General features: G+C 43.2%; 2 pseudogenes; one reads left to right on the forward strand and one right to left on the reverse strand.

The window, feature by feature from the left end:
- Nucleotides 1-22,215: 22,215 nt before the first annotated feature.
- LOC115529016 (uncharacterized) lies at nt 22,216-22,333 on the forward strand (annotated as a pseudogene).
- Nucleotides 22,334-28,345: 6,012 nt separating this feature from the next.
- Nucleotides 28,346-43,563, reverse strand: LOC115561608 (uncharacterized; annotated as a pseudogene).
- Nucleotides 43,564-72,089: the final 28,526 nt, after the last annotated feature.

Raw genomic sequence — 72,089 nt, forward strand, 5'->3', positions numbered from 1 at the left:
TGTGTCTGCCACCGTCCAACAAGGGCCCATCTCAGAGAAAGCAGATGAACCAGACACTCTGATTATAGGAGACTCAACTATCAAGGATATAACCGGTAAGAAGATCAAAACATGCATCTTCCCATATGGAATGGTTAGTGATATCAACCATAAACTAGCCAAAATCATATTGGAAAACCCCAAAATCTCACAGATTATTGTGCATGCAGGATTTAATGATATTCAAAGAGAACAGTCAGAACTTCTGAAGAGGGATTACACTGATCTATTGGATACACTGGACAAAATACACATCAAGTCTTCCATCAGTGGACCCATACCAACAGTTGACAGGGGAATAAACAGATTCAGTCGTCTACTTGCACTGAATACATGGCTTTCCAGAGTCTGCAATGAAAGAGGAAGGGACTTTATTGACAATTTCAACTTATTCTGGGGGCGCAAATATCTTTTCAGAGCAAATGGCCTACACCCAAACAGGTTAGGCTCAAAACTGTTGAGGGACAATCTTCTCTTCTCGCTTTACGCACAGGCCACAATCTTGCAATGGTCTGACGCACAGGCCACAATCAGAGCACAGGTTGAGAAGAAGCGAGACTACAGCCTCCCCCACACAACTACTCTGCCCAGGGGCGATTCTAGTTGGTGTGGGGGGGGGGTGGAGCGATTTTTTTTTTTGGGTTTCCCCCCCGTGGCCCGGGGCCCCCAAACAATTGCGGGGCCCCAGGCAGTTGCCTGGTATGCCTAATGGGATGCGGCGCCTGTGACTCTGCCACTATCTGACACACAGATAGCAGACAGCCCACAGACCTTGAAGAGAGACAACAGCCCGCCCGACGCCATCAACACTGTGCCCTCCCCCATCGCTGATGCTGGCTTGGCGAGGAACGGCCACCCCCCTCCTCTGCATTCCCCCATCGACGATGACCTCCAGCCTCATCTCTCCCATAGCCACAACAACAACTCCAGCTCCAATGACTCCCTTTGCGATTTTCCAGCCGAATTTAAGAAACTGGAATATGCTGGCATCAAACTTGCATCTGTGTCAATGATAGCATCGCCACGTCATGGCCGCAGGCTGCTAACACCCAGGAGGATGGTGCCCCACCCCCACCACCGTACTGATAGTAGTCCTGAGTATTACTGAGACAAAAAAGGGTTCAGCCGTAGACACAGTATAAAGGAAGTTTCTCATAATCTGCTGAACCCAAGGTTGCCTACGTCAAAGCAGGGCAACTTTCGCATTCATGCTGTAACCACTAAGAGAGTAAACAAAGGGGACCTTAGACACACTGCTAACCTCACAAATCTCATATCTATTGCCTCCAAACCAAAAACAACCTTAAAGCCTATCAACAGCACCATCAGGATGGCTCTACTTAATGTGAGGTCTCTTAATAACAAATCATTTTTAGTTAATGATTTTATTAACACTTCTAAACTGGATTTTATGTTTTTAACTGAAACATGGCTGGAACAAAATAACAGCGCAACCGTTCTGATAGAGACAGCTCCTCCCGACTATAACTTTTTTGATGCATGTAGATCTGGAAAAAGAGGTGGAGGGGTTGCTGCTATATTTAAAAATGTATTTCAGGGGAAACAGATGTTATTTGGTGATTTTTCATCGTTTGAATACCTTAGTGCTGTATTGAAATGCTCCCCCAGAGTTCTCCTATTAATTATTTACAGGCCACCCACATATTCTGCAAATTTTTTCGATGACTTCACAGAATTATTGTCTAGCATCTCCACAGAATTTGACTGTCTAGTTATAACTGGTGACTTCAATTTTCATACTGATGATTTCAATGACAAGTGTGCAAAAAAACTTTTTACCATTTTGGACACATTTGTCTCAACATGTGAAAGAGGCTACTCATTGTAAGGGGCACACTCTAGACCTGGTTATCACAAAGGGCCTCAATGTTTCTGATCTCTCTGTGACTGATCCTTCCTTGTCTGACCACTTTTGTGTTTTCTTTAACATATCTTTTATTCCCGACATACAGACAAAATCAAACACTGTCAAAAAACGGTATATCAATGAAGATTCTAATGTACTTTTTAAAAAGACCACCTCTAAACCCATGTTCTGCTGAAATTTTGAAAGTCATAGATGTCATTGCACCTTATAAGGTTAAAACGATTTCTGGAAAGCAAAAGGCACCCTGGAGAAAAGCTGCTTCTGTAACAGCACAGAAAAAAGAATGCAGGAAGGTTGAACGCATCTGGCGTAAAACAAAACTTCATATTCACCATGATATCTATAAAGAGAGCCTCCGTGCCTACAATTTAGACTTAAAAAATGCTAGAGAAACATTTTTCTCCAATATCATTAAAACCAACACTAATAATGCAAAAACCCTACTTGCAACTGTTGATAGACTGACCAACCCCCCAACAGAAGTTCCACCTGATCTCCATTCCACGCAGAAATGCAATGAGTTTGCAGCTTTTTATATTGATAAAATTGAAGGTATCAGACGCGCCATCAATATCTCCACGTCAAACAAAAATGTTGGACTACCACCCTGTTCAGGCAAAAATTACGTGGCAAGGATGGCATGCTTTGATGTTATAGACTCTCAAAATCTTGTGGAAACTGTGACACAACTAAAGCCATCCACCTGTTGCCTTGATACTATACCTACCAACCTCTTTAAGAATGTTTTCGACTGCCTAGCAGTAGACATATTGCAGATAGTTAACAACTCTCTCCAGCCAGGCAAGTTCCCAAAAGCTTTGAAAACTGCAGTTATTAAACCCCTTTTAAAAAAGCGGAGCCTAGATGCCTCTATTATTAACAACTACAGACCAATATCAAATCTACCCTTCATAAGTAAAATCATTGAGAAAGTTGTCCTCCAGCAACTAAATCACTTCCTGGCATCAACTGGTTGCTATGACACCTTCCAATCAGGATTTCGACCCCTGCACAGCACTGAGACCGCCCTTATTAAAGTTGTAAACGACATCCGTCTTAACACAGACTCTGGCAAAACCTCAATACTAATGCTACTTGACCTCAGTGCTGCATTCGACACTGTAGACCAGGGGTACTCAAGTAGAAATGATGAGGGGCCACAATTTTTTTTTTCAGTGACTCAAGGGGCCGGTCTGTATACGTGTGACTGAGGCCGATATATGCTCTGTTTTAGACGTAACGCGTAAGCACGTAAGATACATAACCCCCCCTTGCGCGGTAAAATATCCCCCCTTACGTGCTTAAGTGCGTCGGCCAAAATTCCTGACTATGCGACTAAAACACTACGGCCCTACGCAGCTCGCAAAGACTGTGATTGGCCAGCTAACCACATCCTTTCAGGAGTCTCACATTTCCGGTTTTACAGCATAATAGTGCCATTTTTAAAAGGCTGTGACAGAAGCAAATGAAGAATTTTGAAGAAGGAGAAGAAGAAAACACAAGAACGAATTATGATAATTATAAATATAAACAAGCCAGCGATTTCCACTTCCATGCCCACAGATTCGTTCGTTGCTCCCCCTACTGTTCTGGCGGAGAATCCCCTTGCAACACGCGCAATCCTTAAGGAACCTTAAAGGAACCGTAAATCAAAACTTGTCTAAAACAAGTCCCTTGTGTAAATTACGTGCTTACGTCTCTGCGTCTAAAACGACCCTAAATCGGCCTTGACTGCTGCTGAGATGGACTGTCTGCCTCGAGTTTGGGAGGGCTGGAGCGGTCTGTGGGCTAGAGTGCTATCTGTTTATCGTTGCAACCCCCAGCCTCGTATTGAGATCGCGGCGCGCGGTTTCAAAATAAGAGCGCCCAGCACGATTTTTTTTTTTTTTTTTAATAATTAAAAAAACTTTTCAAAACAGCTCGAGGGCCATTAATAGACACCCCGCGGGCCACAAAAGGCCCGCGGGCCGCTACTTGAGTATGACTGCTGTAGACCATACATTACTTCTGGAAAGGTTAGAAAACTGGGTGGGGCTTTCAGGCAATGTCTTAAATTGGTTCAGGTCCTACCTACAAAATAGGAACTACTTTTTTTCCATTGGCGACTTTGTATCAGAATCAACCAACGTGACATGTGGAGTCCCACAAGGTTCGATCTTAGGACCCTCTTTATTCAACATCTACATGCTCCCACTAGGGCAAATCATGCAAAATAACAATATTGACCATCATTGCTATGCTGATGACACGCAAATCTATGTATCGCTATCACCAAATGACTATCGGCCCATAGATCTGCTGTGCCAGTGCATTGAGCAAGTGAAGGAATGGATGTGCCGAAATTTCCTTCAACTAAATGAGGACAAAACAGAGATAATTGTATTTGGCTCTAAAACGGAAAGGCTTAAAGTAACCCAACACCTTCACTCTCTGTCCCTGAAAACCTCAATCAAAGCCAGAAATCTAGGGGTTATCATGGATTCAGATTTACATTTGGACAGTCACATCAAATCAGTTACAAAATCTGCATATTATCACCTTAAAAATGTAGCAAGACTTAGAGGGCTCATGTCCACCGAAGACTTACAAAAACTTGTTCATGCCTTTATCACTAGTAAGCTTGATTACTGCAATGGTCTCCTCACAGGTCTCCCAAAACAAACTCTGAGGAAGCTTCAGCTTGTTCAGAATGCTGCTGCTAGAGTTCTAACAAAGACCAAAAAATTTGATCATATTACACCAATTCTGAAATCGTTACATTGGCTTCCTGTAGGTCAGAGAATTGATTTTAAAATCATGTTGCTAACCTATAAATCCCTACATGGTTTAGGCCCAAAATATTTAACTGATATGCTTCCACTACATCAGCCTTCTAGACCACTAAGATCCTCTGAGACCAATCTGTTAATTATCCCCAGAGTAAACACAAAACATGGGAAAGCAGGATTTAGTTACTATGCAACAAATAGCTGGAATAAACTCCCAGAGGATTTAAGACTTGCCCCAACTCTGAGCACCTTTAAAACAAGACTGAAGACTTTTATGTTTGCTATAGCTTTCTGCTAAAATCTTAAATACATTGCACTTTCTAAAAAACTTTTTTAACTTTGCCTTTATTTTCTATTTTAATACTAAAATGCCTTTTTCTATTTTACCCATTTCTTTGCATATGTTTCTCTTTTACTTATCTATTATTTTATTGTATGACAACGTTTATATGTGAATCACTTTGAGTCTGCCTTGTGTATGAAAAGTGCTATATAAATAAAGTTGCCTTGCCTTACGCGATTGTGAGTTATTATTACCTTTGTGACCTGATGCTCTTTGGGAATGACAATTGGATGTTTAAGTGAATCTGAGAGAAGAATGGCAGAGTCTTCCTACCACCTTCACAACACTGTCTGTGTTGATAAAGACATCAAGTCGGTAGTTTGTTGCTTTTAGTCAATTGATTTCCTTTCTTTAACTGTTAAATTTCTTAAGGTACGGCCACACCAACCGCGTTGCTCACGTTAGGGGCGTTGAAAATCTGCATTTTTGCATAGGGAACCATTGGTCTAGGCGCGGTACATTTCTAGCGAGAAATGTGCATTTTACTTTCATAATGTTCGCTCGGTGAATGTGAAGGATGTTTGGTTTGATAGTTATGACGAAGAGGGAACGCTCCATTCACTTGCATGGACAGAGTCTCTGGTTGCTAAGCAACCTCAACGTCTTGGCGGACTATATCTCTGCTGATCAACACTGCGAATGCTGGAAACACACCAGACACACCATGTGAAGTTATTTAACCCGATTATTGTTATTTATATCCGAGATTATTTAATCTAACCCGATCTAAACCCTATCATGCACCCAAACACGGCGGCATTTGGGTTTCCTACCTCGGACTCCTGCGCAGCCACGGCCGACATCTTTCTTTATTCTGGGTGGAAATAGTTACATAGTTACGCCATTAAATGCGTTTATGGAAACATTTTTAGCGAGAAATGTGCATTTTACTTTCATAGTGTTCGCTCAGTGAATGTGAAGGATGTTTGGTTTGATAGTTATGACGAAGAGGGAACGCTCCGTTCACTTGCATGGACATGGACTCATCTAGCTGCGTTGGTGCGTTGGAAGCGTTGAACCACCACACACTGGTCAAGCGTCAGGTTAGGCGCGGTACTCGCGTTGTCCAACGCGAGTAACGCGGTTGGTGTGGCCGCACCATTACTCATATGCTTGACTCTGCAGATCTCTCATTATGACACATTCTGCATCTTTCTGTTAATTTACTGTTGAGAGAGCTTTTGACTTGATTTGTTTAGCCCGTCTCACAAGGCGGACCACTCCTTTAATGGCTCTGCTCCATGATGAGAATTTGCACAAGCGATCTGCAATGCTGAATGGTTTTTGAGCTTTTCTTATCTCTGGATCTCCTATCGCCAGGTCTGGTATCACATTTTCTGTTGAGGGTACTGTACTTTCCCACAGGAACATGGGACCAGAGAACCAGTCAGATTTGAGGAGCTCATTCACTGTTCGTCCGCGGTATGCTCCGTCGGCTGGATTCTTATCCGTGGGCACAAATTGCCATTGCTGGGGGGTTGTGCTATTGCGGATCTTCTGCACCTTGTTAGCGACAAATGTGTGAAAGCACCTTGATTCATTGTTAATGTAGCTTAACACTACTTTGGAGTCTGTCCAGAGGTACTCTTTTGCATTAGCACAGCCACGCTCTTCTCTGAGCAAGTTGCTGACAGTAACTGAGACTACTGCCGCTGTCAATTCAGGCCTTGGTATTGTCATTAGCTTTGTGGGAGAGACAAGAGCCTTTTCTATCACGAGAGAGCAGTGAATCTCTCCTCCTTTGTTCTTGACTCTCAGATAAGAGCACTGTCCATATCCACTGGTGCTCGCAAAGTGGTGTAATTCTGTTTCAATGTCTTCTCCAAAGCCTCCGGGTACATAACATCAAGCTATATTTATCTTTTCCAGGTTTGCGAAGTCATGGCGCCAGCTCTCCCACCGTGGCCTCAGCATTTCAGGCAGAGCCGTCCCATCCGACACCTTGACGGCACATCTCTTGCAGGATCTTCTTCCCGGTAAGGACAGACGGCGCCAGAAAGCCAAGAGGATCATATATGGAGGCGACAGTAGACAATATGCCTCTACGTGTCCCTGGTTGGTTTGCCAAAGTGTTGTGGAATCTGAAACTATCCCCGTCTATGCTCCATTGGATTCCCAGGGCTCGCTATATTTGTGTGTCGGTGAAAGTCAAATCCTTTGTCTTTGTGTCTGTTGGTCGCTCTGAAGAGGGTATGCTCTTTCAACACATTCTCACTCCAAGCGCGTCGATTTTTGACGAACGGTGGGTGACTTTGGCTTCAGTTTCTGACGGAAAAGGGTACCCTTGTGCTTATTTTTTCGACGCATGGGTTTTTTAACTCGTTACAATGTAACCCCTTCACGGGGGACCCGATGGCTGCACATAGAGACGCTATGAGCAATCATCCCATTGGCTAACGGAGGACCTTGCGCTTCTTTTTTCGACGCAGGGGGTTTTCCACTCATTGCAATGTAATCCCTCCACGACAATATATGAAGCTATGAGCATTCATCCCATTGGCTAACAGAAGAGCCGATGGCTGCACATAGAGACGCTATGAGCATTCATCCCATTGGCTAACGGAGGACCATGTGCTTCTTTTTTCGACGCATGGGGTTTTCCACTCATTGCAATGTAATCCCTCCACGGCAATATATGAAGCTATGAGCATTCAACCCATTGGCTAACGGAAGACCCGATGGCTGGACATTAACGGCGATTTTACGGTGAAATCTGTGACATTCCTCAACACAACTACACCAACGTGTCCTCGTTAATTACACAACATGTATGGGTTAAGTTTATGGGCATCAGTTGTCCTGTTTTGTGCTTTGATTGAGAGAAACAATCGTTTTTTTGATCAGTGTTGGGTAGCTGAGGTCGTTGTTATAGAGACCACGTCCGTCCGTTTTTTTGACAACTGACAGAGCAACCCTTTCTCATCAAAATTACGTAACCAGAGAACTATTCGGCATTCTCAATTACGTTTGTTTGAAAAAAACGTATTTTGTCCTTGATTACGTTTTATTGAACATAACGTAAATACAAATTCGTTCTCAGCCTATTTTTTGCCATTTATTTACCGTGTTACTATGGCAGAATAAAGAATAAATTCATGCATTATAATTCAACTTGAATATGTTAAGTGTCCTTGAGTGCTATGAAAGGCGCCCTCAAATAAAATTTATTATTATTATTATTATTATTATTATGTGTTTTTACAGTACAGAGTGGCGGAGGGATGACGTGTGTTGGCCAACCCGGAAGTGAGCGTCGCCCTGGGTTCCCTTGACAACAAGCCAACGGGTTTTTCCATTGGATTTTGGATGATTGCAGAAAATTGTGCATTTTTGAAGCACCTCCTCAAAAACTGAAAATAAATAAAATAACGGTGCTCCAAATATCGAAATGTAAACCAATGCATTCTGAATGGGAGTGTTTCTCTGATTTTTCCATGCTACACAGACCGAAATGTAAACCCATGCAAATAAAGGCTCCATGGTCATAATAATTTAAATAGAATTAATCTCCTGAGTGTGTAGGATATATATTCTATTCCAATGGGGCTGCCTTCACGCCACTTGACTGTCATGGTTGCTATGGTGGTTGCTATCGACCGCCTCCTCTAATCCTTACATGGCTCTAAAAACCACGCGGCAAAGGAGCTGCTGTCAATTGTGTTGTTTTTGTCGTAAACTAGGGTCCGATGGTTAAAAAATAAACAGATATTCCAAGGTATCCTTAAAAGGCACGTTGGATGTTTTTATTTTATATGTGTGAGAGGTCAGTCCTCCTTCTGAGTTTGCTTCCTATTTATGTCTAGCGTACACCCCTACTGTCCACAAGCACCCCCCCTGCCCCTCCTCACAGGGATTTGGAGAATTGTTGCCACGTCCCAGTGGTGGTGGTATCATTTATATGAAAGAGGGCATTGAATTATACTACAATGATCAATTAGGAGGCCAAAGCCCTAAAGGAAGTGATACAATAGGTGACTGGGGTCTCTTATATATCAAAGGGGGTCTCGGACGCATACGCATCAACCTGTGGCTCCAGCCCTACAGGAAATGACTCAGCAAGTGCTCCATCTCGTTGCACCTCACCCAGCGGCTCGCTTGCAAGATTTTGGCCTGAAGTTCTTCCCAGACCTACACCCTAGCAATCCCACATGCATATCTGAGAATCAGGCCTCTCTTTAATAATGACGTTATGAGAGAAATACACATTCACTTTTTGTTATCTCATAAGCGGCGTGGTGCCGGCTCCTTTTGACCCCAGTCTTCAAAAACGTGGCCACAGGCCAGCTGTGTCTGCACACCTTAAGCCACAAATGTACACCTCCATCCCACAAAAAATGGGGACCCCGAGGGCAGGAATTCTAGGGCCTAACTGGGACCCCCGCACCGAAACTTGGCCCCGTCGGACCCCGAGGGCAGGCCCCCCCTTCCTGCCCTCGGGGTCCGACCGGGCCAAGAATAAGGTATTCAAATTTCAGGGCGGCAGGACCTTCCTATCTCAAAAACTGTTTTTCCACCACATTCTGAATCATGAGGTCTTGCAGGCAACACTTCTGAGGATCTTTGTCCAAATAACTTTTTTTCTCTAAGGGCTAGAACTCCAAATCCCAATGTCATCATTTTAGCATCCCTAGCTATCTCGAAAAGGCCGGAAAAGGGGCGTGACCTCAAACACTAGAGTAAATGTACAAAAGACAGAGGTTAGTGGGATGGAGGTGTACATTTGTGGCTTGAGGTGTGCAGACAGACACAGCTGGCCTGTGGCCACGCTTTTGAAGTCTGGGGTCAAAAGCTCAAAAGGAGCCAGCACAACGCCGCTTATGAGATAACAAAAAGTTAATGTGTATTTCTCTCATAACTTTTTGTCATTATTAACGAGAGGCCTGATTCTCAGATATGCATGTTGGATGGCTAGGGTGTAGGTCTGGGAAGAACTTCAGGCCAAAATCTTGAAAGCGAGCCGCTGGGTGAGGTGCAACGAGATGGAGCACTTGCTGAGTCATTTCCTGTAGGCCACAGGATGATGCGTATACGTCCTTTGAGACCCCCTTTGATATATAAGAGACCCCAAGGTATGGCTTACTCAGTCACCTATTGCATTACTTCCTTTAGGGCTTCGGCCTCCTAATTGATCATTGTAGTATAATTGAATGCCCTCTTTCATATATATGATACCACCACCACTGGGACGTGGCAACAATTCTCCAAATCCATATGGGGAGGGGCGGGGGGTTGCTTGTGGACAGTAGGGGTGTACACTAGACATAAATAGGAAGCAAACTCAGAAGGAGGACTGACCTCTCACACATATTTAATTAATTGTTTCAAATAACCCTGCCTCGTTAAATCAATGAGCTTGGTGTTTTGCTTTCAAAAATAGGTGATAGGCGAAGTCTAAACTGCAGAAAATAAAAACATCCAACGTGCCTTTTAAGGATACCTTGGAATATCTGTCTATTTTTTAATCTGACCCTAGTTTACGACAAAAACAACATAATTGACGGCAGCTCCTTTGCCGCGTGGTTTTTAGAGCCATGTAAGGATTAGAGGGGGCGGTCGATAGCAACCACCATAGCAACCATGACAGTCAAGTGACATGAACGCAGCCCCGTTGGGAAAAAATAGAATACATAAAATGCTTTTATGGAAACATTTTTAGCGAGAAATGTGCATTTTACTTTCATAATGTTCGCTCGGTGAATGTGAAGGATGTTTGGTTTGATAGTTATGACGAAGGGGGAACGCTCCGTTCACTTGCATGGACAGAGTCTCTGGTTACTAAGCAACCTCAACGTCTTGGCGGACTATATATCTGCTGATCAACACTACGAATGCTGGAAACACACCAGACACACCATGTGAAGTTATTTAACCCGATTATTGTTATTTATATCCGAGATTATTTAATCTAACCCGATCTAAACTCTATCACCCAAACACGGCGGCGTTTGGGTTTCCTACCTCGGACTCCAGCGCAGCCATGTCCATGGCAGCCACGGCCGGCAACTTTCTTTATTCTGGGTGGAAATAGTAACATAGTTACGCCATTAAATGCTTTTATGGAAACATTTTTAGCGAGAAATGTGCATTTTACTTTCATAATGTTCGCTCGGTGAATGTGAAGGATGTTTGGTTTGATAGTTATGACGAAGAGGGAACGCTCCGTTCACTTGCATGGACAGAGTCTCTGGTTACTAAGCAACCTCAACGTCTTGGCGGACTATATATCTGCTGATCAACACTACGAATGCTGGAAACACACCAGACACACCATGTGAAGTTATTTAACCCGATTATTGTTATTTATATCCGAGATTATTTAATCTAACCCGATCTAAACTCTATCACCCAAACACAGCGGCGTTTGGGTTTCCTACCTCGGCTCGGACTCCAGCGCAGCCACGGCCGACAACTTTCTTTATTCTGGTTGGAAATAGTAACATAGTTACGCCATTAAATGCGTTTATGGAAACATTTTTAGCGAGAAATGTGCATTTTACTTTCGTAATGTTCGCTCGGTGAATGTGAAGGATGTTTGGTTTGATAGTTATGACGAAGAGGGAACGCTCCGTTCACTTGCATGGACATGGACTCATCTAGGCGCGTTAGGAGCGTAGGCGCGTTAGGAGCGTATGCGTAGGACCATTTTTGACACAAAATGGTCAAGCAACATTTTAGGTGCGTTACGCGCGTAAATCTTTACGCGTGTACGCGTCTGGTGTGTTCGTACCATAACGCGTGTACGCGTCTCATACGCGCGTAAACCAATGGTTCCCTATGGAAAAATTGCCGATTTTATACGCGTGATACGCGGGTAACGCTTTTGGTGTGGCCGTACCTTTACGGCCGCGGAATGCCTGCGACTTCTGCCCTGCGTGCATTTCCACCGGGCCAATGCAGAGCAGCGGAGCTCTGCCTTGCGAGCCAGCCGTATTCACGCGAGATCACGCGATAATCCTAAACCTAATGTAGGCCTACTCACCTCCCACTCCCAAAACTACTGCAATTAAATGCCACACTTTGTCCTTCCGGCCATTGTCCTTATAAAAAGGATGATTTGGTACATAAATGACTTCATGTTGATGAACTTCGACAATGAGTCTCTCGTCGTCCATGTTGCCGACCCTCTGAGACCCTTTGATTGATTGACTGCTGACCTGGTGCCACCGGTCATGACGTAATAATGCTGATGTGAAGTTGTGATAGGCTACTTGAGCTGAGTATTGTGTTTTATTTTGAAAATTGACCGGAGGCTCCATGTCTTTTACTTTTTCACTTCCTGCCCGGCTCGATCTGCTCTGTTGAAAATGACGCGGTTCAGCAACGGCTTGTGTCAAAAATAGAAGTGCTACGGAATGATAACGCTGCGGCGCTGTGAGCCGCTTCTGGGACGCTGCTGAGACGTTCCGCAGCGAGCCCGGTGGAAATGGTCGCATTGATTAGAGTGGAAGCTATCTGCTGCGGTGACCGCGGCCAAGACGTGCCGCAGCCGTAATGGGCCGTAACGCATCCGGTGGAATCGGGCCATTAGGGTTTTAGTGTGTTAGAGGCAGAGGCAGGGTGGCCATCGGGACGATCGGGAGATTTCCCGGTCGGCCGGCCGACCAGCCGGCCAGTGAGGTCAGGTGGACCGGCCCACAATTGTTGTGAGCGGCCTGCGAAGTCAGTTGGACCGGCTGGCAAATATCGTAAGCGGCCGCGAGGCGTCTGCAAGCCGGCCCTGAGCATAATTTATACGCCACACAAAAATATATCCCCGAAATATATATAAACTTAGTAACATCCAACCAATTTTTATACCTCTTGCTTACTCTCTATGTCTCATTCATGTTTTTTTTATATATATATATTTTTTTACATCATTTAATTCATTCACTTCATTATTCAGGCGTTACAGAACTTTCATGGCCATAAATAAAAAATACTAACTAAAGTTTACTTTAATTCTTTGTTCTTGAATTGACGTAGAATGGAGCAAAGACGTTGATCCAATAAACAGCTTGCAGGTCAAGTCCAATTTTGGAAATGCAGGGGGATACATGAGCGGCCCCACGTCTAATGGCATGACCTTAAAGACGCGTTAGACAGAGAAGGCGAGCAAGTTCGTGGTTGCTTGCTTTTGCTTGTTGTGGCACTCATGGAAGGCAAGGAGAGAAAGGAGAAAGGAGGGTCTGAAAAGGCCAGAACAAAGAAGAAGCGGATGCTGGAGGGGGATGCATCTAAGTGCTCAAAAATAGTCAGGGATTAACGAGTTGTGCAGGTGAATTGACAGAAAAACTCCATCATTGACGTTATGGCTAGGCGGGAGCTAGCACAAGCTGCTAGTCAAACGTGTATGTGCTGTCTGGTATATTTCAGACGGATTAATGACTTAACTGATCTTTCTCTTTTAATGGCTGGAGAATATGTTTTGGAACATGTAGTAGGGTTGCCGCGGTGTGGACATTTTCAGACTGATTAATACACTCGTGTCAACACCGGTATTACCGAGTATACCGTACTCGGTAATACCGGTGTACCGTAGCAGCACACCTCTCCCAAGTGGCCAGACTGGCCACACTCACACTGGCAGATTTGAGCACGGTTAGGTGTGAAAACGGCCACGGCCAGATGGCCTAGTGTGAGTGCACCCTAAGGGACAATGCTCAGAACGCCGTTCATTATCGGGAGAATAACCCCCCACAGGGCCCCGGAAGGGCATTATTTCGATAATGACCTGCGACTATGGAGTTAGAATCATGCCAAAACCCCACACACACGCAAAACGTGTTTTGCTCACGCACAACGATTCCCACACACAAAACGTGTTTTACTCACGCACAATGATTCGCACACACGCTCAGTGTAGTTTGCAAATACAAAACATCATTCACAAACTAATGCATTTTACTTTAAAAACAAATACAGTATGTTTTGTTTTTAATTAGTGCCAAAAGTCACGTGACAAACAAATGTCCTGTGATTCACACTACACAACAGCAGGTGGCGAACCGCACAGATTCCATACGGTTTCCGTGCGGTTTAGCACTTTTACCGCGGCATTCTAGGGCCAGTCAGTGGCCTTCTTGGCTTTCCATAGAATCCACACACGGTTGGCTGGCATCAAATAAAGATTTTGGGGAGAAAAAAAAATCGCCCTGGCGGTGTTAAACTGACTAAACTCAACTGCGCCACCTGCTGTTGTGTAGTGTGAATCACAGGACATTTGTTTGTCACGTGATTTTTGCCACAAATTTGCCGACTTGCTGATCCACGCCAAAATGCCTTCCAATCCACGCACAGCTTTCAGTGTTCCGTACTTGTAGAATTGATTTGTGTACTTGAAGGATTTTTTTTTGTACTTGAAAGATTTTAGTTTGTACTTGAAAGATTTTAGTTTGTACTATGTGTAAAACATACTGTATTTGTTTCTGAAGCAAAATGCATTAGTTTGTGAATGATGTTTTCTATTTGCAAACTACACTGAGCGTGTGTGTGAATCCTTGTGCGTGAGTAAAACACGTTTTGTGTGTGTGTAAATCGTTGTGCATAAGCAAAACACGTTTTGCGTGTGTGCAGGGTTTTGGCATGATTCTAACTCCATATGCAACGTTCTATAGATTTTTCCACATATTACACGGCTACTTGCCAAAACAAAAAAATATCTACACACGGTGTGTCTTTTTACAATTACCATTTGTACTGTTGATCAGCAGAGAAATAGTCCGCCAAAGACATTGACATCGCTTAGCAACCGGACACCCTGGGGTTGATAAATGATCGGACTAGTGATCGGAGGGGCAAGTAAAAGCAACGACGGACCAATTGCGAACTACTACAGCTGCTGATGCCATCTCTCTAAGTTGAAAAGTAGCCGCACCCACCCCAAACCAATCGGAATAAGTGTATAAATGTTGACTATAGCGGTATACACCACCTCTTCTGTTCGGCATGGAATTCTATTCCGATCAGAGAATTGTATTCCGATTGAGGTGTATATATGATGACAATACGTTTTTGCAATTTAGTATACTTTTTCTGAGTAGGCCTACACTGAAATACAGCTTAAATTAACTCACATTAAAGTAAAGTTTATGGAAGGATACTTAAATACACTACTAATAAAGTGAAATTAAAGGCCCACTATGCAACTTTTTTAGCCAAAATTACATTAAGTATGCAGGTTGAGAGTTATGCTGATGGTTCTGCATCCATTTCTGGGTTGATTGGTGGGTGTGTCATTTACCCATGTCGCCTCTCCAGTGAAAAAGCGCATATGCAACTTGATCTGTTCGGACCGACACAATCCGGATGTGACGCAGCGGAAGTATCCTCAAAAATGTAGTCAGATTGTAGTTTCGAAAATGCTTTACGGCACAGACACACCCCCAAACATGGCACCGGCTAGATATAAACAGCCAGTTGCGAGGCAATTGTTGTCCGAGGTAGGAAACCCAAACGCCGCCGTGTTTGGGTGCATGATAGAGTTTAGATCGGGTTAGATTAAATAATCTCGGATATAAATAACGATCTCATCTCATCGTCATCCGTTTATCCGGGGTCGGGTCGCGGGGGGAGCAGCTCAAGCAGGGGGCTCCAGACTTCCCTTTCCCGGGCCACATTGACTAGCTCTGACGGGGGGATCCCGAGGCGTTCCCAGGCCAGTGTTGAGATATAATCTCTCCACCTAGTCCTGGGTCTTCCCCGAGGTCTCCTCCCCAATGGACGTGCCCGAAACACCTCCAAAGGGAGGCGCCCAGTAGGCATCCTTGCCAGATGCCCGAACCACCTCAGCTGACTCCTTTCTAACTAAAGGAGCAGCGGCTCTAATCCGAGTTCCTCACGGATTACTGAGCTTCTCACCCTATCCCGAGACGCCAGCCACCCTTCTGAGAAAACTCATCTCGGCCGCTTTTACCCGCGATCTCGTCCTTTCGGTCATCACCCAACCCTCATGACCATAGGTGAGGATAGGAACGAAGATCGACCGGTAGATCGAGAGCTTTGCCTTGCGGCTCAGCTCTCTTTTCGTAACAACGGTGCGGTAAAGCGAACGCAATACCGCCCCGGCTGCTCTGATTCTCCGGCCAATCTCACGCTCCATAGTACCCTCACTCGCGAACAAGACCCCGAGGTACTTGAACTCCTTCACTTGGGCTAAGGACTCATAAATAACGATAATCGGGTTAAATAACTTCACATGGTGTGTCTGGTGTGTTTCCAGCATTCGTAGTGTTGATCAGCAGAGAAATAGGCCGCCAAGACGTTGAGGTTGCTTAGCAGCCAGAGACTCTGTCCATGCAAGTGAACGGAGCGTTCACTCTTCGTCATAACTATCAAACCAAACGTCCTTCACATTCACCGAGCGAACATTATGAAAGTAAAATGCACATTTCTCGCTAAAAATGTTTCCATAAACGCATTTAATGGCGTAACTATGTTACTATTTCCACCCAGAAAAAAGAAAGATGTCGGCCGTATGCTTCTGTGCAAGGGTCACTACTATGGTCACTACAGTAACGAATTGCTTTACGGCACAGACCCACAAACACGGAACCGGCTCGATATAAACACAAGTAACTAATGGATTGTTATATTCATCATAGATCAGCCGACTAAAAAGAGACAGAGAAACCCAATGTCGGAGGAACAGAAGAAGAGAAAAGGGAGACAGACCGACAGAGAGGCCAGACACGAGTAAACGTTGGGCAAGCTTTTCAGGAATAGCGTGAACTGAAAGAAAAAGAAGACTGCAAATCAGACGCCGACTCGGCCGTGTTGCTTTTGAAATTGAAAGTACCCTTGGGTGAACTTTGTCTGCGTAATATTCTTGATTCTGATAGTCTCTGTACACATGTGTTTGCTCAACCATTTTTTTGAGCCCTGTAAAAATTGTTTTCTCGACCGTTTTGTTGTGAGCCCTGTTTGTTTCTAGCTTGCTTGGTTGCAACCATATAAACACCTTTGTTTCCATGGGTGTTTTGCTGTTCGTATGTCTCGTCCCCCAGATACAGACTGAATCCCCGAATCCAGGTTCTTGTTTATTTCGATTATTATGTTGGCCAAACCTCTTACACTGATTGTTCTGTTCAACCTAAGATAAAATAATTATAACCTAGGGTATAAATTCTCCCCGTCAACTATAAAAAATGATGGATTTATGTTTATTGCAATGCAAATACACCATTTTAAAAATGTATAACCTTGCCTACACTTTATGAACATCTATTTCGGACATGGCTCCGCGCATTCGCCGGCTTCTTTGAAAACAAATGCACATGGCTCGCGTAGAAGAGCATGGGGAAGGGACGTCAACGAGTTGTTACGACAGTGTTGTGAAATATCTACTACGAAGCTTTAGGGGGCGCTGTGTAGAGAAATGTGCGTGCCAAAACCAAGAAAACAGCGAAGAAATGCCCGAAGTTCCATAGTGGGCCTTTAAAGTATACTTTAACAAAGCATTTTAATAGTGTATTACAAAAGATTTGGAGCAAAGTGTACTTTTCAGAAGTACACTTAATTACCACTTTTAGTATGTGCAACTTATTATACTTTATCTCAGTACACTGAAATACAGCTTAAAATTAATTTGCATTAAAGTGAACTTTATGGAAATGCACTTAATTACACTTCTAATGAAGTGAAATTAAAGTATACTTTAATAACGCATTTTAATAGTGTATAACAAAGGATTTGAAACTAATGGTACTTTTCAGAAGTACACTAAATTAACACTATTTGCAACTTAGTATACTTTTTCTAAGTACACTGAAATAGTATACAGCTTAAAATCAACTTGCATTACAGTGAACTTTACGGAAGTATACTGAAATACACCTCTAATGAAGTATAATTAAAGTGCACTTCAATAAAGCATTTCAATAATGCATTACAATGGGCTTGAAACTAAGTGTACTTTTCAGAACTACACTACATTACCACTTTAAGTATTTGCAACTTAGTATACTTTTGCTAAATACACTTAAATACAAATTAAAATGAACTTAAATTAAAGTGAACTTTACGGAAGTAAAAAAAATATATATATATATCAGGTAATATTAAAGTACACTTTAATAAAGTATTTTAATAGTGAATTCCAAAAGACTTGGAAATAAGTGTACTTTTCGGAAGTACAATTAGGTACAAATTACAATGCACTTACAATAAAGTACACGCTTTATAAGATCCCACCAAAATCCCACTTTAAGTATTTGCAATTTAGTATACATTTTTAAGTACACTCAGGTACAATTACAGTAGGTACTCTACTTACTCCACTATCCCTTTCTCTCTACTAACTCCCCTATCTCCCTCTATACTAACAATCTCCTATTTCTCTCTCTCTCTACTAACTCCCCTATCTCCCTCTCTCTACTAACCCCCCAATCTCCCTACTATCAGACTTTCCTCTCTCTCGCTCTCTTTAACAACTCTCACTACTACCTTTTCCCCTATCAGTCTTTATCTCTATCGGCTGTAGCTGTAATGTATGACCATGTGCTGTAGCTGAGAGCGAGAGTGGGAGACAGAGACAAACACACAGAAAGAAGGAAAGTGAGCTTTGTGACTGTGTAGGCTCAATTAAACTGACCTTGCAGCTGTGAAAAACCTTACAACATCTCTCTCTCTCTCTCTCTCTCTCTCTCTCTCTCTCTCTCTCTCTCTCTCTCTCTCTCTCTCTCTCTCTCTCTCTCTCAGATATCAGCTTACATGGCCATAAAGTCGAAACTAAGGGGTAAAGTTCCCGGCTTCAACATTGTTCGAGTTACTCTTAAAACCCTGATATTTTGTTCCCTATATGGACGCATATTGTTAGAAATGTACATAAAATGAGTAATGAGATGAGAATACGTTTTCTTGTAGGGCTGTATGTACGACTACTCATCTTCCAATTGTTTAGGACTTATTGGGCAGCCACCCTTTACTGATTGATCCTTTACTTGTACAGCTAAGTTCATCAAAATGTAATGCCTTGTCTGCATTTAAAGTAGGCGGAGATGCATTCTGACAAGGAGAATGTAGGGAGTTATACATTACAATGACCAATTCCGTTTGACCTGATATATCTACAATATACAAGACTTTGTATAGACTTTGAAGATGCTGATACAAACAGCATCTTCATTAGAAAAAACAACAAAACTAAATCAAAAAGATAAAAAAAGATATCGTTGCACTTTAGAATAACTGTCACTTTGAAGCAGTATTAAAGCAGAAGTAAATGGAGAACTTTCCATTAATTGAGGCGTGTGTTCGTGGTCCAGCTCGGATCAGCCAGCCTGGAGCTCCTCTGTACATGGATATCCATCAATAAGCTATTCATGATCAGCCATAAATGATTAATAAGATAAGTCAATAATGTATTATAAGATCATTTATAAAGTGCAAGTTGACATTTACAATGCTTTTTTTTTTACAAACACTTCATAAAGCTGCAAATCATGATAAGTTTAGATAGTTACTGATGTATTTTTTAAATCTTTTGTGTGCGCTTATATAAAGTGAGGACCAACCTTACTTAGCATTCATCAACAACATGCAAAGGCTGATTGATCAGGTAGTTAGAAAGTGTTTAGAAAACGTTATTTGCACGTTGTGAATAGTTTGTAAATGTTCAATGTATGCTATATAAATGATTTTATAAACCATTTACTCTTAACTTAATAATATTAGCTATGACGAATTGCTTACAAAGGATTTTTCATGGAGAAGAAATGATTTATAAAGGGGGATTCCCCTATGAGTTCAATATTTAATGCTTCATTATTAATGCTTAAAAGTTGCAGTTATTCTAAAGTGGTACAAAAAAAGTTTAAACATCGATAATCATCCATCAGCCGAAGGCAGTGATCACAGATATATATATATTTATAGATTGACTGAGTGACCGGGCGATCAATGTAAGGCAGAACAGTCCATACATATGTTGGGGAGGAATGGGGTACAGGGACAGCATTGCAAAGTGTATATCTGGGCGGGCCCATGGGCCACATACCTTGGTGACCTTGGGTGTCTTGAAAGGCGCCTCTAAATTAAATGTATTATTATTATTATTATTATACCTGAGTAACAAGAGAAACACAGCTGATTTAAAACATGTTCAGATGTGGTGTTTCAGGTTTGCCACAATTACCATGTGTGTGTGTATGTGTTTCTTATTGTATGATGTGACAAGCCTCATGTGACAACATTCTACAAGAAAAGGAAACACCATTTGACTAGGACAAATCTCGAGGGGCTGAACTGACAAATAGCGATGATTTGAAAAGTTTATGACTCAACTGCCAAATGTGGGTGGAGATCTATCGGATTGATTCCTGATTAGTGTGTTACTGAGCCGGGCAGAGATAATTACATGTTTGTCGCATGTTTGTGTTTTGACCGCTTCACAATGGAAGCTTAGACGCTTTGAGGGTGGTTGGGGGTGTGGGGGGGGCTTCTATGAAGAATGTCATTCAAAGAGAAATAAATATCCCTGTCAACAGCAGAGGAGCTATCCACAAGGAGCCAAGTCAGAAACGCCATTATTACAGAAGTGCATGGTAGGGACTTTAAATGAGACACATGAAAACCCTCTGTTTAGAAGAAATAGGTTTCAAGGGTAGGGACAGTATGGGCGACTAAGGGTTTAAATAGTATTGGGACAGTAAAGGAGACTCAGGGTTTAAATGGTGGGGACAGTATAGGTCACTAAGGGTGCAAATAGTATAGGGACAGTACAGGAGACTTATTGTTTAAATTGTATAGGGACAGTATAGGTGACAAAGGTTTAAATGCTGGGGACAGTATAGGTGACTTAAATGGCAACTACAGTAGATGATATAGTGTTCAATGGTTAAAGGACAGACTTTGTCCTTTAGCAACAAATGTATCTCAAGGCATCCATATCAGTCAGCACATAGAGAGACATAATACATAAAACAAGGCGCCAGTTTGACTACATGCTAATAAGAAACATTTAAATTCCATATTCTAGACACTCAGATTTGTGGATAGGATTTTGTCATTTCCTTGTGTGTTTTGAGGATCTGTCTCCATTGCATTATGCCCCCCCCAGCGGGTGCTGCCAGTTGTGTGTCAAACATTGTCAGTGTGGCTGAATTGTCATCATAAAAAAAGGGACATTGATTCTCGACTACCAGATCCTGATATACTGCCTGATTAAAAAGGATCGGTGATCGACGGGGTTTGGCAGTTCCGTTCTGTTTTATTTTTAACCTTTTCTTTCACCACTTTTACTTGCGATTCTCCACTCGTCACTCGTGTGTCTCGCCTTGTGAGTCCGAATGACCCTTTCGTTTGGCCTGGAGTGTGCTCTCTGTCTTCACGTGCGTGACCGTGTAGAGGGGGGCGACAGACTGAAAGGGCTGGCGGGGGGAAAACTAGCATCCAGCGCCAGGCACCTCTTACTGTCACCTCGTGGAGCTGCTCCCAAACTGATGTCACTCGCGGATAAAAGGAAAGGGGAAGGTGATAGGAACAAGAAAAAATAAATATACATGTGTGGCGATGGAGATCTAGTAATAAAGAAAGCCATGGCCAGGTGGAGGGAGAGTGGATGCGAGTAGCACCATGCGTGGAAGGTGGCAGTAGGGAGAGCATGGTGAGACGGTGATGGGTCAAGAGCCAGAGAACCTGTGAGGACCAACGAGGTATCAGCAAATACACAACCTGGTGCGACTGTCGCCATCCGTGGTGCTGGAGTAGACGGCGGTGGTGCTGGAGTAGACAGGGATACTTGGTCTCTATCCTCCCTTCCCTTTCCTCTCTGGCGTCAGTCTCACACTATGCGTTGTTAGGTTTAAACTTAAAAAAGGAAAAATGTTGCTGCTTCTGCAGGCCGTTTGACGTGTGCGTTTTATTAACTCAGACTGCCCCCCCCGATAATGCACAGGAGGGGTTAGGATCAGATGGTAAAATATAAGACCACGAAAACACTTGTGTTTCCCGTCCTCCATTTGTACAAAACAGGTTTGATTCACACCAAGCAGTTCTCCGTGTTTTGCTCGTTGGTCTCATCTGCAAACTCTTTGGCTGTCTGCGTTCCTGCAGCTCCATCCCCAGGCCACATGACCTATAGGGCATACAGGACCTTTAAGGCCTACAGGCAGTACCTATAGGGGCCACAGGCAGGACCCATACTGGCCACAAGACCTATAGGGGCCACAGGACCTATAGGACCTACAGGACCTATAGGGTCTAAGGCCTTACCACCATGGACACGCCCGATCTTGTCTGATCTCGGAAGCTAAGCATGGTCGGGCCTGGTTAGTACTTGCATGGGAGACCCCCTGGGAATACCAGGTGCTGTTAGTGGTGTCGGATGGTGGCCAATAGGTGGCACTCTTCCCTCTGCCCTTAACATCGATCCCGATGCCCCAGTGCAGTGACGGGGACACTGTGCTGTGGAAGGAGACGTAAAACCGAGGTCCTGACTCACTGAGGTCATAAAAGATCCCAGGGCACTTATCGCAAAGAGTAGGGATTTCCCCAGTATCCTGGTCCAACCAGGCTCATTCAATCTGGCCCCCTAATCATCCTCCTGTATAATTGGTTAACTTGTTAATTCCCTCACTCTCCACCTTAAGCTGGTGTGTGGTGAGCGTTCTGGTGCAGATTGGCTACCGTGCATCACCCCAGTGGGTGCTACACACTGGTGGTGGTTAGTGAGGTCCCCCCTTCACTGCAAAGGGTCTTTGAGTGTCTGGAAAAGCGTAATATAAATTCAATCCATTATAGGGGCCACAGGCAGGACCTATAGGGGCCACAGACAGGACCTATAGGGACTACAGGCAGTACCTACAATGTCAGAAAGGACAAAGCCTGGCATTTAATTGCAGTAGTTTTGGGAGTGGAAGGTGAGAACATTAGGTTTAGGATTATCACGTGATCTCGTGTGAATACGGCTGGCTCGCAACGCAGTGCTACGCTGCCGTTACGCGCCCAGTGGAAATGGACGCAGGGCAGAGTTCGCAGCCGTTCTGCGGCACGCACGTCCCCGGTGGAAATCAGGCGTTAGGCGGAGCAATGGCGGAGCCAAGGGGGTGGCCGGGGTGGCACTGGACACCCCGGATATCTTATTGTCCACCCTGTGTGCCACCCTAAAATTTAATTCGCTACCGGCGGTGCCTTTTTCAAATCGACGAGGAAGAGAGAATTTCCCACAGTCATGCGAGAGACTGACCATATTGAAGTAAGTTTTAAGGTTTAGCATTGGGTTTAGGTTTCCTGAACAACTTTTACGAAAGTTGAGTCGCTGTGTAGATGCATATTGTCATATTGGCTCCATAACAGACAGTTAATCAGATAAGATAGATGGGTTCCCCAATTTAAGTTTAAGTTCCCCAAGTCGTAAGTTACAGTATTCAGTGTGTTTAATGTGGGGTAACTAGTACATATGTCAGTGGAGGACAATTCCGATATTTTGAACATTGAGCCCTCTTTCTGGTTTGTCTAGGATGAAATGGAGTGGTTGACACCGAAATTTTGACTATTGGTCCTGTCTCGGGTATTTGGCTCATTTCGAATCACCCCGGCCTGATTCACAATAGCTGGCTACAGGCATTCACAAACCTGTCCTTAAAACAACCCTTAGCGTTCGTTTTCAGAAATGTGCAACACACCGAGTGGTTAGTGGAGTTTGTTGATGTTCCAAATCAAGTATCGTAGCGAAACACAGTTTCTGTCGTGTTTTATTTGGCATTTTGTATATCCATTGATTTCGTTTGGTAGACTCATTGCTCTTTGACCAGAAATGGAAAGGGGGTTTGGCTCCTATTAACTGCCATTAAAATTATAGTGCAGAGAGGTCATTGAGAGTCTGATGAATCACAACAAGGGTACTTTTTTGACAATATTAGAAGTACACAAACCACCAAATCCAGAGCGACGTTCTTGAGGGATTAGCTGAGATGGTACAAAGTGAAATAATAAGAGAAGTAAAAGAAAGTGAAGTTTTTAGTGTAATAGCAGATGAAACCAAAGATTTAAAGATAAAAGAACAAATGTCTGTAGTTATGAGGTACTTTTTAACGGGGCCATCCACCAAAGCTTTTTACACTTTCAGTCATTTGAAAGCTTAGATGCAGCAGGTCTCACAAATATGGTAATCGATGGTCTGGACTACAAAAAAAACCTTGTGGGGCAAGGCTATGATGGTGCATCCGTAATGAGCGCAAAGCATTCTGGTCTGCATGCACGGATTAAAAACAGTGCAAGATTTGCATTTGCAAATCCAGCTCTTTTGACCTAGCAAGGGCTGTGGATCTAGTAGGTGCCCTTACAGACACATTACAGCACTACAGAAGTGAGGGATCCTTTGGAGAACTATGGAAAGAGGTTGAAGAGATTGCAGAGCACTGCAAGTGTACAAACAATGTGTAAAAGACAGTCTAAAACAAGCTCAAGATTTCATGACTCATTGATGATGACTGTAGGACAGAGAAATGATGAAGAAAGTGATGGTGAGAGCTTCCAAAGAGCTATCTTTTATCAGGTGCTTGACTGTCACACAGCTGAGCTGCAGACGCGTTTTTCCAAATAAGAATTTCGAGATAATGCAAGGGGTCCAGTCTCTCAACCCAAAGGGTAAAACATTCTTGAATGAGGAGCCTCTGTTAGCCTTTGCTCAGACCTTTGAGTCAGATTTAGAGGACCTCAAACCTGAGGTTAATCAAACCAAGCGGCTTCTTGATAGTAGAGAGAAAAGTGGAATGGACAGACCGTCTACTCTCCTTGACATTGTTGTGTTTCTAGAACCTTATAAAGAGGTCTTCCATGAGCTATTTCGACTTTGTAAGATTTCTGTTGTCACACTAGTTAGCAGTGTTTCTTGCTAGAGCAGCAGCTTGAAAACTGATTAGAACCCACCTTAGGACAACAATGGCTGATGACAGGTTAAGTCACCTTGGAATTCTCAGTGTTTGGTAAAGGAGGGCACGCTCCCTCAACATGGATGAGTTTGTGAAACATTTTGCCAGTTCTCACCAGAACCACAGAATTATGCTGTTTTAAATCTACCTAGGATCATTTAGCACTTTGGTGGTCCCTCTGGTCATGATTAAAACCTGCACTGTGTACTCTGACATTCTAAAATGATGAATCCAAAGGTTATAGTGTCACACATATTTAATTGGGTCTTGATTAGGCCAATTCCAAAACTAATGGCAAAGAAAAGTTAATATAATATATACAGTATGAGCATAAATATGATAATGCAAGTAAATGTCTGCCATGCACACCCCAAAATTCTGGAAAAAAAAACGTTTTCTAATTGAACCCTTACATAAACATGTCCTGGAAGATAAACACAAGTCAGTGTAAATTGGCTGAGATATAGAGGTTGAAAAGTAATGGGGTTTAAAAAAACATTACCATTCTGTCGCATATGTAACTAACAGGACAACAAATAGGTTACATATGCAACAAAGCCTGTACAATGTATGTAAGCTTGAGTAACAAACAAAAATGCACTTTCTATATGTTAAATAGGGGTTGTGGAGAAATTATATGTTTTTGAATAAAAAAAAAACTTGCAATAATTGTTTAAGTTTGTAATATTGGTGGGCACCACAATTATTTTTGTTTTTCAAGTCCATTTCTGCTTGATAATATTTTTTGCAGGCATACCTTGTGTTTTGAGTCAGACCGAAAAAACATATATTTTTTGACTTGGGGTGGATCAAAGAGGTCTGTACAAGTTGGTTACACCTGTATGTTTTCAGTGTTTTTTTTGTAAATTTACTTCCATAAATAAACTATGCAAATTATATCACACACAAATGCTATCTTATCTCCTTTGTTGCTTGAGCTTTATTTTCTGAAAATATTTTTGGGGAGGTTCAATACTGATAGTGAGTGTGTGTGTGTGTGTGTGTGTGTGTGTGTGTGTGTGTGTGTGTGTGTGTGTGTGTGTGTGTGTGTGTGTGTGTGTGTGTGTGTGTGTGTGTGTGTGTGAGAGCGAAAGAAATTGAGCTGCAGAGACACTGGCTATCCATAGTAGGTTAAATAATTCTAGTGAAGTAACCCTAGTGGACCTCACTACCTGCCACATTGTAGAACTCCAGGTTCTACGTCTAATCAGCAATCATAGGATTCATTCATGCTCCTTAGATGCCATGTTAGGGTTACAAACACATTTTCTGTCATGGTCTATGGCCCTGAAGTAGCCTTGGCCACCCCATGTATAAAACTCTAGTTCCGCCACTGCCAGGGAGGACACGCGGATCAAGACACGCGGATCAAGACACGCGGATCAAGACACGCGGATCAAGACACGCGGAACCAGAGACGCGGATCCATAGACGCGGATCCAGAGACGTGAATCCAGAGACGCGGATCGGAAGAGACCCGGATCCAGGGAGGAGACGCGGATCCAGAGACGCGGATCAGGGGAGGAGACGAGGATCAGGGGAAGAGACGCGGATCCAGGGGAGACACGGGGCTGCAGGTTCGCCCCGCGGGACAGCGAGTCACGTGCGGTCGCTCCCCGCACGAGTGGCGGTCAGATCAGGGCGAGCGCCTGATGGACGAGCTGCTACGGGACAAGAGAACGGGAGGATGAGAGGACCGGAGACGTTACAAATACGTGGATAATCCCTTTTCAGGTTTTCCCCCCATCCTTTTCTCTGTAAAGCCTCCTCCGTGTTTGGGCTGTGATACAGAAGGTCTGGACTCTGGACTGTGAGGTGTTGACCGAAATTACCGTCAGAGCGAAGGGGAAAGAAAGTGCGGGGAAGGGATTCCTATATTTATCCTCACATTATTCCCCCTCATGTGACCGTGTCGAAACGGTCTCGGACATTTGAAGAACAAAGAGGAGAGTTAAAGCTTTCGGCAACAAAGCACGGAATATAAAATAAACTAGAGCCCATTGGTTTCTGATGGAGCGTGGATGATGCGCGTGTTCTGCTCCTGAGCCTCTCAATCTGAAGAGCACCTCGAGGACACCGACGGCGGTCGGCGAGCTCCTTAAAACCGGAGAACCGGCGGGGAACGGAGTCCGGTCTGATTGGAACATTTAGAGCGAACCGACCAAGCCAAGCGTCTCATCCAGCACCCTTCCTGTTGGGGTGGGGAGGGTTAACAACCTCTAGTTTAGTCGTACACTTTGCGACGATCGGGCCCTTAACTGGTTGTTTTTTCTTTAAGTTGTTGATTTAAATAGGGTGCCATTTAAAGCGGGACCTCATTAGAGCACCTCGGCACAGCCCAGCGCGGAGAGGGGATGCGCGCGCGCTCCCCCTGCAGCGCGAAACGGAACCAGTCGAACAGGTTTTGGGAAGCTGCGCACGCGACAAGCCGCCGCTGCCCGGCGATCAGCGAGCGATTCGAAACGTTATTGCACGAATTTGCGGAAGGAGTTCGACTATCGAGACGCGCTGCGTTCTTCTCGTGCACACGGAGGAGTTAACCAGGCGTTATAAAAGCTCCATGACGACCAGGGGAATCTACCGAACAGGATAATCTTTTTCTATTTTTTTTTTCTCTCCCCACCGGTGAGGAAGCCCAGGTAGTGTTTCTATCTACTTTATCATCGAGGTTATCTCATTGTTTCTGCATTCCCCCTCCACCTCCCTCCCAGACCCCCCCATTTGCCTATCCAGCGCATCAAAAGGAACATTTTAGGGGGTCCTGTCTTCTTTTCCCCCTTGGAGTTGGGTAGTGAGGAGGAGAGGCACACTGTTCAGGGAGGAGAGAGAACGGGAGATGGGAGACATGATAATGGCGGTGTGTTCTACTGGGTACCATTTAGGTAGGCTTACGCGCCTTTTCTCCTGTGAAGGGAGAGAGAGACATAGAGGAAGTGTGGGTTGTGGAATATGGACCATTACCCAGAGTCGGAGACCAGGGGAGGGACATGAAAGGGGTACAAAAAAATGTGGGGTGGGATAAAAAAAAACGGCAAGGGGTGCTTTAAGAGTAGCCTACACATCAGTAAAAAAAAGAGTAAATGTTTAAATAAGACTCGTCTCCGGGGCTGTGTGTGTTGTAGACTGACAAAAGGGGAGTTCTGAGCTGGGGGAGCAGAGCAGAATCAAGGAGGGGAGAAGGGAGAGGGGAGAGGGGAGGGAGGAGAAGGGTCCAGCCCTGGTTATCAGGAAGAGTGATGGAAGAATGTTGGGAGGGAGAGTGGATAGAGTCCACTGAAAAGAATAAGAGAGAGAGAGAGAGAGAGAGAGAGAGAGAGAGAGAGAGAGAGAGAGAGAGAGAGAGAGAGAGAGAGATGGGTGGGAGAAGGGCAGGTGAGAGACTCCCCCAAAGGTGGGGTGAAGAGGTGTGTGTGCGTGCGTGCGTGTGTCTTAACAGGAGAACATTAAGTGCAGAACCTTATAACAATTGCCGGTTTGCGTGAAAGAGGGGGTGAGGCGCGAGCAGATAAGGAGGCGGAGACACAGAGTCCGGGGAGAGCGGGTAATAGGACGGCTGGGGAGAGGCAGGGGCAGAGGGTGGCTCGGCGGCGTAAAACGGCCCAGCGGCGCAGGTGAGAGACAAGGGAGCGGTCCAGCGGCCGCCAGGGACAATCAGACGATAGAGAGGAGCTTCAGGCTCACTGCCCGGCTGGAGCGTGCTGAAATGCTGTCACCCGGAGAGCATTACCCGGCTGGGTGCTGAGTTACGGGGCCCACTGCACCACAGAGACACACGTATGCATGGTGTGTGTGTGTGATTGTGTGTGTGTGTGTGTGTGTGTGTGTGTGTGTGTGTGTGTGTTTGTGTGTGCATGGGGGGGAGAGTTGAAGGATAAAAAAAACTGTTGGATAAACCAGATGGCTACATAAAATGATAAAAGAGTAGCGCGGAAAATAGAAATAGTGTTGAAAACGAGAGAGAAATGGGATGGGAGAGGGAGATGCAGCACCATGTTGCCTGCTGTGTCAGCTTATCAATGCTGCTGTACCTAGAACCTGCTTCTCTCCTTCACTGCCCATGTTACACGCTGGTCCGTGTTCTCCAAAATGCTGTGGAAGTCATGTTGGAGGCTTGACTTCTGCAGCATTTCCAACCATCTGATCCAGTGAGGAGGAACAAAGCTCAATCTTTCACGTGTCTGCTATACTGACATGTGTTTTACCAGGCCCTTATCACAACGTATATGCTGCAGAGCTGTCAGATAGATCAGCCTCATTGCTTACACAGCGATGTCGATCCTTGATAATGCTGGTCTGGGCACAGAGAGACTTATCCTGGCAGCATCTTGATACTGGAATTGCAAATGTTAATGTGACCCCCTTGCAGTTTGTGGTAATCTGATGTAAATCTTTATTGCATGTATTTAAAGGATGTAGATTGTACAATTGAAAGAAGGAGCTACCTGGTGCCATAGTGTTCAATGGTATTCTAATGGTACAGTTATATCAAAATTACTCGTGATGTTTGGTAAAAAATAAAAACACACCTTGGCATTAAAATTGCAGCACAGACGGAATATTAAATGCGGATTTGATCCAAAGGGATTCAGCTGCTTAACCATAGTGGAAACTGCCAAAGAAAAACTGGTGTCGCAATTCTTTCCCAATCATTAGCTGAGAAAATGCTACTTAAAACGTACTTAATTAATAACTGACATCTTCGGAAATGTGCTGCATTTAGACAGGCTTAAAGTCTGTGAATCATTCTCACACCGACCTCTTTGTAGCATTGATTATGTTCACAGACGGGCATTATTCGGCGTAGTAGCTCTTATTCTTGTTTTGGTACCTTCTAAAATATGCTTCATGGGCCTCTTAACATACGACACATTCATTAGAGAAGGTTTCACAAGCTACCATGGAAAATTAATGTAAGCTTGGTAGTCAAACCTAATTTGTGTGTGGTGTCCTGTTCAGAGTCATACATCAGCATCATTCCACTCAGATTGTCGCTTTTGGGCACAGGGGATGACTCGCATTCGTCACACTGGTGTTTATCGGTGTCAAAATGGTGTGGACGTGTTTATCGTGAGACAAATGTTTTACTAAAATCTTTGGCTGTACGTGTGTCTGCGTGTCTGATAGCTGTTTGTCTCTCTCGCTCCAATATCACAATTCACTCCCTATTTCTGTGTTCTCAAAATGTCTCACCCTTTTCTTCTCAGACCCCATCTCTCTACCTCCATTCCTTTTTCTCCATTGGATTTGCGTCGTTCGTTCATCTCTCTCTCTCTCCCTCTTTCTCTCTTTCTCTCTCTCCCCCCTTCACTCTCTCTCCCTAAGGCGGTGAATAATAGTTTTTGATGCATACTCTAAACCTTATGATGTCTATAGCTCTCTCTAGAAGGCCACGGCCACCTTCCCTTTTCTCTTCCATTTACTGCGATTAGCATTTCCTGACCTGAACTAGTTTCCAGAAAACTGTCTGTCAGATACTCTTTCTGCCGAAACAACACAATTATATACTAGCGTAACTTCACATGAACACAGCACATCCCTGGGAATTAATCATTGAATATAGGGTCAAGTGTTAGACAGTTTACAGTTTGACAGACTATTTCAGTAAACAGTAGACAAAACAACATATACTAATGCCCATTGATCTATTAATCAGGAAATGGGCATATTGTCTGTTCAATTCATACAAAACATTCCCTTTTGCAGTAACATAGGTAAACAGTAACACCATCAATCAACTATCGGCAGGAAAGAATGATTATGCAATTATTGTTTAGGTATAATACTAGAATTTCCACATCAATGTAATTTATGAATATTGGGTAATGATCTTTGACGTTCAGCTTTTCACAACGAAAAGAGTTAACTGGATCAAGGCAGCAAAGCATACCAATGGGTGTCAAAGCAGAAGGAACGTGGTGGGGCACGGCCAACCAGCTACCAGCATTCTCCAGCTACAATTTGTCCGATTTCTTGATGGTCTTCCAAAGCCGTTCAAAGTCATTTGAATTCAGATTAGGCGAAGCTCAGGCTCCTTTGTACAGGGTTTCAACAGACATGTCCCCAATCGGGCTGTTTTCAGATAGAATAGTAAACTGAAGTTAAACAGAATAAGTGATATCCCTGATGTTAAACAACTATTGACCAATACAGTGACCAATCGAAGCAGGTGGAATAGATGAATGAAAAAAGAAAAATTAACGAAGGATAGAAAAAGCATGGAATAACTAAATGATGGATGGAATAAGAGGAGAGGTAATTTAAAAGATGGTGAGGTGCTGTGACCTTTATATGTCAACTCGGGTCAATTAAGAACAAATTTGATCCACGGAGGAAGTGGAGGGAGTGGGCGAGCAGATGGAACGTATAGGAGTGTCACCAGAGAGCAGAGAGCGAGGCTGAATAGAGGAGATCAGGGCCAGGGAAAGTGGAGGCATGCATGAGAAATAGATTTCAGAATCTGGTTCTGTAGCCCAGACTCACCATCTCCAGGATGGACAGGAACAGAGCAGGGACAAAAAAGGAAGAAAGAAAACAAGGGAACAGATGAAGGCAAGAGAGAGGACTATACACACACAGGGGAAAATGAAAGGAAGAGTGAGAGGTACCAAGACCGACTGGGGATGGGATGAGGAGGGGGTGAGGGAGCTCGAGAGATGCGGCCAGGATAAGAGGGGGGTAGAGAGAGAGAGAGACAGAGAGAGTGAATGTTGAAGAAGGAGAAGCTAGTAGTGTAGTGAATGTCAAGCAGCATGGCCACTACTAGAATGGTGCTGTGTTGACCTGCAGAGAGATATCAAATGCTACACAGTCAAACCACTGTGTGCTGTCAAGCTGCACAAAACCAACCTCTTGGAACCACATTTTTCCACCAATTTCCCCCAACCCATCCCCCAACACATGAGGGATTTCCATGCTTTGCTGACTTCACACACTCACTGCCACCCCTACCAAGGTAGTATATTCATCTGATCAATGTAAAACTTGGACTATGGATTGGCATCATTGCTTTTATAATATTCTTTGACAGTTCTAAAATCACTCAGCGATGCGTTACGTAAAGATTAGAATAGGCAAAGGACATATTGGGTTTCATTCTCATTTATTCTGCTCCCTCGCGGAGTCCACTCCCTTCTTGCATGCTTCCCTTTAACCACTTCACAGCTTGGTTAAAGAGCCCTTGTTTACGTTCTGCACTTGAGTGTTTGTATGCCTCTCTCCACTACTTTCACTAATTGTCTATGTCTGGGGGGGGTGACAGAGCAGACCTGACAGGCGAACCCAGATCACAAGCAGAGATAGATTGAAGAGGGGTGTCTGCTCTAACCTCTATCTCTCATCTGGCATATATTACAAGTGTCTGACAGACGTAGGGCAACATGATGGACGGATGCCCCACTCTATCTTTATATACTCCTCACTCAATCATGCTGTTTTCCTCTATCACTTACCCATCTCCACTTGTCTCTTCATCTCACAGCTCCATGGTCATGATTAGTGATCGACCGATATATTGGCCGGCCGATGTTTGCGTGTTTTATGTGTATCGGTATCGGCCGATATTTTTTTTAGTTATCGGCGTATTATTAATATTATTATGTTTTTTTGTTTTTTTCTTGCCCATGATTTACAGACAGTTCAATTAATGTTCATTTTTTTTTAATTGAGACATTGTAACATTTGCTATCATCATTGTGTCATTTTAATGATGTTAATTGAGGGAGGCTTAGCCTGGAAATCCAGACCCACATCTAGAAAACTGTAGGGTCTGGCAACAAGTAATGAAAATGGCCCAACTCGAGGGACCGCACCACGCATGCATTTGGAAATATCAGAAGAATACAAGGGGTGACGTATCCATACCAGTGGAGCTAACCAATAGATAAGACTCTTGCCATATCCGGTCGGTAAAACAGCAACGCTTTTGGCACGCCTACATTGATACATCGATGTGATTGATTAATGTTCTGGGCCAGGGGAGGCCCAGAATATACACGAGTATATTGCTCGGTCCCAGAGTGACTCGCTGGGCGAATTCAAATTGTGCCCTCGCGAAACCTCTGGATTTCCAGGGTATTATCGGCTCCAAATGTCGGCTCAAGAAAATCGGTATCGGTGTATTGGTTATCGGCTAAGGCTGATGAAAAAATATCGGCATCGGTATCGGCCCTAAAAATATCCTTATTGGTCGATCCCTAGTCGTGATGTGACATCCCTGTTTAATTGTCCCCTCTTTCCCTTTGCACTTGCACTCATTGCAGGTCTGGGTGTTTCTGTGTGTGGGTGTTTGGTTGTGTGTGTTTATGTGTGTGTGAGTGTGTGTGTTTTACCCTCAGGCAATATGCAAAAGTATTAAGGTTAGGGTTTTCCAATTAAAAATAAAAAGTTTACAAATTAAATGATTTATTTTGTTACTGACAGAGTCATAAATCAAGTTGTATTTATTTGTGGATGATGATTCTGCTGTGTCAGTAATTAGTTCCACAATAAGCTACTGCTGGATTTATATTTGTACACATAATTGTGTGTCACTTTTAGCCTGCAATGATAAAATACCATGTGTGTCAATATTACATTTTAGTTACATTTGTAACAGATTATCATGGATACATAGTAAATATCTATATACATTATCCATTAGCTAGATTGTACAAATCAACGCTTAAATCAAATCGTTATTTCATCATTTTAATTAGATCAAAGCTTTACTTGAGTTCAATATATTTTCTACCTGCAGTTTCTCAATTACCTAATGTCACACATGCCTTTGAATAATTTCAGTTTGCTAACATGTTAGTGGGTTCTGGTTTCCATGAACGCTAGCGCTGGCATTAGCTAACAGCAAGCTTTCTACGGGGTTTGCCTTGAGGGGAAGTTACACCGTCAACATAACCTCCATCCGCATGGCATACCCATATACAAAACCTGTGTGTGTGTGTGTCTGTGTGTCTGTGTGTGTGTCTGTGTGTCTGTGTGTCTGTGTGTGTGTGTGTGTGTGTGTGTGTGTGTGTGTGTGTGTGTGTGTGTCCGCCAGCGCATGTGTTGGTGCATGGCGGCTCCATCTGTCCCCAGCCTGAGAGCAAAAAGATGTCTGGTTGTTTCACACACCTTTAACCTTGACTCGTTTCTTATGCCACAGAACCATTCTCATGCCAGAGGCCAAATCCAGGCAGCAATACTTTTGGGAGATTTTGCAGGTATTTCAAGACCTTTAAAACCTTCTAAATGTCAAACAACGATGACATGAGTCAATCGTTCAAGGCAGCAAAATATAATCTGATCAGCAAGTGTATACAAAGTGTGAATGAAGAGAACTAATAACATTCACAAAAGTGCAATTGGTTCAATGTGCTAAATGTTAAAGCAGTAGGTCAGATGAGTTTACTCCATAGGAGATTAGTGTAAAGCACACCAACTGATAACCACATGGCTGGGCATTCAGCCCATAGACTTAACCCAATGGATTGGCAGAAGTGTAGAAAGGGAGATTAGCTGCAATAGCAATTAGACATCATCATCCCACTCATGATGAAGTCTTTTGTATGTACCTTCTACTAAGTAGAACAATTAACAATAGGATTATGTCAAGGGCCTCAGTACACTGGTTTTCACTTTGAGCCAATGTTGGCTTTCAAATCCAATTCCTTTTTGATTCAACCAAAATGGTCAATAATAATAATAAATAATAATAATGCATTTTATTTATGGTCACCTTTCTTTTCACTCAAGGTCACCTTACAAAATCAAACATTCCTAAGAGCAAACAAAAAAGCAGGTGGGAGGGTGAGCTGGATGGAGGAAGACGATCTGTGAGAACGGGTGGGTGTCTTGATATGGAGAAGCTCGGTAAGATACTGAGGGGCAAGATTGTTGGTACCAAAGATGAGAGAGGAATGGATAATTGCATTTATAAGAGGGGTCAGGGATTGAATGCAACCCTTACCCAGTATTGTAGGGAGAGGATCAAGTTGGCAAGTGGATGGTTTAGATTTGCAGACAAGGTCGGAAATTTCAGTCAGAGAATGGACGGGAGAAAACTATTTGAAAGTCAGGGGAGGATAGGATGGTTGAGATCAGGGGAGCTAACTGCCGATGAATTTGGTCAATTTTATTATTAAAAAATGTCATAATGGAATTGCAGGAGTCAGTGGAGTAAAAAGGGGGAGGGAGAGAGTCCGGTGGGCGTAGCGTTTTGTGAACCGGGGAGAATAGTGCTCGAGAGTTTCCAGTACCTAACCTGATTATTTCTGCATAATAGTTGGATTTTGCGATGGTCAGAGAATCCTTATAGAAGAGGAAATGGGTAATGAACATTTCCTTGTGGATGATAAGCCAACTCTTCCTATAGAGGCGTTCCAGTTGGCGACCTCTGGCTTTCAGTTGGCGAAGTACAAGAGTAAACCAAGTTGCAGATTGTGTAAATGAAAAGGTCCGTGATTTTAAAGGGGCCAGGGTATCCAGGAGATTGTGAAGGCCACTGTTGTAGTGACTGAGCAGTTCATCAGGGGTGGATATAAAGTGGATGCCAGAAGACTTCTGGAAGACCAGAAGGAGTTGATTGTATTGGAGTCATCGGTGTTGAAGCTCCATCGGGACCCACGGTGGGGAGTATCTCCGACAAACCAGCGTAGTCCGGGCCAAGGTGCAGTGTTGATTGTAGCGGATTAACGTGACATTTGCGAAGCTCAGCAGCCGAGTATTGAAGCAGGGCTGATGAGGAGTTTGTCAGAAAAAGCACAGCAGTCCATATGAGTGTAGCCGATTTGTTGATCCGCATTCTGGCTCACAGAAGCGTAGAAAGGTAGGTGTAGCCCCGGGTATGGCCGATCAAACAGTGTCAAACAGGTAAGCAGCTAGAGCCACATACAGAGCTGATCAGATTGTATAACGTGATGTCAGCATCAATGTATCAGCAGGGCAATAGTCAGTAAAGGAATGACGTCACACAAGTGAAGTTTAGCTAAAAGTTAGTTAAAAAGCCGGAGCGCTGCGGCAGCAAGTCGCGCCAGCGTTTGCTCAGCCGGAAGCCCAGTCTCAGTCACATTTGATACAAGATGTGGTGTTGAATGGATCTTCATTCCAGCGGATCTTCAGGGACTGCTGAGTAAATCTTAAAGCATTTAGCATCAGGTAAAGACCATACGGGTTGACAGAATGATTCGATAGTAGTTATTTGGACCGCTCTCCTAGGAGGTTGGATGATCCACATCAGTAAGTCAACAATATTTCTGGAAAACAATTCTCATTACCCAGTGCATTGGCTAAATATAGAACGGCTGTAATACATCACAAATTAAATTATCCTTGATATGAAAATATATTTTTTTCCATTTCAGTTCCTTCTCTGATTTCCCAGGTCTTTACCCCATTTTTAGAAGTCCTGTCCTCCAGTGATTATGGGGCTGATGATGCGTGGGGCTGTTTTTGCAGCAGTGGAATATGGGTTAGAGTTTCTATGAATATGGATGGCAGGCTGGCAGGAGGAAGGCCTTGCGTGCATGTGCAGTTTGGCACAATTTTATATAACAATCCGCAGAGGCCCGTATGCAAGCGTGCACATGCACCTGCTGTAGGTGCATGCAGTCTTGCAGACACACATGCACTTAGACACACTCAAAAGATGCATACTAAAAAAAGCATATTTTTCCTGTGTCCCCGGTAATGTACCACATCAATGCCAAACACATCCATATTTGATGCTAGTGTGTGTGTGTGTGTGTGTGTGTGTGTGTGTGTGTGTGTGTGTGTGTGTGTGTGTGTGTGTGTGTCCATATGTTTGCTTACATGGCTGGGTTATCAAGGACCATCAAGGCACTACACAAGGGTCACACACACGCACCAAAGCCATATAAATCAGCCATATGACGTGTAAGCCATATAATGCTGAAGCTAAATTTAGTGCTGAAATGTTATATTTCAGTATACTAGAATGTATTTTGCTCAAGAGTGCACCAGTAGATGTTTGTTGTTAACACTAAAATATACTGTCTTTGGTGTCATCCTTTTACAGAAAAAACAAGAAAACATTAATTTACATTTGTCAAAGTAATGCAAATATGTCTTTGTCGCTCTAAGCTATCAAGAATTTACAGCATAACTCATTCTAATTTCCGTTAAAGCCCATGTTAGTATTGACATATTATAAATGACTGTCTCACAAAAAAAAACTACAACAATGTCTACTTGAATGGCAGTTCCTAAAAACCTATTCAATGAGCCACATAGTGACTCCAGATGGTTTTGAATCACACCATGGTGGATAGATTGATGAATGCATCGTGTGGTGGGGTAAGGCATCAGGCTCAGGCCTTCCACTTCTGATGTGGACATTTGATATGCATTATGGAAACCATAATCTGCTTGTCCCAAGAGCTATCATTGCTGGCTGTAAATATACACATCATTTAATCAGCATAGCAAAAAGAGCTAAGGGGGTTTGTGTTTAAGAACAGCGTTCCAATAATTTTGTTAGAGGCTACGAAGAAAAACCCAGTGTTAATAATCCAGTCTTCTAACCCGAACGCTATCCTGTGTCTACTATCCAGTGTTCTAACGCTAACCCCAGTGTTTAGAACACAGTTTTCGAATATGAACACCATCCAATGTTTAGAATGCAGTGTTCTTACACTTACCGTATCCATGGTTTAGAACCCAGTGTTCTAACACTGACCCTATCCAGTGTGCTAACACTTACCCTATTAAGTGTTTAGAACCCAGTGTTCTAACAACCCTATCCACGGTTTAGAACCCAGTGTTCTAACCCTTTATCCAGTGTTCTAACACTAACCCTATTCTGTGTTTAGAACCCAGTGTTCTAACCAATAATCTAGTGTTCAAACTAGTGCTGTCAAGCGATTAAAATAATTAATCGCGATTAATCGCATTAATGTCATAGTTAACTCACGATTAATCGCGATTAATCACAAATGTTTTTTCTATGCTAAATATCCCTTGATTTCTTTGTCCCATTAATTGTTCTCATTTTAATGCTCTTATCAACATAGAGAAGTGCATCGGCTTGCCTTGTGCAAATGTTTTTTTATTGATAACAACATTGGCATATACTGATCAAAACAGGACGATACAAAAAAGTGCAATTAAACGATGAACATACAAACATACTGCCTTGAACATAGCAGTCAGGCTACTGCTTCTTTGTTTTGAGCCAAAGCAAAAAAAAAAGTTTTTTTTTTTTTTTTAATAAAATAATTGCGTTAATCGCGCGATAAAAAAATTAACACGGTTGAAATTGGTTTGCGTTAACGCCGTTAATAACGCGTTTAACTGACAGCACTAGTTCAAACACAACCCTAATTCGGTATAACCCTAACCCTATATTCCTGTGCTCCAAAATGTAATCCTACCCCTTTCACTAGTTATTGGTCACAGCACACACTTTGTGAAATACTTGTATTGCAGCTGTCATATTTTGAGCTAGTATGAAGCATCTGTAAAAGATACAGTTGGATTTTTTCACCAAATAACCGTATCGCCTCGTTACATCATAAATACTTCAAGCAGTTTGTTTCACACAGCAGAAGGCTTGCAGACATTTGCTACCATTGCTGAGTAAACGTCTCCATTTCAGTTGCGGCCATAGTTTAAGGTGAAATCGGTCACATTTTAAGGTGAATACAGAAGCGCTTAAAGGTTTCAAGCTGAGTGGGATGCCTATTAAAATCCTCATTCAGGCATTAATGATCCGCAAGTCTAACAAAAACTCATCATCCATGAACCATCAGAACCGTCTTCTTATGATTGCTTACCAAACAAAGTTGATGTGCACAGAGTTGACCATTCTCTTTGAGACAGGAGGCGCACCTTCATTTTTTTCTATTTATTTAGCAAAAGGCCGGTCCCCCAGATTGGCTATGGCCTTCCCAATCCCAATCCACCGCTTGTCCCACCCATCCATTTTTCACGTTTACACGTAGGGGTAGGGTGTCCCGATTCTTGTTTGGATAGATGAGTTGGGGCAGGTGGCTACATGGCCCTCTGAACTGAGGATTTTCCGAGGCACACTCAAAACAGAGTGTTATAAGAATGCCTTGTGGTTCATCTGTGAGTTAGTGGCGAACACTGCTCTGACAAAAAAAAGTGATAAGCATCGTATAATCTTAGATTAATGTAATTTTAATGTATTAAAGACCATTTATTTAAAGTGTAATTCCGGCGTAAATTGAACCCACGGTCTTTTCAGCATGAAGCCCCATAAAATAAGCCCTCCAGACACTTTTTTTTCGGATAATAGAGGCGCCAAGAAATTCAACTAAACAATCTTGCCTCTTGATACTTGACCGTTTTAAAACAAAAAGGCCCCTCTCTTATATTATTTATGGTAATTGGTAATCGACTTGTTTGAACTTCCTGGAAACATGGACCTACCGGTAAGGTCTGTTTTCCACAGACTTGGAAAACAGTATTTATTTTTTTAACCCTAACCCTATTTTTGAGCAATGTTAGTGGTTAAAAAATGCAGATTTGGAATGGGTCACAGTGCCCCTAGCCAATAACATGGAAGCCATTTGGGCTGTTACATAGATCCGGGCATTCGCGGGCACACTTTATACTCGATTATCAACCAAAAAAAGGGTCTGGATGGCTTATTTTATGGGGCTTCATGCCGAAAAAGACTATGGGTTCAATTTACGCTGGAATTACACTTTAAGACAAGTATAACAAGAAATCGCCAGTATGCTGATCGATTTTCCCCCTTATGATGGCATGATACACCCCAAGTCCAGCAGCTAGGTTGCTGCACTTGTTACCGCTCCTCTAATATAAGTGCAGAAGGGACGGGTAGGAGCACGGGTACATAGCCCGCAGAGCACCGCTATTCTGTCCCCGAGTGGTCCGGTAATGAAGCAGTCTTCTTTTTTACTTCAGGACCTTTGATCGATTTATAGCGTGAAACTAACAATTCGCGAGCGTTCATGCTTTTCTATCTCATTCAGATGAATGTCAAAAATCTTTGTGAGAATACCACTATTGCCATGGTAGTAAGACAATTTTTCTAATTTACTGCTGACAGCCACAAAAGGATGCCTACATTTCACACATCAGAAATCACCACAGCTGAAGACTACATGTGGAGATTTGAAATGCCCGGCAACATTCTCGTTGCGTGACTACAAACAAACGTCAGTGATGACTACTGCTTATGGGCCAGGGTCATGATGGCTTGTCCCATTTTCTAGGGGAAGATTTCTACGACTAACCAACTAAAAACCGAGGGGCACTCAGAAAAAGAGGGGTAGGGGAAAAGTTCCGGCCATAAAGAGTCTTTTTTGCAAAATCACACAATCCACCCCGATGGAACATATTCAAAGTCGACAAATCTTGATAATCTATGGAGAACATTTGTGGAATGCACCTTTGCTTTAATACAACACAGATGACTCCAAGCGTCACAGCTTCAGTCTCAGCTCACCTAAGACTTCCAAGTATCCAAGTATGAATGATCCTGCATCTCAGTGTGTAGCCCCGCACTTCACAGCCTCTCCGTCTCAATTCAATTCAATTCAATTTTATTTGTATAGCCCTTAATCACCATTACAGTCTCAAAGGTCTTAACAGGCCAAATATTTGCGACACCCCCCTTTACCCATGCCCCCACACGGGCAAGAAAAAACTCCCTTGAAATCAGCAAGGAAGAAATCTTGAGAAGAAACGCGTTGTAGGGGATCCCTTCTTCCAGGGATGGTCAGGAGTGCAATGGGTGCCACATTTGACGTACAGGTAAATACATGCACATCATATTAAAATGGTGATGGGGTTCTGGCCGGTTATCCGTGAGGAGAGTCCAGGCATCCAGTCCAGTACCCGCAACACGCTAGAACAGAAAGAATAGTGAATTAGAACGGAAAAGTACATAGTGGGAATGTATAATGTAATAAGAAAAGCACAAGCAAACAGAGTGGTCTTCACTTCGCATCTGTCGTTTTTACACTCCAAATGCAAGATTGTAGAGGTGCATTTTGTGCTTTCCTTTGAATAGCTCCACAGAGTCAGCTTCCCTGATCGCTGATGGCAGCCTATTCCATAGGAAGGGGGCTCGATAGGCAAACGCTCTCTGTCCAGCCGATTTATTTTTAACCTTCGGCAATGAAAGAAGGCCGGCTCCCGAATACCGGAGGGACTGAGAAGGACTATAAGGAATAATCAGGTCCTTCAGGTAGGATGGAGATAATCCATGCAAGGCTTTATAGGTTAGCAATAGCACCTTAAAGTCTGATCTGAAAGTTATTGGTAGCCAGTGCAGAGAGGCGAGAATAGGTGTGATATAATCAAACTTTCTCGTTCTGGTCAGCAGTCTAGCTGCCGCATTGTGTACCAGCTGTAGACTTTTTGTGGTAGAGTTCGGTAATCCCGAGAACAGTGCATTGCAATAGTCCAGCAATTCTAGTTATACTTCTTATATGTTGGTCAAAGCATAGTTGAGGGTCAAACAGGACACCAAGATTTTTGACGGACGCACTCTGTGGGATGGCGAAGCCATCCAACCACAGAGAGACATCCTCAAACTCTTCCCGGTCCCGCTTCGAGCCGATAATTATCAGCTCTGTCTTCCCAGTGTTAAGCTGTAGGAAGTTTTGTGACATCCAGCCCTTCACAGCAGCCAGACAGGACTCAACCCTTTGAATCTGGGCCGTGGACACTAATTCCGAAGCTGCGGATAACGTCGCCCAGGGGAAGCATGTAGATTGCAAAAAGTAATGGACCAAGGACCGACCCTTGTGGTACGCCAAAGCGTAATTTACAGTGCTTTGATTCTGAACCCTCATGAAGCACAAATCGGGTTCTATCTGTGAGGTACGATTCAAGCCAACCAAGAGCCGTACCCCCGAAACCAACATAGTGCTCAAGACGGTGAAGAAGAGTGCTGTGGTCGATGGTATCGAACGCAGCGCTCAGGTCCAGCAGCACAAGCATTGAGCTTGTATTTTTATCCAAAGCAAGAAGGATGTAATTTACAACTCTTGTAATAGCAGTTTCAGTTGAGTGGATATTCCTGAACCCCGACTAGAAAGGTTCAAAGAGATTGTTCCTCGTCCGATAATCAACGATTTGCTTTGCTACAATCCTTTCCTGTACCTTGGACAGGAAGGGCAGATTCGATATAGGCCGATAGTTCCTGACTAATTCAGGATCTAGGCCAGGCTTTTTGAGTAGCGGTTTTAACACCGCAGCCTTGAAATTGGAAGGAACAATTCCTGTTGAAAACGAGAGATTCATAAGCGAGAGGATTGCAGGCCCCACCGTGGGAAGAAGTTCCTTAAGAACCCTGGAAGGGAGAGGATTCAACATACAAGTTGTTGGCTTTGCTTTATCACCCTTTCAAGTTCCACCAAAGGAATTGCCTTGAACTCCAAGAGAGTTGCGTCAGAGTTCCCCATCCTACTTGGCAGGACCCCATCCTGCCCCACAGGATGTGTAGGACAAGCTGCACGGCAAGCATAAATTTCCTCTCTAATTAATTGAATCTTATTCTCAAAGTAATCCATGAATTCACCTGCCATGATCGAGCAGCCTACGGTCTGAGTCTGTTTCTGAGTGAGACTCCTCACCGTGTCAAAAAGAAACTTAGGATTGTTTCTAATCAAGTTGATGATACTGGAAAAGTAGGCGTTCCTGGCAATAGTCAGCGCACCCTTATAGGTGAGCAGACTGTTATGCCATGCAAGATGAAAGACCTCAAGTTTAGTCGAGCGCCATTTGCGTTCAAGGATCCTGTAGCTTCGCTTCAGAATGCGCGTTTCTGCATTAAACCAGGGGGCTGGTTTTTTCAATGTTCGTTTTTTAGTTACGTTCGGAGCAACTGAATCAATGGCAACAGGCAAGGCAATGTTGAGGTCATCAGTAAGGCACTCCACAGAACCACTATAGTTACAAAGAGGTGCAAGTGAACCAGATAACTTATCTGCCATAGCTGTAATGGTTGCAGGTGTGATGCGGCGACAGCTGAAAGTAGCTTGCTGATCGTTGCAGGGGCAGGATACCAAAACCTGGAAAGTGAGCAAAAAGTGGTCTGATAAAGCTGAGGTGTAGGAAGAGACCACTAGCTGTGAAATGTCTACACCGCGGGTCAGAACGAGATCCAGCGTGTTTCCATCGATGTGGGTTGGGTGCTGGACGAGCTGTTTGAAGCCAAGCGTATCTGTAATAGACAGAAAAGCCCTTGCGAGGGCATAAAAAAAATATTGTCTGAGTATACCAGATCAGCTGCAAAGTCAGAAAACTCATCAACAAAAACTGAATACGGTCCTGGGGGACGGTATACTACAGCTAAAACGAAAGAGTCTGGAACTCGTTTCGCTTCTCGGGGAGCTGAGGTGCAGAGCGCTAGCACCTCAAAGGATCTGAAAATATATCTATTCTTTGGCTTTAAATTATGCTTAGAATTAGATATCAGGGCTACTCCACCACCTTTCTTAACTTCTCTAGATACTTGGGTGCTAACGTAATGGGGTAGAGTAGCTTAGTTTAGGGCTAGAAACTCATCTGGTTTTAACCAGGTTTCACAAAGCCCCAGTATGTCGATCTTTTTATCAATAATTAGATCATGGACCAAGAGCGCTTTAGATGAAAGCGACCTTATGTTCATGAACCCTATTCTGAGTGCTTCCTTTTTATTATTTTCAGAGGGAGTCCGGTTAACACTCAGCTCTGAAGCGGTCAAGGGGATGCCGCGGTTTCGACATACTGGTTGCGGCCCTCGCCTGCAGGTTTTACACCTCGAGACAGCGCGAGGCCGCACCACCGTACATATAGGTACAGCGTTATTTTCAGAGGGAGTCTGGTTAACACTCAGCTCTGAGGCGATCAATGGGATCGCGAGAATTCGACATACTGGTCGCGGCCCTCGCCTGCGGGTTTTACACCTCGAGACAGTGCGAGGCCGCACCACCGTACATATATGTACATTGTTCATTTCAGGGGGAGTCCGGTTAGTTGTTAGTATTTGATTTGACGTGTGGTTTATCATGCGATTTGCCATGCGATTTTGCACGCCTGTACATATAGGTACAGCGTTAATTTCAGAGGGAGTGCGGTTAACACTCAGCTCTGTCATGCGATTTGACATGCGATTTGACATGCGGTTTTGCACCACCGTACATATAGGTACAGCGTTAATTTCAGAGGGAGTCCGGTTAACACTCAGCTCTGAAAAAATTGGTGCAATAGATCCTGGTTCAGCTAACCCATCTGCTGTTCTAGACTGCAACATAGACTATCATGTTGCTAGCAGGTTTGCTAAACTCCTGCAGCCCAGCGTGCTGTGAGTGGATGAGTCACGCCTGGCTAAGACATCTATCTATGTTTTTTGACATAATTGAGGCGCCTAACCCAGTAGGGTGTAGGCCGTCTCTCATGAGCACACCAGGGCGACCCCACAGGGAGGGCCAGTTATCTATGAAACCAAAGCCCTGCTCTGAACTATATCGTGCCAGCCAGCGATTTAGAGACAATAATCTACTATAGCGCTCATCATTACCCTTATCGGGCAGAGGGCCAGAGAGAATTAATCGATGCCAACACATCTTTCTGGCGAAGTCACAAAGCCTAGCTATGTTGCTTTTTGTGACCTCAGTTTGTCTTGTCCTAGCATCGTTGGTGCCGACATGAACTACAATGTTGTCGAAACTAGTGTCGGTGTTTGGTGCATCTAATCTAACTCCGTATGTGGTCTGACCGCATGTCAGCACCCTAAGATTAGCTTCAATGTCGCGAGCCCTGACCCCAGGTAGGCAAATAACTTTCGCTGGCGAGTGTAGTCTAACTTTACGTGTAACAGAGTCACCTATGACTAGCGTTTTTACCCCCGAAAAGGACTTGCGAGGCAGGGTAGGCCTACTGACCGCAACCTGCCTCGCAAGTGGTGCTGCCGACAGGATTGCCTTGACGGAGTCACTGCTAACGATAACGTTAGCTCCACGAGTCCGCCTGGCGGGTCTCTTCTCTATACTTTCTGGAGTATCTGTTTTCTTTATGCTCGCTACCCTTTCCTCCTCTAACTGACAGATACGTCTCTCTAGCAGAGCTATCTTATCCATGAGAAAGGCAGAGCAAGAACAAGAACAACCGGAATCCATGCTTACCGTGGTTTGATGCAGACGGAGCTCCAGCGAGGAAACAGCGAATACAATACAGAGTATGCAGAACAGGTCCCAGATATAAATACCGAAAAATAGATACAAACCGAGATAGCAGGTCGACGCTAAGCGTCCTGCTAACCAAACCAAACAAACCAAGCCGGCTACCCGGAAGTTGCGTCTGCAGCGTCACACGGCTGCGTCTTCTCTGATTGGTACTGAGGACCGCTGAACAATAATCATTACATATAATATTCATTGTCATAATTATGGTGCTGGTATTCAGGGAAATTGATAACTTGGTCTGCTTACTCATCAAACAAAGGTCTATTCTTTCAGATAATTTGTTCCATTTTTATGTCATTATTCATCATATGAGACAGCATTTATAAGCAAAAATGTATTATTTGGCCAGTAATTATTCCAGGTATTATAATGATTATTTAATAATGTTTTCGTTGAAAAAGTTCTACAGTGAACATAAGTGCCAAAACCAAGAGTAGGGAAATATCACAATTTTATTTGAGTTCTGCAAGGGTTGAACATTTGGCAATATTATCCTGCGTTTTCTGTCAAACATAAATTAACCATTGTAATGACATATCCATAGTTATCTGAGCTGTCTTCCAGTGCTTTTCCAGTAGTACTTTGGTATTTTAAACAGCACAGATGTCAAGGTCAGGTAACATTGGGAATGAGAGGAAATATAGCAAAAGGACCAGAACATTCTATGGACAAATGATGGTCCATGTGAATGATGCTCATCGACAAAACCTATTTCCAAGGTCAAACATTTTGAATATGGAAATGAAGAAATAAATCTACAGTAACAGGGATGAATGGGTTGACTATTTATATAATTATTATAGTGTTGAGAAATTTAGATGGCGTGTAAGAGCATGTGCATGAGATTGTGCGTGTTATTGTCAACCTTTAAAGAGCCCGTGGTCCCACTGATTCAGCTGGAATTTGAACACTATGAGATAGAAGTGTATTGGGTTGAGAACTCTCGGAAGGAGGGGGCGTGTTATCCCCATGGTTACGACCCACGGCCACTTTGTGATACTTTTTTAGTACCGACATTGTGTTTGAGCTTTAAACAGTGATGTTGTATATGAATGGCCCATAACACCTGGGTGTGATACCAAGAGGTGTCCTGGAACCCTTACATTCCATCGGACGTTGACATTAAATAAATCGCTGCTCAGACGGCGCTTCACCATCCAAAACACCTTGGCGTTTAACTGTAAGTGTCCGAAAGTGTCCGAAATACACACAGACACACAGTTGTGTGTTAGAGCAGACTCTATATTGGTAATCAGTGCAGCATGTAATTTACCAATTGATCCCCATCAACTCAATTAAACTTGTGGAACAGCCTTCACTGTCCGCTTCACACTGCCTCTGTTCCACCCTTGCTTAATCTCTCGCTTTCTTTCATACCCATGGCTACCCTGCTACGACCACACACACACACACACACACACACACACACACACACACACACACACACACACACACACACACACACACACACACACATACTCTCACACACACACACAAGCGCCCTCCCTCTCTCTCACACACGCACCCTCTCTCTCATACACACATGCACACACACACACATTCCAGTTATTTCTTAGGCTTTGTCTGTTTCTCAGAATTACTCTCGTTCTCCATAGCCTAACTTTGTCTGTAAGAGAGTACATCTGGAACTTAAAACCGTTTAACACCTTAAAAGAAAATCAATGGTGCCGCTGACTATACCTTGTCAATGGTTGCAAGGATCTCCCAGCTGTCTTACACTGACCCGTTGCTTAACCTAGTTGATATTCACCAAACATACACCATTTAACGCATACCATTACTGACATATACCATTTAACGCATACAATTACAGATGTATACCACTTAACGATGGATGAATCTAATTTCCCAAACTGTTGCTCACCCAGGAAGCCCATCCAAACAAGAACAATTACATTCAGGAGGAGTGAAGGAGAGAAAAGAAATTCAGAAAAACGTAATGGGATGATGCAGCAGAAATAGAAAAAAGTCCCACTCTCATTACCAGAGATCCATTCTGCCAATCTCCACACTTAACCTTTTTGTAGAGATTGTAGTACATCAATTTCCAAGGCAACGACCTTAAATACTGAGTTGTATTTAATTTCATTGTCCTGCATACTCAGTTCCAAGCTCCCTCCTCATAATCCTATTGGGCCCTCGCCTCACCTTTCATCCCCCTAACCCCCCCTCATCCTCATGAGTCTCCTCCCCTCCCTCCCCCCCATTGCCATCATCTTATCTGCTGTCCTCCTAGCATCCGAGGTCACCATGCAGACTCAGCCTCTTCCCTTCCAGCAAACAGAATCTTAATCAGTTATGCTGGGTCTCGAACAAATGCCGCACACACATAGGCAATGCAAAAGGCCTGATGAGGGTAATGAGAGATTAGCATCTGGCTAACGGCCACCACTGAACTCTATTTGGGAGACACACAAACGTCCCCTCCGATCCTCCCCCTCCCTTCTGTTGGTCTTTCAAAATGTTTATGACTTACTTTTACTCATAAGCTGCTCTAAACTTTGTAGTCATGGAGTGATACAATTGCATTTTTATTGTCTGTGTATTGTTATTAACATTAACACTATTGATGAGGTAAGCTCCTCAAGGGTGCCACTCGTGCACAGCTCTTGTGCTCTAAGGCAGTTTAGATTAAACTGTCCAACCAATGTATTCGTCTAGGGACATATCTGGATGTCCCACCTACTGCAGAGCACCCGCATATTAGTGGCGATAAATCAATATCTGTCACAAAACTATGAAACTAAACTGCAGGGTACACGTTTAGTGGGTACAACATCTTTATTGAAAGAGCTGCAATTGTGTAATGGTTTCTGCAATTGGAACCTCAATTACAAGTATCACCTTTTACCCATTACACATGTAGATATACTATCCCATGTGATACTGTAGCCCTCTACTCAATTTTATAGTAGCTGCCTCGACTTAAGAAGACTAACTTCATTACAGATTCAGTACTACATTGTTCACGTGTAAACTGTCCATTATCACAGGAATGGATTAGCTTTACTTTCCTCATTATCAACCTGCAAGTTCTGGTAAGAAAATGTGCATCCCGAGAGAGAGAGAGCGAGAGTGTGAGAGAGCGAGAGAGGGGAGAAAAAATAATAGAGGTAGAGAGAAGGGGTCTGAGAAGGAAAAGGTGGGACTTTTTGAGGAATGAGTAAGAAATATAGGAGAAAGATAAACAAATGGCTATCAGATAGGGAGACACATAAAGGCAGATATTTGAGAGAGAGAGAGAGAGAGAGAGAGAGAGAGAGAGAGAGAGAGAGAGAGAGAGAGAGAGAGAGAGAGAGAGAGAGAGAGAGAGAGAGAGAGAGAGAGAGAGATCATTAATTCACCTTCGACTCCCGTGCAGGTTCTGTGTGTTAAATATTCGGTAACCCTTTATTATTAAGGTCCTTGTAATAAGCCTTTGTTAATATGCAGTAAGACCCTTACTATATGGTTATTAATATTAATTTGTGGTAATAAGACTATCAATAAGGGTTAATAATAACATAATAAACATATAAACATGTTTCGTGAGATTATAAGACTTTTTAAGAACTTATAAGAAACTTGTTAACTATTTATTGATTGAAATGCCTCCCTTGGGAAGCTTGGGGTATTGCAGGGAGGGATGTAGGGCGATTGGATTGAATGGAGAATTTAATGTGTGGAAGTCAGGCAAAAAGCAGATTATATAAAAACATTAAATTAATAACACAGGTGGAACAAACTATTCGAAATGTGTTGAACCATGAGCTGTAAACAGACACATTAAGTCGTCTGCAGATACAATTGCCCAGTGTGCACTGAAGTAGCAAACTTTATAGTTGTGGTGCGTGACTTGCACGATGTAATCACGGCTTTCAGCCACAGTTTTTACGGCTAAGTGTTTGGGCAGTGCTTGAACATATAGGGCCCTATCTTGCATCCGGTGCAATTGACTTAATCACCGGCGCATGTGTCGTTGCTAGTTTGCAACTGGCGCCGAGCGTTCTTTTCCCTCCTGCGCCATGCGTAGGTAAATTAGGGAATGATCTTGCGCCCCAAGGGGCGGCTCGGCGAAAGGAGGAGTGATTCTGAGTGTTCTGGTGCAAACGTTCCCTGGTGTTACCTTGCAGTTTCAGAAACCACTTGCACCACAATCCAGGAAATACCTGGTTTAAAGTCACCGGCGCGTTGTTCAGATGCTATTTTAAGGGCGCCGCGCGAGCATAATGTTGCTTGTGCACCTCGCGCATACACTTTGCTTCTCTCATCTACCTAGCCACACGTTCTTGGTAAATTATTTGGGAAAGAACAGCTGATACAGCGGTAATAAGTTGTACTTTTAAATCAATGCATCTGCAAACACCGTACAGTAAACACATATTTTCTTGACAGACATCGTGTACATGCCCATAACTTTTTATTTAACTTTTTATTAGTATTTGATCGTGAGAAAACATTGTTTTACCGCGAGTGAGTGTTAAAATGATGAATGATGAATGAATGCGGGCGCATGTGTATATGTAATACTCGCGCGCACGTGTATGTGTAATAGGCCTACGTCGGCGCGGGCGCGCATGTGTGCGTCCATCTGCTTAAAAACACGCAAACTAACCACGTAACGCATAATACAGTCCTTGGCAATGTATATTAACGGGGGACACATGTATCTTAGGAACACAAGTCGATAACGATAATGCATACAATACTGATAAGAAACGATGTTTATAATGTATTGCGTGTCATTAAATAGAACCACAGTTCCCGCATATCATATGTTATATCATATACGTTTTCTTTGCCGAAATTTATTTGAGGACTCAGTATTTCTGAAGTTGTGGAAGAAAACCTTATTCCATGTGTGAATTAGGCCATATTATTTGCCCATAAACTGAGCCATTTGCAGTTCGAAATTCATGTTTTGTGCATCTGTCTCATCGGAGACTGCAGACGCGCTGTCAAAATATCAACTCGTCAGATTCAAATGCGCTCATGGCTCTTAAAGGGGATGGGAGCTGGCACTCTCATTGGTTTGTTGCACGTTACGCCCAAACCACACCTACGGGTAATTAGGCTCCTACTTCAGACCAACCCTTTTTAGATATGCGCCGGGCGCAAAAGTCATTTTTCGCGCCGGTAAACTAGCGACATCGCCGTAGAACAACCCACAAGGCTACTTGCGCTCGGCGCTTCTCACTTGCGTTTCAGACCGTTAAAATAGGGCCCATAGAGTGACTCCATGGCCATGCCGGTGTGAGTGCTCTCATTGGAAACATGACCACTTAAGTTTGAACTAAGACACACTGCTTTGAAACTATGGGGGTACTTCAAATGTTCGTTAAACAAGCAGGTGGTTTGTACATTGTGCATCGTTGCAAAGAAAAGCGCAAATTTCTTTGTGAATAACTTTTAAGAAAAAACTCCTACGTAAAATGTTTTAGCGCGAGTTAGGAGCACTCCTAGCGGTAAGATAAAATGCTTTGTGAATACGGCCCCAGGTGTGGATTTCCATGTGCCGACTGACTGAAACATAGCATTACTGCCTCTCTGTGCCATAGATGTATCCTGCAGATGTCAATTTTACACAGCCCAGTGCCTGGGCTGTGTAAACCACAGGATTTCCTGCAACCTTCTCATTCAGAAAAAAAATATGTAAAAAAACTCAGTTGGTTATGAAGAAGCTGCATTTGAATTGATTTTCCATGAAGAGAAAACCTGAATGTACTACAAATGGGGCCAAATGTAAGCTTCACACTGTCAAATACTCAGGCGGATGAGGGGAAACAAGGCCGAAGGTTAGCCTGTCTGTAAATGTGATGAGTACAACGCGATAAACTCCACCTAGATGCACACACAGAACCATCATAATCTCAGCACATGGGATACAGGCTACATTATCTGTGTTGGGGGGCAAGGGAGTGGAAAGAGCTGGACAGAGAAGGAGAACACTGTTGGGATCGCAAGGATTTATTGTCTGTTTGGGAGGGAAAGTCTGAAAGGTTTCATTTTCTCCCTGTTGATCAGTCTATTCATCCAACCATCCTCCAACCGGACAGCTATCTTCGCATCCCCTCCCCTCGCATCACTTTCTTACTCATTCTGCTGATCCACTCCCAGACAAATATCTGTTACTTGAAACTCATGCCAGACAGAAAGTATGACATTGTAATATTGTATCTGTTCTTTATGTCTTTGTAAAATATAATATTATCATATATAGAAGTGAAGAAGTTATATATGGGAATGGAAGCATCAAAAGCTTGTAATTCAATGTAATTCAATAAAGCATAGATCCCAAGCTTGTAAATAAATGTAATTTAACATAGCATAGATCACAAGCTTGGAAATAAATGTGATTAAATGTAGCATAGATCTCATGCTTGTAATTCAATGCAATTAAACATAGCATAGATCACAAGCTTGTAAATAACTGTAATTAAATATACCATTGATCAGAAGCGTGTAATGAAATGTAATTAAACATACCATAGATCACAAGCTTGTTAATAAATGTAATTAAATATACCATAGATCAGAAGCTTGTAATTAAATGGCAACTATGAGCTTCCCCAGAGGAGAGTGGGGATTATAGATGCTCTCCCTGGTCGTCCTCTCTGCCACAGCTATTTTTGGCTGGGAAGAGGAAGGAACAGATCGAGGGGGGAGGAGCCCGGGGGAGGAGGTTTGTGGGGGCCCAGCTGTTACTTCATGATCATCCTATGCTTGTCCTTGTGGTTGCAAATAGTGCCAAAAAAGTATCACAGTAAGTCAAAGCAAGGCCCATCTCACCATATAACTATCAATGGCACATACACACGCAACACGAATTGGACAATACATGAACTTTACAATAATGTTACATAATTTAAGATTTATAGAAGATATATATCTATACATACTATATGTTATGTACTCGTACATAATAGATCTCCTACATCGCCGCTCCCCCACTCGCCGCCTCCGCTCCACTGATGCCAACATTCTCACCTCCATCACCAAGACCAAGTATCACACCCTGGGGGACAGAGCCTTCGCCATCGCCACCCCTACGCTCTGGAACTCCCTCCCTCTGGCCCTCCGAAACTCTGATACACTCTGTCCCTTCAAAAGTCAACTTAAAACCTATCTCTTCAGGACCACCTACAGCATTTGACAAATCGTCCTCCGCCATCTTCCACTCTCTCCCACAAAAGAAGTAAACCTCCCGCAAAAAAAGTAAAGCATCTTTGAGTATTTAGAAAAGCGCTATCTAAAACTGATCAATTATTATATATATATATATATATATATATATATATATATATATATCTTGAACAAAGGAGTTTGCCTTGTTGCTATTATTTTGTTCTTGTTGCATACAAAATTACCTAGTAATAAACTTGGCAGTTTTCTTTTTTGTCATGTTTGCAACAAACAACTGAATCCATAAAAGTATTTATCTGGAAACTTACAAAGCTCCTGAGCCACAGATTGTAGTAGTACAAGAATAACATTGCCTTACATGACGTTATGGGAACAACACTATCATCTTTTAACTGGTCCGTGAACATGATTCCTACCTGAATCACGTCACATTGATTCTTCACCACTGTCGATGACTTCATCAAACAACGTTTTTAGTATTGTTTTGATTGAGCAAGCCACAGTGACATAAATTACATATCATACCTTTAATGGCTCATTAATGTTCCCTTATTGTAAAGTATTACACAAAATAATTTGTGTTGGATTCATTTTGTGGATGACAAACATGCCTATTACTAAGACAGCTTGTTGTTAAGAGCTTTTTATCAACATTACAGTGGCATTAATGTCTTGCCTAAAATAAAGCAATACGTTATTCTCTTGTGCCATTCAAACGCCAGAGAAAAAAACAAACCAAATAAGCCTTACACTGTATCCATTGTTCTATTCCTGGTTCATTTAGTCCTGTTTTGGCTTTTCCTTGTGTAGCCGACTGCTGGTTTGGTTTGCCTTGCTCTGCTGCTTGTGACAGTACCTTCAGATAATTGGGATCAACACATTCGCTTTTGCTGGTTTGCTCCATTTCATATGAGGTCTGCGGTCCATTATGTTCTCCTGAGACCCTGCAGAAATAGCCGAAGAATATCAGCACAAACTTAAACTTTATGAACTTGGGTTTTTCTTAATTACATATGTAGAGAGGCAGAAATGGGTCAGGGACCAATTTCCCCTGAGTCGCCACTAAACTGAGAATACAGACCAAATTGCTTGAGTTAAGGCAGAAATCCTCTGTGGACCATAAACAACCAGAATAATGTGAATGGAAATAATGTGTTCAGCCTCAGCTCACAGTGACAATGCATTTTGCCTAGTGTGTCATATAATTATTCAACTTACGTGAATGTACCATATTATCCTTATGTTTTTCTCGTGCAATAAGGAAAGATTAAACATTCCCATCTGGAATTAATTTCTTTAAAGACTGCATGAGAATGGGGAATGGTAAGGTTCTGAATGGCTAAGTGCTAACACAGATTAACCGGCAAACTCAATGCAGGAGCGGAGCCTTGCTCCTTTAACATTTCAAACAAAGCCAACATGATTGGAATAGGATGGTAAAACTGCAAGAGAAAGGAAATGCTAACTAATTAGGGATAGGCACCCTTAAGTATACAACTAAATAATGAAGAATCAATGCATATTAATGCAAAAGGCATCATAAAAAACAAACCTGTGTAAACCTTGAAACACTTCTGGATAAACTTTCAATCAATAGAAAATAAAAAAAACAAGCGTCTAACACAATGCACACACAGCCATTGCTTTCTTGGGCCAAAAAAAATTATTGAAGAGGATAGACCATTACATATTCCAACCATCGTCTTACAGAAATGAGGGAAAGCCAAAAAGTATTTCCTAACATCCTGTTTCTGGTCATCCACATCCTGTTTCCTGTCAATGCAACAAGAGGACACAAAATAGACTAGACTCAATTGTAAATTAATTGATTACAAAGTGAGCTCTATGCAATTTTTATGCAATTAATAAACTATTATTAAAACACAATTATTACTGGTCTAAACAGTTAAAATATAAGTGCTTTGGTAATTGCTTCTGTATTTGCATTAGTTTGGAAAACTCCAAAAAGTTATTGTTAGCTTTTTATCATACACATGCGCACACACACACACACACACACACACACACACACCCACACACACATACACACATACACACACACACACACACACGCTCAATCACGGATAGGTTAGTCAAGGGCAATTGTATGTTGTCACTAATGTATACTAACCTTACTCTCTGAGACGTTTAGCTGTCCCATGGGCTTGCTTAAAGCTAAGAGGCAATCTCAAGCCTTTCCCTTTACTTCAGTGAAGATTTGGAACGACATCAGCCCTCTATTTCAGAGCTATACTTTATGTCTCAGTAACACTCACTTTGTAAACAAATCAAGAAAGCAATGTCTTCGATTCATGTTCTGTGTTCTATACCTAGGTCTGTTGTTCTTTTGTTTTTTTGTGTGTGCTTTACGAACAGATTGAACGATATGCATGTCTAAACAAAGACTCTTATCACGTGTGGCCTGTTGACTGCAGCCCAACTGGAACAAACAACTCATTGTGGTTTAGGCAACCTGGCCAGCCGTACGCAACGTGTTGTTTCAGAGGCAAAATGAAAAGACCTTGATGGTCGGTCAGTCTGTGTCTATCAGGGGCCAGTGATTTCACATTTTATAAATTGGAAGAAAGTTGAAGCGGCATATGCCAGTGGATTGTTTCTCAGTAGGGGGTTTGTTAAATAACAATTAGCACTGCAGCAGCTTAGGGCACGGGGTATAGCACCATCTGCACAACATCATTCACTTTCACCACTCCCCGCTAATGGCTACCGCTAATGTACATTGTTTCCCACAAGGTACCATTGTTTTGGTTGGTAGTTGGGTAATCTGCTAATGGAATACGATTGAATACGTATTAATGGACAGAGCCTACATCATGATGACGTTTGTTGCATAAGGCTTCTTTTTGGCAGGGTGATGAAAATTATGCTCTGGTGGCTGAGAGGATCTTCCTACTCAACTCCCAACAAAATGGGGCTGGGTGTGGATCTATAGTGATGCAGATGTAGGCTACTGAGTATATGCATACACTCAGGGTTTGGAGGCTCAGGCTCTGTGATTTACAAGGTTTAATAAACACTTAGGTCAATCAGCAGTATGGAACAAAATTGCCATGAATAAACATGGCAAATAATGGTTTGGATTTTCTTGCAAATTCCGAGAGCAAATTCAGTGTATTTGAAAATATTGTTCGCCAATGAACACACAGAATCCTGAACAAACAACACCAAACTCACACACACACACACACACACACACAGACACACACACACACACACACACACACACACACACACACGCACATGCTAATCATATCCTTATCCTAATGGTTTGGCCATGCGTGTAATTCCAGTAGGGGTGTCATACTGCCAGAGACCTTCGGGTTGTGATTTACTGTCTCTGTAAGCAGCTTCTCCATGAGGGAGGTGGAGAAATTTCACACTATATTCATTTCCTTTTTTCTCCGGATTTATTGTGCTCAGTGTTATGGCTGGCACACACACACACACACACACACACACACACACACACACACACACACACACACACACACACACACACACACACACACACACACACACACACACACACACTACATTCACACATGTACACACAAACACACACACACACACACACACATGCACATACAGTGTGAAATAACTCCACATTTAATGTAATTTCTCCAGCTTTTAAAACTAACTGTAGAAATATATCATTGAGATGCATATCTTTATGAGCAGGTAGAGGTTAGGCGTCTTGTTACCTACAGCTAGACTGCTGTCCTTGGGATCTCTCGACCTTTGGGGAGAAGGACGTAGAGAAATATGGGCTGGATAGAGGATGTGGAGGAATCTTCAGGTGGATGTGGAGCCACGGCAAACGAGACAACAGTGGAATTATTGGTGGAGTCTGTGGCACTGCACACACACACACGCACGCACACATTCACATGCACGCGCGCGCACACACATACAGACATATGCACAAACACCCACAACCAAAACCCCCACGCACAACCCCCCACAAACCTCCCCCCCCAAAACACACACACACACACACACACACACACACACACACACACACACACACACACACACACACACACACACACACACACACACACACACACACACTAAAAGATTAAGGGCGCCCAGTGTGGGATTGCAGGCTGCTGCTCTCAGGTTCTTGCTGTGTTCTGTATTGGTCTCCTCTCCTCCCTCTCCTCTCTCTCCTTAACGCTTTGTGGTCCTCCACCTCCACTTTTACGTAAGATGTAATCGCTTGTATTCAGAGCACCTTCCCTTCTCTCTGTTACCATTGATAAACCCCGCTGGCATGCTGTTGCAGTACGTTGAAGTCCTTAAATGTCTTCAGGACAAACACTGTGTTTAACTCAAGTAATATCGGGATAAAAGTACGTTTGAAAGAGTTGAATCTCTCATTAGTATTCGAATAGATCCATGGTGTAATGTTCTACCCTCCACAGTCCCACACAATATGTGACAAGGCAACCTTTTGGTAGATCGATAATCGATGGTCGATCGATCGATAATGCCGCGAAAATGTAGTTAACAATACAACCCAGAAACCGAAAAAATTATATATAGAATATATAATGATGGCTTTTCAGGGAATAGAGTTTCTTTGGCATAGCAGAAAATTTAAAGTGAGGCAGTAACTTGAACCTGAGTGAGATATTAACTCTAACTTAAGTGAGGAAGTAACTGTAACCAGCGAGATAGTAACTGTAACCAGTGAGACTGTGGGCCCTATCTTAACGGTCTGAAACGGAAGTGAGAAGCGCCAAGCGCAAGTAGCTTTGTGGGTGGTTCTATGGCGATGTCGTTATTTTACCGGCACAAAAAATAACTCTTGCGCCCGGCGCAAATCTAAAAAGGGTTGAGCTCTATATCTAAATAATATCATATACATTGATATCTATCTATATCATATAATATATATTATGTGTGAGCCGATATTACGAATCTCAAACGACCGCGTTGGGTTCTCCGACGTTCCTGGTTCTTCCACGTCCACATTAATCTGAAGTAGACTGAACCGCGACATGGAGGAGAAAGGGATTTTTGCCGGGCAGTGCTTAGGCAAAAGCACTGCAGCGCCGAGGTGGTGGTCCCTCGGCAGCGGGAAGCGGGGCTCAAGCGGGAGTTATGGGCATGTACATGATGTCTGTGTCAAGAAAAACTGTGTTTGCTGTACGGTGTTTGCAGATGCATTAATTTAAAAATAGGAACTTATTACCGCTGTATCAGCTGTTCTTTCCCAAATAATTGACCAAGAATGTGTGGCTAGGTAGATGAGAGAAGCAAAGTGTACACAAACGAGTCATACTAAAACAAATGATGGATACAAAGTGTTGTTTAAGGAAACATTGCCTGGCGATTTCATTTTTTTGTAAATATTTTACAAATCCTTCCATATTTTTTCGGGAGAAATAACAAACTCTGGTCAAGCTGGTGAGAACTATGTTCAGAATAACTCCGCCTTTAGCCAAATGAGTTGGCAGCTCTGCTGTTGATCTATGAATTGTAAAGCCTTGTGCGATGTTCAAATATGATTCATACATGATTCAAAGTGTGTTGTTCAAATATGATTAATATTTAATTAATTACCTTTAGTTTTTTATAATTCTCAGCTTTGTGATATGTTTAGAATTGCTTCTTTTTGTGGTATTAGCTAACCCGACCAAATTTAATCGGGTTCAAATCCAGCTAGTTGTAGTTGTTGCAGTCTTAAACCCTTCAAAGTGGCGTAGCCTCTGATAGGCAGGCTATATAAAGAAGAAGAAGTGTGTGATCATATTTTGATTCGCCATGGTTGTTAAATACCGGTGCTCCGCAAAGCTTGCCGCCGGCTTTCGCTAGCTTGCCGCCGTTTAGTTCATAAACCTACGGTAGTCTATAGGGGAGCGTGTCTATGTTCCCCGAGTCCTATGTTCCCCTCTTTGCATGAGACTGGGGAACATAGGACCCTTTTTTAAAAAAAGGGTCCTATGCTAAACCGGATAGTTTTCGCCCGTTTCGGCTCCGTGTGGACGGGGCCTTATTTCCAATCGGTCATTCTGACCGGAGACATTTAGAATTTTCGGTCCTCCTCATTTTTTTACGGTCAAAGACCGGTAATTACCGGACAACGGGAACTCTGCCGGGCGCGTCATCCATACGTAATCCACTCCAAATCTGCCTGGCAACAGATGATCGAATGACGTGAAAGGTTCACAAACATTCGCGAACCTTCTATCTAGCGATCCGTTATCTGTATTGTGCTATTTCGTCCTTGACCTGCTTTAAACACTCAGTTTACTTGCTAAATTTGATTAAACAATTCAATACAATACAAATATAAAGTAAAAACAAGTGTTATCTAGATCCGTTTTCTGTATTATGTTATTTCGTCTTTGGCAACATGAGCGCGAATGTTTTTTGAAACCTGCCCGGCAACGGACGACGCGATCATCTGCTGACAGGCAGGTTTGGAATGGATTACGTAAGGATGACGCGCCCGGTACAAATTTGGCAGCCGGTACAAATTTAGTGTGACAGAGGCACTAACCACTGCTGAGCACCGCGCCAGGCGTATGGAGGCACTAACCATTGCTGAGCGCCGCGCCAGGGGTATGGAGGCACTAACCACTGCTGAGCGCCGCGCCAGGTGTATGGAGGCACAGCTCCTACTGCCTTGTGTCTGACACTTAAGAGTCATGGGGGAGAGCTGTGGACCTCCTATCTTCACACTGTGCTCTTGTGTAACAAGTCCACAAAGACAAGGCTCAAGCATAACTACAAGGAGCAAAGTAGTGACGCGGTAATCCTAAGTGTTTGCTGAGCTTCCGCATCATTAATGCCCTCTGAGCTCAGCATTCATATCATCTCAGCCTCTGCCCTACTGCTGTGTAAGGTCTGCACCAGCTGCAAGCTGTGTACGCTTTCTCTGCTCAGCTGACCCTCATTTAACGTCTTTTAATGGGCTCTCTCGTCAATATTTAATGCCACATAAGTTTATTGCATGAGGCCTTAACCAGTGGGAGATTTTAAACATTTGCCTCTCTCTCTCTCTCTCTCTCTCTCTCTCTCTCTCTCTCTCTCTCTCTCTCTCTCTCTCTCTCTCTCGCTCTCTCACGCTCTCACTCATGCTTATCCCTTCTTTGCTTGTATCATGAAGAGGAAAGATGTTTGGAAGCGTTCAATGCTCGCCCGCTCAGCAGGACATACTGAAGAATTAAAATCTGGTTATTTGACACACACACACACACACACACACACACACACACACACACACACACACACACACACACACACACACACACACACACACACACACATATTGCATATCATGGAAGTAAGTGATCAAGAAGGATCCAGGCATGAGTACAACACAGGGATAGCGAAAGGGATCTTTTAAGTGGGCTTTTAAGCTATCATAACCTCTCTCTTCATCTCATCTTCCTTGCACTCTAATCGCAATTAACCCAAACACCATCTGCTGTTTATCCATAATCTTGTCCTCAGGCACAACAAACACAATTGAAGTATATCTATATCTATTTATATTATATATATATATATTATTATATATATTATACACACACTAATCTATATTAACACACAAGTCATGCAAGGCGTCTGCTGTAGTGCAACACTATAGATCCAGCAGCAGCAGCAGCAAACTGAGAGGACAAACTCCTCGATAAAAATGGGACTGTTCCATTCAATTCAATTCAATTCCTATTTTATTCGTATAGCACTTGATCACGGTCGCAGATTAACAACCTGGTCTCACAGGAATCCGTGAAATAACCACGGACGCTTAACTCAACATCTGTGGAATCCTCACGGAAACACGCCAATTTCTGTGATATGGCCACGGATTTTGCTCCAATGCAAGTTGATGACACTCATATTCGGTGGCACACACACAGATCCCCGTATCAACCACCGAGTCGACCACGGGCGCTTAACTTAAAATCTGTGGTAGCCTCACGGAATCACTTAAATTGTCCGTGTTGTGCCAATGGAATTTGCTCCAATGCACGTTAATGACTCATATTTCGTGGCAGAATGACCATAGCCAGAATGACCATAGTGAAATGACCATAGCCTATATATATATATGAATGAAATTCATATTGACGGTATGGCACTATATCCCTGTTCTCGCCCATGCACCCATCTTGAATATAATAGACCATTTTCGTTGCTTCGAAGAGGTCTGATGGTCTTCGTAGGCCTATATAATAAATAAATAAATATCTATATATTACGAAATGAATAAATATCTATAAATATGTATGTGTATTTATATATATATATAAGGGCAGTCAAGCGATTAAAATATTTAATCATAGTTAACTCACGATTAATCGCAAATCTTTTTTCTATGCTAAATATCCCTTGATATATTTGTCCCATTAATTGTTCTCATTTTAATGCTCTTATCAACATGGAGAAGTGCATCGGCTTGCCTTGTGCAAATGTTTTTTTATTGATAACAACATTGGCATATACCAGTGGTTTTCAAACAGAATTCGATGTCATTTAAAATTTCTTCAGAATCACAGTTTTAGTTTCATACCGCTTCGTTTTCAGCTGTTTTCATTGAAGACGTCAGCCCATTCTGATTCACCTACTTCTAGACATCGTAACTCATTCCTTTTTCAACCGTTTACCATCTTTCCAAACCATTAAACAAATCTGCACACTTGTATCTTCAATACTATCTAAACTGAATTTTGATAGCATTTATACTTTTTTCAGAATCACAGTTTTAGTTTCAAACCGGCTTCGTTTTCAGTTGCTTATAATAATGTAGGTCACCATAGCAACGCCGGTAAACAAACCCCGCCGAAAAGTCGAATCTCTGGACTGAATAGGCAGATCTGATTGACTCAGAAAATTCAGAGTTGGGGACCCTGAATGAATCTGTGTAAACTGGCAGTTTACACAGATTAAGTTGTTCAAATGTATTTAAAAAAGGTTAAGCTAAAACATGCTGAGATAAAGTTGTTAAATTGTGTTAAGAAATGTGTTTAAAAACTTTAAAAAAATATGTTTCAAATGTTTCAAAAATATGTTTCAAACGTTTTAAAATTATGATCAGAGATGTTTAAAATAAGTAAAATAAGTAAAATAGCTTTCAAAACACAGGTATTTAGAACTTTTTTTTTTGGGGGGGGGGGGGGGGGGGGGGGGGGCTCAGCTGAGATTTTTTCTCTCTCTCACACACTTTGAAAACCCCTGGCATATACTGATCAAAGCAGGAAGATACAAAAAAAAGCCTATAGTGCAATTAAACGATGAACATACAAAAATACTGCCTTGAACATAGCGGTCAGGCTACTGCTTCTTTGTTTTGAGCCAAAGAAAAAAAGTAATATTTAATATTTAAATTATTCAATATTAAACCAATGCATTTCAATCGGGAGATTATTTTCGACTTCAGAAGGGGGGGGGGGGGGGGCAAGATTCGTAAATAAAACAATCAGATTTATCAGACTTTTGAGCAGACCCCCTCAAAAACTGAAACTAACAACGTTAGTTTCAGACTTGTAATTAATAAATTACTTTTGAAGTCAACTTGACTAATTTTCTTCAATCACTGTCTGGTGGCTAGTTACACACCTCTGAGAGATGCGCACGGACGTATTTGGTAGTGACATAGCCTGTAACCTATTCGTGAAAGCAGAACATCAAGCTCATGATTGAACGAGACAGGGTTATTTGAAATAATTCATTAAGATATCATGTGTGAGAGGTCGTTCCTCCCCCTGAGTGTGTATTGACTATTTCTAATTGAAATGCTCATTGCAAGCTTCCTATTTTTGTCTAGTGTACCCCAACTGTCCACAACCAGCCCCCCCCCCCCCCTCCCCATATGAGTTGTTCCCATGCCTCAGTGGTGGTGGTGTCATATCTATGAAAGAGGGCATTCAAATATACTACAATGATCAATTAGGAGGCCGAAGCCCTAAAGGAAGTGATGCAATAGGTATCTTCTGAGTTAAGGACAGTAACAAGTAAGCTATAGACCTGGGGTCTCTTTTATATCAACGGGGGTCTCAAAGGATGCATATGATCATCAACTTAGGGATTCCAGCCCTACAAGAAATTACTCAGCAAGTGCTTCATCTCATTGCACCTCACCCAGTGGCTCGCTTGCAAGAAGAAATTCTTGCAAGCGAACAAGAAGAACATTGCTTCCCAGACCTACACCCTAGCCATCCTACATTCATATCTGAGAATCAGGCCTCTCTTTAATAATGACAAATAGTTATGAGAAAAATTCACATCAACTTTTTGTTATCTCATAAGGGGTGTGGTGCCGGCTCCTTTTGGCCTTTTGACCCCCGACTTCAAAATATTGTCCACAGGCCAGCTGTATCTACACACCTTAAGGCACACATTTACACCTCCATCCCACCAAAAATGGGGACCAGAAACTGTCTTATGAACATATACCTTACTGTTGGAGGTCACGCCCCTTTGCCCGCCTTTTCAAGATATGCCAAAGTGTTGCCAAAATGTTTATGCACATTTCCCAGGGTCCCGAGAACGATATATTAGAGAACTCCAAATCTCTATATATATAGAGATTTGGAGTTCTAGTCCTTACAGAAAAAGAAAAAAAAAAAAAAAATGGACTGTGTTGCAAGACTTAGTGGATCAGAATGTGGTTGAAAGACAGTTTTTGAGATAGGAAGGTCCTACCGCCCTGAAACTTGACTACGTTATTCTAGGGCGTGACCCCCACACCGAAACTTGGCCCTCTCTGACCCTAAGGGCAGGGAGGGGGGGGGGGTCTGAGGTTTGGGGTTAGGGTTAGGGTTGGCTTTTTTCCAGAGACCAACAACTTCACAGAGTAATCCCAAGATACTCCCTGGTTGAAAGTCTAATATACAAAGTTTTTATCTCTTGTCAACTAATTTAGATTAATTTCTAGCAACCGCTTGTTGGCAATGCGTTTCAATGGAGCATTTGATGATGCTGTGTGAGCCTTTCCTGTAGGGCCGGAGCTCCCCAGTTGATAATCGTATGCTTCCTATGAGACCCTCTTCGATATAAAAGAGATCCAAGGTCTGTAGCTTACTTCTTAATGTCCTCGACTCAGTCACTTATTGCATCACTTCCTTTAGGGCTTCAGCCTCCTAATTGATCATTGTAGTATATTTGAATGCCCTCTTTCATAGATATGACACCACCACCACTGGGACGTGGCAACAATTCTCCATATCCATATGGGGAGGGGGGGAGGGTGCTTGTGGACAGTAGGGGTACCCTTGACATAAATAGGAAGCACACTCAGGAGGAGGAATGACCTCTCAAACATGATAACTTAATTAATTGTTTCAAATAACCCTGCCTCGTTAAATCAATGAGCTTGGTGTTTGCTTTCACTAATAGGTTATAGGCATAGGTATATACATCCCCATTTATTTATATATATTTATTTATTTACTATATACGGAGACCACCAGACCTCCTCGAAGCAACTAAATAAATAAATATATAGGCCTATGTTAATATGTATGTGTATATATGTATATTTATATATAAACACAAACATATTTATAGATATTTATTTATTTCGTTAGATGTTTATTTATTTATTATGTACAGAGACCACCAGACCTCCTCGAAGCAACGAAAATGGACTATTAAATTCAAGATGGGTGCATGGGCGAGAACAGGGATATAGTGCCATACGGTCAATATGAATTTCATTCATATATATATATATAATAATAATAATAATAATAATAATAATAATAATAATAATAATAATAATAATACATTTTATTTATAATGCACTTTATATTCAAGAATCTCAAAGTGCTTCAGAGAAAAAAAATAACAAAAAAATATTAAAAGGGGAACCTCAAAGAAAGTTTAGCTAAATGCTCTTTTAAAGAGATGGGTTTTGAGGTTCCGTTTAAAAAGAGCTGTAGTCTGTGGAGCCCTCAGGTGGTCAGGGAGGGCGTTCCATAGTCTAGGGGCAGCAGCAGAAAAGGCCCGATCACCCATGGTGCACAGCTTTGTATGTCGGGTTTGGAGGGTGTGAGTGGATCCTGAACGGAGTGTACGTGAGTTTGTCGGGGGGGTGAGGAGTTCCTGAAGGTAGAGGGGGACAAGTCCGTGAAGGCACTGGTGGGTGAGGAGGGAGACCTTGTACTCAATTCTGAGTGGGACAGGGAGCCAGTGCAGTGATTTCAGGATGGGGGTGATGTGGTCATGCTTGCGCACCCTCATCAGGACCCTGGCAGCACTGTTTTGAATGTATTGGAGCCTCTGGATGCTCTTGCCAGGGATCCCAATGAGGAGTGCATTGCAGTAGTCCAACCTGGAGGAGACAAAGGCATGGACGAGCTTCTCTGCATCAGCCAGGGTGAGTGATTGGCAGAGTTTGGCGATGTTCCTGAGGTGGTATAAAGCTGTCTTACAGAGGTGTTTGATGTGGGTGTCAAAATTAAGTTGTGGGTCCATTTTAACACCGAGGTTGGTGACGGATGTGGAAAGGGGGATGTTTTTGCCAGAGAAGGTGATATTGGTGATGGTGGGGGAGCGGAGCTGATGTGGCGTGCCAACAAGGATGGCTTCCGTTTTATGGCTGTTAAGTTGTAGGAAGTTGAGCTTCATCCACGCCTCTATCTCCTCCAGGCAGGTGGTCAGTGTGGATGTTGGCAGAGGGGCAGAAGAAGTGGGGGTTGTCCTGATGTAGAGCTATGTATCATCAGCATAGCAGTGGTAAGATAAGCCATGCCTGCTGATGACACTACCCAGGGGGAGCATGTACAGTGAGAACAGTGTGGGGCCCAACACCGAGCCCTGGGGGACACCGCATGTGACGTTGTTGGTGTGTGATTTTGCTTTGCCCAGGGCAACGTGCTCAGTTCTGTCAGTGAGGTACGAGGTGAACCAGTTCTTTACATTTCCTGATAGTCCAATGGTGTATTGCAGGCGGTGAAGGAGAATATTGTGGTCAACCGTATCAAAAGCAGCTGTTAAGTCCAGGAGGATGAGGAGAGATGGGGAGCCGGTGTCTGCTGCCATCAGGAGGTCATTTGTGACCCTGACCAAGGCTGTTTCTGTACTGTGGCCATAGCGGAAACCAGACTGGAATTTTTCAAACAAGTGATGTTGTATGAGGTGATCCTGGAGTTGTGCTGCAACTGTTTTTTCCAGAACTTTTGACAGAAATGGGAGATTTGAGATGGGCCTGTAGTTGGAGAGGACTTCTGGATCAAGGGTAGGTTTTTTTAATGTTGGTCTGATGACAGCAGTTTTTAATGCAGATGGGATATGGCCGGCCAGGAGGGAGTGGTTAATGATATTGGTGATGAGTGGAGAGACAGCAGAGATGTTGGCCTTCAGCAGAGCTGTAGGGAAGGGGTCTAGTGCACAGGTGTATGGCTTCATTTTCGTGATGATGTCCTCCACCTCTTCCTTTGTGATGGTGGAGAAGGAGCAGAGGGTCTGGACAGAGTCAATCGGTGGGTAAGCAGTTGGAAGGGGCAGGGCAGTAGTGGTGGAGAGGTGGGAGTGGATGTTATTCACTTTTTGTTTAAAAAAGTTGATGTGCATGTTGCACCTCTCCGTGGTGAAATCAGATTGGGATGGTAAAGGGGGTTTGAGAAGGTGATGGATAGTTGAAAAGAGCTGTTTGGAGTTACCAGGGCTATTGTTGATTATTGCGGAATAGAACCTGGACCGTGCATTATTCAGGGCTTCAGCATATGCCCTCCTGTGTTCCCTGTATGCCTGTTTGTAAACGGTCAGACCAGAGGCCTTGAGTCGCCGCTCAAGGACACGCCCAGCAGCCTTCATTGTACGTAGTTCACTGGTGTACCAGGGTGCGGAGCGCGAGAAGGAGACTGACCTCAATGTTAAGGGGGCGTGGAGATCCAGGAGACTGCTCAGGGACTGGTTGTATAAGTCCACTGAGTCAGCAACAGAGAGGGAGTCAGTTGAGCCAGAGGAGAGATGTTGAAGGTCCAGGGCCAGGGCATCCATGTTGATATTTTTCACATTCCTGAAGTGGATCTGCCGCTTTGGTTTGGTGTGGGAGGAAGGAAAAGGGAGCTCCATTGACACAACTCTGTGATCCGAGACGCCAAGATCATAGACTTGTAGGTTGCTGATGGGGGCGGAGATGACCAGGTCAATTGTGTGTCCTCTGGAGTGTGTGGGGGCATCAACATGTTGTTGTAGGTTGAGGGAGTCTAGCAGCTGAAGAAAATCAGCAGCGGGCTGGCATGAGGGGGTGTCAACATGAATATTTAAATCACCCAGAATGATGGTATTGGCAGAGTTAGTACAGAGTGTTGTGAGGAGATCAGACATTTCCGGGATGAAAGCAGAGTTGGGTTTTGGGGGCCTGTATATGAGTAGAACATTCATGGGATGGGGGGGCTTGCATGTGAATGCAAGACATTCAAAGGAGGAAGTTGTAGGCAGCACCATGGGGGACAACTCCAGGTCCTGTTTGTGGATGACAGCTAGGCCACCACCGCGTCCAGTTCTGCGGGCTGCCTCCAAGTAACTGTAGCCTGGGGGACAGGCTTCGTTTAGGGCAGAGTAAACCTCTGGCTGGTGCCAGGTTTCTGTTAGACACATGAAGTCAAGTCCTTTTTCCCTGATATGCTCTTCAATCAAGCTGGATTTATTATTTAAGGATTGAGTGTTGAAAAGTTCAAATTTAACCAGTGACTGTGGAGTTATTCTCTGTACAGGTCGCAGAGCCTTAAAATCCACTCCGCGCAGGTTGGAATCCACTCCATGAAATCTATCCAGCCGGAAGTGCGGGGATCTCGCGATGTTACGTCTTTTGCCCTCAGCCGTCTCAGCGGACCTAATGGATGTGATGAAGCCGGCAGGCTGACCATAAATAAAGTTTCTCCCTGAGCCTCTGTGGATATATCGAGGTCTACGCAATAGTCCTAGCTGCTTAATGGTGGAAATACAGGGTGGGATGGAGCGATTGTTGTACTTCAGCAGCTGTGGGGCGAAGTACGTCAACATCGAACCTGATGTTGAGTGATGTTTGCCTGTTTGTAGCTAGGTACGGACCCGACGCATCTGGGGAAGAGCTGGGAGGCAGTGCAGAAAATCCACGAGACAGTAGAGACAGCTTAGCAGGTTGACCAGGGCATATTCCTCACCAGGATCACCGAAAAAAACGCCAGCAGTGACCAGGAAAATGTCGCATCAGCTACTTGTTTTTAGCCGTTGTTATTAGCCGTTACTAGGGACGCCAAAAAACAAGTGAGCTACACGGCTCTTCACAATAACACAATAACACTGGAACAACTAAAGACAGTCCATAAGCTTGCTTTTCGTCGCTGATGTAGCTTGCAGGGAACCAAGTAGAGATTATATGTCAACAAAAAATCACTTTTTAAAGTAAAATTGGCCAAAATTGGCCCAAAAATTGCTAGGAGAAGCGGCGAACAGACAGCGCCAGCGTCCTCTCCGTTTGTTGCCATATATATATAGGCTATGGTCATTTCACGGATCCTTGTGGGACCAGTTTGACTCGGTCGTTGAGACTGGCATATCACGGGCAATTTAAGTGATTCCGTGAGGCCACCACGGATTTTGAGTTAAGCGCCCGTGGTCGACTCGTTCATTGAAACGGGGATCTGTGTGTGTGCCACGGAATATGAATGTGTCATCAACTTGCATTGGAGCCAAATCCTGGGCCATATCATGGAAATTGGCGTGTTTCCGTGAGGATTCTACAGATTTTGAGTTAGGCGTACATGGTCATTTCACGGATTCCTGTGAGACCAGGTTGCAGATTAATCTACAAGTGACATCCAGTTCCATTCCCCAGGCAGAGTATTGGCCGTGTGCATCAGTGATTGAGAAACACCTGCTCTGCCTGCATGCTTCACAGCCCAGTTGTTAATGAGTAGTAGCTTGGTTGCATGGCAATCGCCATCAACAGGTTCTAGCTTCAATCCCTTAGTGTCAGCAACCAAACTGTCGGCATCCGGAAAAATTGGACCCCCTTACTGTTCATTAGTTAGCTGTATCAGTGGCTTTGGGTGAAGATCCTCCTTAATTAAAAGTGCATCAGAAAACATGCATCCTGTTGGAGTGACCTGAACCAAAGAGAATGAGATGCCACGGCAGGATGATTTAATTTGTTGATGTTTACGGCGTATAATGCAGACAATTTAAAAATTGCAGGGCATTTAGCAGATGCTTTTATCCAAAGCGACTTACAACGGTTAATACATGCATTGACAGACTGACATCGGAGTCAACCACACAGGGCGACAGCCAGCTTGTCAATCACAGTTAGGGTTATGTATCTTGCTCAGGGACACATCAACACTCTAGACTAGGAGGAGCCGGGGATCGAACCAGCTACTTTGCAGTTAAAAGTCAACCCGCTCTACCTCCTGAGCTAGGCTGACCCAGCTCACACAATTTATGAGTTAATGCAGGACTATCCCCTACCACCACAATCATATGACCTTCAAACCCACTGGTGAAGGTCACGACATTACTACATTTGTTCTTTCAGCGAGCAGTGATAGCGTACACATAAGAGACGCGTTCTTTATAATGTTGAATAAATGAAACCCCAGAACACTCTATTGTGCGGGTACTAAACCATCCATATCAGCATACAACAGCAACCAACTGGTCATCCGAGTGGCATGTAGGGCATGCATAATGAATGCCGCTCCATTGTTGAGATATCCACCAGAGAGCGCCCAGTGATCAGCATGTAGGACATGATCCTCTCAGCAGCGGCGGGGCCCCATTTTTCGCCCTGGGACTTCCACTTCCCCCTCTGGAGGAATACCGCCTACCGCATACCGCATGGATTAAGTATGTATGCCAAAGATTTGGGAAGGATGAAGGCTAAACCGGCTTCCTGATTGAGTGGCTAATCAGCTCCAATGAGACCTTGCTCGCAAGCAGCTAAGAGGGGCGGGGGACGGAGTCGGCCGCTGGGCTTACACCTGTGATCTCACGTTCTGAATCTGCACTCGTTCTACCAGACACATGGCTTGAGCCCATCCGAGTCTGTTTGTGTGTGCTGGTGTTTGTGTGTGTGTGTGTGTGTGTTTGTGCGGTTATGTGTGTGTGTGTGTATCCAAAAGTGAGATAAAGATGTGTCATAGTACTGCAAGTGTGACATGTATCCTTAACCAGGAGGCGGAGGACTAGCATGAGAATGGAAGAGAGAGAGAGAGAGAGAGAGAGAGAGAGAGAGAGAGAGAGAGAGAGAGAGAGAGAGAGAGAGAGAGAGAGAGATGGGATAGAAGGGGATGAAAGTTGGGTAGGGGGAGATCCAATGTGATTTATTTCTGCTTATGAAATCTGTTTCATATTCCATACGTCCCTGCAGTCTGGGCTGGCTCGGACAGCACTGGGACAGACTTAGAGTTAGCTGGAACTGAGCTGTATATCTGCACTTTTCAGATATTGTGTGTGTGTGTGTGTGTGTGTGTGTGTGTGTGTGTGTGTGTGTGTGTGTGTGTGTGTGTGTGTGTGTGTGTGTGTGTGTGTGTGTGTGTGTGTGTGTGTACATTTGCACACATGGGTCTGTGGGAAGACAGAGCAGTTTTTAGGTTGAGAGTCAAGCCAGGATAAATTAAAACGACTACATAATTTAGAGACAGAGATTGACTAAAGCCATCCCATACTTTGAAGACCTTAAATCAAAGGGTAGAAAGCTGGGGGGGGGGGGGTTGGTTAAGTCACCAAATAGCGTTGAATCATAGATAAGCAGAGCTATGAGTTAGGGTTAGCAATGGCTGTGATAAACACTCACCTTATACCTTTCTATTACTGTCCTTTCTGCAGCAATACATTCATGCTGTATATAGAGATTGGCCTATTTAGGAAAATGCATGATAACATTATGTACTTCAGACTGGCCTATAACGGAAAGTTTCCTAGGTGATTTGCCTAAACTTACACACTCCTACTGCTCACACAACATAAGAATCTAGAGCCTTGGTGCAGAGGGAGCAAACTTATATAATACTTTGGTGTAGAACAATTAATATCACTAAATTGTATTTATACTATGAATCATAATATGGAAACTATTAAGCCAGGTACAGTTTGTGGTTATGTCGACATCTAGTTAGAAAGACACACAATCCACATAATCCATTGAGCGATCTATATTATGCATTTAATTATGAAATACATAATATTACACGTTATAAGATAATCTTGGTTCCAAAACTAGACATACTGATTACCGTATTGTTTTTTCTGTGATTAATTAAGCAGGGAAACAACACATGTTTCATTATGCTTCTATGATCTGCAAATACAGCAGTTAATAAAGTATTTGGCAGCAAATGACTTTACATTAAAGGCCTACGTGCAGGTTAACCGGAAGTTTTGATTAATGGGTACATAAAGCACTCCAAATATGTGTATCATTAATGAAATGTCTCCAAAATAGTGTTAAAGTCCAGTTTTGGTCGTTTTTGGCAATAACGGGTATTTTCTAACGCCATTCGGCGATGACGTCACATTGGGGAGACATGGTGGAAGGTAGCCTCAGCCTAATACTAGAACTATGGCGTCTAAGAGGTAGCAAGAACCACAAATAACATGTATGATGGCCCACAGCAGTATAATTTTGAACCTGTCAGATGTGAGAGGGCGAATGAGGAATTGACGAGAACTGATGGCGGTCAAAGCCAATTAAATGCATGGTCAGAGGAGAATGAGTGGAGAGTATTTATCATTTAACAACGCAGCAACGAGCACTGGAGCTAGTCAATGAACAGCAGTTCATAGCCTACAATAACAACACTTTTTATTTTTTACTGTCAGTGAATAGCACCGAGTGAAAGTCAACGTTTTCTTTATATCTATTGACAGCGATTATGTCGTAAGTACCGGTAAACTTAGTCAGAAGATCTAGAAATAGAAGGCATAATGCTAGCTATGGGCTAACTTAGCCTATCGGACACGCAATCAGTGCACTTGCAAATGAGTGCCTGCAAGTATAACCGATCGTGGTGTGACATTATTTAACCATCAATCTACCCCAAATACGACCAGACAGATGTACATTGAACATATACGCAAAGCACATCGTCCAACCCGGCGGATGCTGACTGACAGCCCACAACAAGCTAAACATCACCACGGCCAACCCGGTATCACGCGATTGCGTGCTCATGCGCACGAACGTTAATCTATTGAAGCGTGTTCCAGAGTACGATAGTCCGACTTTTTGCGTGCCTCACAGAACGAAATGTAAACCAATGCTTTCCAAATGGGAGTGTTGTCAGACAATGAATGTGCTCCACAAAACGGTACGAGAGAGAGAGAAAGAGAGAGAGGGAGGGACAGAGAGAGAGAGAGAGAGAGCGAGAGAGAGGCTTCAAAAAGGGTGTGCGCAGATAGTACAGTGCACCCTAGTTATGTTTATGCCAAAACCACAAATGCTATATGTATATATATATATATTGCCTAATTATATATATTGCCTATATATATGTATAGGCTATATATATAATTAGGCTATAATTATATTATTTAGCGTGTAATGAGACAATCTATAGCCAAATTGTCGAAGATGCCCGAGAATCTCCGGGGATATCAGCATGGGAAATCGGCGAATCAGACCCATGAACCTATAAAGAAAGACGTCATCTCAAGCGGGAGAGAACGTTTGCGGTGCTGGTTTGTGTCACGTAAGTACAGTGCCGTGTTCCAATACCCGTACTGTCCGTACTTACTAGCCAAAATTTGAGTACGCAGTACGTTCCAATTCAGATCCGGCGAAAAGAAGTATACTTCAAGGACCCGGATGCCGTACTCAAAACGGAGCACGTTCATTGCCTGACAACACTCCCATTCAGAAAGCATTGGTTTACATTTCGTTCTGTGTAGCACGCAAAAAGTCGGACTATCGTACTCTGGAACACGCTTCAATAGATT

The sequence above is a fragment of the Gadus morhua genome, chromosome 16, assembly GCF_902167405.1.
Source record: "Gadus morhua chromosome 16, gadMor3.0, whole genome shotgun sequence".
Lineage (NCBI taxonomy): Eukaryota > Metazoa > Chordata > Actinopteri > Gadiformes > Gadidae > Gadus > Gadus morhua.